This window comes from Daucus carota, chromosome 9 (genome assembly GCF_001625215.2).
Source record: "Daucus carota subsp. sativus chromosome 9, DH1 v3.0, whole genome shotgun sequence".
NCBI lineage: Eukaryota > Viridiplantae > Streptophyta > Magnoliopsida > Apiales > Apiaceae > Daucus > Daucus carota.
The window spans coordinates 16,145,224-16,217,312 of record NC_030389.2 but is presented as its reverse complement, the minus strand read 5'-3'; the positions used below and the strand labels follow the sequence as shown (position 1 = coordinate 16,217,312).

The following is a 72,089-nucleotide window of genomic DNA, read 5'->3' as shown; positions in this document are numbered from 1 at the left end:
GTAAGGAATGAGTTCATGTCTACCACTTACTGAAGAATAATTGTATCACCTTATACTTCTCCTCCCGTTACCTTGATCAGGTTCCCCTTAGTGATAAGTAGTTGTCTCCTCTTAGATGAAAGATCAATCCTCCTCCTTATTTGAAAGAAGAATCTCCCCCTCAGTAGTACACAGCTAAAGAGTAGTTTAATCCCCCTTAGTTGTAGACAATAGAAGAAAGCTAACTTACTTTTTCTTCCCCCTTTCATATATTCTCCCCCTAAATATATTCTCCCCCTTAGTTGTGGAATCCTCCGAGGATATGTGGTATCAAATATGGTCAAGGAACGTGTCCAATACATCCTGTACCAAAAGATAATATCCCCGTAGAGAACTAAACAACGCTAAAGCTGGGGTCGAAGAAAGAGTTCAGAAGAAGGGTTTACTTTGATTGGGTTGGTGCCTATGCTGAAGGAATAGGTTCCAAACGGAAAAGTAAGGAATAAAAACTGACATTCCAGTAACAACATCCACTATGTCTTTAGGTATAAATTTGGTAATTAGTGGGTGTCTCACTAAAATGTTCTGCAAGTGTATCACTCAACACTCAATTTTCTCTCGGTTTTTGGGTAAGGGTGTCACTCACGAGTTCTGTAAGTGTATCCCTCCACACAAATACTGAGCTTCCAAAATGCTGAGTACCTGCAAGAAAATCACCTTAGCCACCCTTAAAGGGGGTCACCGGTGGTGCAATGGGAGTTCGTAATTCCCAGTCCCTGTAGACTCCTCAGATAAATCTGAATCATGGTCCACAAGTTGCCAACCACTAAGTGGCTTATCCAATTAAGGATCCAGAGTTGTTTGCTCTGGGAGGTTAGACAAAGGCTTAATTATGGCAAAGGCCTAAGTCCTCCTCAATGTCTGTGAAGACACTTGATTCAAGAGAATCATCAACCATAAGTTCACAACGTGAAATGGAATGAACCGTAGTTGCTTCCGTCAATTCTTTCAACAACTTGTGAGCTTTCAATACCAATTATTATTATTATATGTACCTCACAAGTGTTTCACTCTTCTCAAAATCCTATGTGTTTGCACTCACTCATGCTCACATATTTCTCATTCTGATATCTCACTGAATCTTCTCAGAATCTCACCAAGTGTTTAACTCTCAGTGTTTGGCTCAGAGTGTTTCTCTCAGCACTCAAAATATGGTCTTCTGTACCTGCATGAGAAGATCACCAAAGCCCCTTCAAGAGAGGTCACTGGCGGTGCAATGGGGTTTCGTAAATCCCCGATCCTCAACTGACTCATCAATAAATTGACTCATAGTCAGAGAGTTGCCGATCTCCTATAAATAGGAAATCCATTCCGATTGGATCCAGATCTGTTCTTATCTGGGGAGGGAGACGAGAATCCTGAAGATTTGGCAATTGAGATCCTCGTTTCCTCCTTACACCTGTAAAGGCATCAACCATCTTATTTACCGTAAAATGGTAAATGAAGAAGTTGCTTCTGGAACAAAACCTTTAACCTTATTGTGCACTCTCTTGTATTGTGTCCATAATATTTTCTGTTTAGGCTCTTCATCAGAGTGATTACTGATGATGTGCTTGACTCAATACAAGATGCTCTGGCTGACGAGCGAATTTCAATAGACTCATCCTGTTGAGAGAATGATTCTAGAGACTGTTTTATTGCCTTTTCAGCTCTATATTCTTTTGGGAGAATACAGATGAGCAACAGTTACCTCAAGTTTGAAAACACCTTTTCTCCTTGAGAGGTAGAGCTGTGGGTACACTATCCCTCACATCCTTATTTGCTGTAACGAGTACAGTTTCTCCCTCATTGACCTCTAGTCTAATAAGTTCCTTATCACTCCAGGGGGAAAGTTGGGATGTGTTCTGAATTTGGTTTTATAGTCTGGGATAAAGATTGTTGGTTTTCAACCTTATGACTATCTAGGAAAGCCAAGAGGCTGATTAAGTTCCGAAGAACAGAAAGAGATATAACTGCATTTTAGAAAATCTATGATTTTGAATGAAAGCAATTGCATTTAATCTTTTGAGAAAAAATGAATCAGTTGTGACTGTAAAATGATTTTCATAAAAAAATGAACATCACAACCGATGAAAGAATCAAAGTTTTCCATTAAAAACTGGTTTGAGTATGAGAGTCTGAATCTATGCATAAAAGGTTTAAATGAACTTGTCTTTGAAAAAGACACAGACTCCTGTTTCTCACTACAATTTAAAAAGGAAACAAGAAAATTTATGCGCTACAGTGTATAAAGCACTCACCACAATAATTAGTGAAAAGGCCTCATACTAGCACATCGTCAAAACAGACGCTGCAAGTGACAAAGATCACCAAGTACACAAATACAAGATAATCAATGTCTCGTCCTATGACACTACATATATAGATGCAAAATATTCTAAGAAATATTTATAAAATAGAGTAGTGGATACCAATTGTTGAAATCAATTGATAAGGAAATTTCTTTACAGAAACTCACCACTCCAAAACATAAATACGAGACAGAATAGATATTTTGTTGTCTCCCTTGTACTCAGAATATTAAACACCTAAAATATATTAGCACTAGTGGTTTTAAGAAATATGCAACAATATTTCACCAGTGCCAACACATCACAATTCATCCACAAATAAAACATCAATAAAGCATCAAAAATAGATACCAATTAAATATTTCAAAAATGAATTAATCATGCTTCTATTATTCTATCAAAGTTAATCATGAAACAAATAAGCATATAATTGTCATGGATCACAATTTAACTAAGATAAAATAATAATTACCTACGCTATATCATATAATTATCAGATCAGCATATAACAACTAAAATCATGACAATCATACAAAGATATTCGCAAGTCCGAGGGAAAGTTGAAGAAAAGTTCACAAGTCCTATACATGTAAGCATTGAGTACAAGTAAACTCACACAACTCCTCGCAGAAAATATTAACAATTAATATAAGTGATCTACATATAAGCATGCAAAATATCACTAACACTAAAAGTATCACAACTATATGCAGTTAGACATGAAATAAAATATCAATCAATAAATCATCAAATATCCAACATAAATAGTTATGCTTCAAGTATATACACTAATATAAATGGATTCAGCTTAGAGAGAATCTAAGTAACTCCACAAATACTAGTATATCATGACTAAATTCTAACTAGATTCTAACCACATACCAATTACTGATACAAGTTACAAGTCTAGAAACAAATAAGTCATGCTTCAGATTTTATACCTATAAAAATGAATTTAACCTAGAAAATAATCCTAAGTATGTTCACAAATACAGATATGTCACGACCAGATTATGACAAAGTTCTCTACTAGATACCAATTGTTAAAGAGGTATAGTTCAAGAAAAATAACATAATTAAGTCATGCTTCATGTCATCTCTAATAATTTAAATCATGAACAAATAAGTCACTTAATTGTCATGCACCATAATTTAAATAATTGAAATAACAAACACTCATGCTAAAACATATAATCACCATCTAAGCATGCAAAGCAATAAACATGGCAATCACATATAATAGCAAAAGGCACGAGGTATTGGATTTTAAATAAATTCACAAGTCCTATGTATAGACAATTTAATACTCATGAATTCATTCAAGAAATACGATAGACATGCTCATGAAAGAAGTAATACCTTATGTCAACGAGCACTAGATCGAGCTAGGTCCTTAGGTTCCAATAGCAAGATCCTTAGGTTCCAGGGAGTAGAGAGTGCTTCACAGAGTTGCTGGAAATGGAGTTATTTTCTTGTTCTTGGCATCTTCTTATTATAACAAGAAATCAACCTCCTTCCACGAATGATAGCTTCATGAGAGAATAAATCCCATGTCTTTCTGACAATCTGTAAAACAATATCTATATAGTTGTACAGGTTAAGCACAGCATCTTTAGGGTACCACTCCAATAGATTAGGCAATCCCCAAAAATAACTATAAACCTCTTAACAACTAATTGGATAGGTTCTCCAAAATCCACTCAGAACCATGAACATTGACATAAAGAAAATATAACATGCGATCATTTTGCAGTTAAGTAAAGTGATGAGTTGAATACCTCTAAGACTTGACATTTCAGTTGATGTACCTTTCTTGTACTGATCAAGTTCAGTGGTTGTTGGCTTAAGTCTTGGCAGGTCTAGAATCTTCCAAAATGCGCATATTCAAAAGATCCTTGACTTCCTTTTATTGCCATCATTCTTTAGGCTAACTAGTAGACCATAAAGAATTGCAACTTTCCAACAAACTCATCATATCACTAATCTGCATTCACTTAGCAATTATCTTGCACAAGTGACGTTAGTCCACATATAATATAATCATGGTATCACAGCACAGATAGTTGTATTGTGTGTGCCTTGTATCATGAGAGGTAATAATTTGGATACCAAATATGACTCTAGCAAATAGATATTAAAATAATATGCTAGTCAGAAGTCATACCATGTCCGTGACGATCATCAGGTGTTGGATAGCAACTCATAGAGAGCTGGTGAAGAAAGAGAATACAAATTCCATTGGATCTGCAACTGCAAAGTCCTTGAAATGTTGCATGAAGCTTCATCTTCTAGCTCCTTGTAATATCCTGAACCCGAGTCTCGTCAATGGCGCTTTAGTTCAATTTTGAAGGTCGTTAAGTCCCCTAAAATGTAGAGACCTGAACTTGAAGATTCTGTTTCCATCATCTTCATAACCTTCTCCTTTGAAATAACTCTAAGCAAACCAAATTTGGCTTGTTCCTCGTAACAGAGCCAAAATTATCCAGTTGGAATCTAAATACCCGACAGGTACTAAGTAATGAATTGTCATTAGGTCAGGGTATCAGAATCCGCACAATCTGCTTTCAAATTGATTGAGATCATCTTGCTGTTCAATCACTCAATCTGGATCCCTTTAAGAGCTTCTGAATCTTCCTCAAGTTTCACTTCAGATTGAAACCCAAAGAAATAACATCCTTTCACAATAGCTCTCCCAATCTTCACTTCACCATTAGGAACATATAAGAACTAGAACCCGAGAATGATATTGACTTCAAACCCTTTGTCTAAGCAGATACGTTCTTCATATGTCCTGTTCATCTCCAATGTGGTGTTGAGTTTGACTAGTAGATCCACCAAATGCTCCCCCTAAGCTGTTGCTGGGATTTCCTTAACAATCCTTATCCTTGCAAAAAGATTCTGCTTGGATTGAATCATCATAATACCAATGATATCACCATTAACAGCTTGGAGCAAAGTGTCGTTCAATGTCCTGTCCAGACTTACAATCACCTTCTGTTGATTAATCACAATCACCCTGTAGACTGTAGACTCCATAGAGTAGCCAAGGAAAATATTATTTGATCTTCAAATGCAAGACTTGCAAAGAGGCATTTTCCTCCAAACACATACCAAGAGTTAGTGTTTGCTTCTGATTGGCCACTGACAAGAATGGTGTCTTTCTGGATTTATCAATGATCAGGGTTCATCTTGATCAACCTTCATTTGTGACGTCTTGTCCTTCGAACACATACGAACAACACGAAAGAATCTAGAGTAGTCAATGATCTTCGCAAAAAGATATTTGGCTTTGTTGTAGACATGACATTAACTGATCCGTAGAAATCCATACGTATCATCTGAAGCGGCTCAGTAATATAGATCATATCTTTGCTTCTGTGCGATGCTCCTTTGACTTCCCTATTGACATACCTCATAATCTTCATCCATAATGAATTTCAGATGAGGCAGTCCTCTCATTAATTCTCTTCTTACTAATAAAAAGAGCTCCTTGTTTTGACATACAAGTGCGAGAGCTTCAAATGCCATAGCTAACACTTATCTCATGAAGCTTTACTATCGAAATAGCTCACTTCATCTTCAGTTGAAGTTCCATATTAGCTACGAGCAGATTCACATCTTTCCTGATTTGAGATAAAGCACTATTCCATGAACTGACATAATGTCCATTGTCAGAGAACAGTCTGATACTCAGAATTTGTGTGCTTTGACTCTTTCAAGAAAGATATGCTTCCATGATGACATTCCAGGAAAACAGGCATGTCCCGCAAGAGAATCTTTGTTGTCATCTTTCAAAGATTATTGACGGAACTGCTCACATGATCACATTTGCTAATAGGTTACTTTTGGTGAATATATGATTTCAGCTACTCAGCAAACAGAGTGCACCAAAAATCATATGGAACATATGTAACCTGCAATCACAAATGGAAAGAGTTCTATGGTCCCCAATCATAACTGGGTCCGGATGGATTAGAGATTTTTCTTTAACAATGGTAACAACAAAAGCAACCTTAACATGCTAATTCTTATCTAGACATTGCCCTAATGTGATTCTCAAACATGCTTTTCTAAAATCAATGCAAGTACAAAGACATGCATTCATGACATGAAAATAAGCAGACATGATGTTGAATACACATGGCAAACAATCAAAGATAAGACAAGAGCAAGACAGGCAGTTATGCAATTCAGAAGATTCAGTACTCTCTACTTAAACCAATTAACACAAGTGCAACAGGTAGCAAGTAGAATTACAGATATTCAATAATCTTCTAAGAGCATAAGGATCATGGACAGATGATCACATCATCAATTCATATTAATCCCAATCTGTTGTTATACGGCATTATACTATCTTTATTACCTAAGTTAGTTTTAGATCTAACATGAAGTTCTAAAAGTTCTACTGACACAAGGTAGACATTCCATCATAGAACAAATAAATTCCTTAACAAACAATTCAGATTAGATAAGCAAATCTAATTGTACTAGGGAATCTGAAAGTAAGTGTTTTAACAAAGTTATACATGCTAGGATCATAACCCCTAAAACTAAGAGTCGTGTTCCAAAGGAAAGCTTCTAATCTCACCATTGCAAATAATCAAATCCTAAATATTCATACACATGTTAAGAATCTGCTAAAGACACATGCACAAGATTATCATCAATCCTAGTTACCAGAACAGTCATCTAGCATACTAGTTTAACATTATCAATTGTGATGCTATCATGCTTGTGCTTGTGTGTTAAACAGTTCTACTCAGAGATTTATAACATGCTTTGAATATAAAGAAATAATTATTGCATAGTTAGAAAGAATTCGTACCTGAGATGTGCGAGTTGAGTCATCTTCAGAGAATGCTAGGATAGCCAGATAACCATAATCATCCTTCTCATCAGCAACTGATCCAGCTCACACCTTTCCTAAAATAGCATAAGAACTTTTTGTGATGTTTCTTTCAAAACATCCACTTGAATTTCGGACAAGCCCTATCATCCTTGTTTGTCGAGGCTTCAATATATATAGCAACCCTCCTTTGCTAAAGATACCAAACAATATTGTGTGTACTGACCAACTCAGTTTTCAAACAACTTGTCGAACTGAACCCCGAAGAGTCTCCACTTGAAACCAATGGATTCCATCTGAATCTGACATGACTAAACCTCTCAGACAGTGTTATGCTAATCCTTGAAGTTCTGTCCTCACATTCTTCAAAAGTGTTAACTTTCGTCGACTTGAGCTTCCTCAAATTCAGCAGTTACAAACTCTTCTGTTCAATCCTAAGGTTCTGACATAAATGCACGAAACTGATTTGGTGCGGTAGTAACTCGATAATTATATCCTTAAACCTCCACAGTTCTCTGTCTTTGGTTCAGTTGATTCTGGATAGATTTAGCATCAGTACAATTCACTGAGTAATTGTATATTCCTGAATCACTGAGTTAGATTGAAATCCCTTGAAGATTCTTCTGCAAAAACTTCTCTTTTCCTACTACTAGTGGTGCCATTCAAAGTTGACATTCTGAGCCCTGAAAAGATGCTTCATTGTAGATTTAGCAAATTTCCATCCTGATCTGGTGATCTGATAATCAAGTCGGAGTAATTACTCAGATCAAGGCCTGAAGTACCTTCTTCAAAATCCACTTTTAGTAGTACCAAATTAGTCTTCAATAGATACTTCTTCGAATCACAATCAGCTTTGTCGAACATAGAAAACTGCTTCTAATAATCCTTTGAGAAATCAATTGGATTGGGTCATCAATGTACATCCATTACCGGTTCTGAGAATCTGGTATTAGAAATCCCGGTGTTTGTCTTGTAATCTGTCAGCCTGATCTGTCTCAACTAATGTCAATCTGATTTGTCTTGGAGTAGAATAATTAAAAAGGTTACGGGACACTTGATTATTTAAACTAAGTTTAAATTATAAAGAAAATAAATTTAAAAAAGTTTTAAAAGATGAAAGGAAATAAAGTATAAAATAAACTTAGTTAAATCTATAAAGTAAATTTAATTATATTTAAAAAATAAATTCAAATAAATTCATAATAAACTGAACAAGTTTAGAACAAATTTATTTCAAATTCATTTAGTAAATATATTAAAATTTATTAGATAAATTTAATTTTTGAAAATATTCAAGTGTCTCGTCTCCAGTTAAATCATAGCTTCCAGAACAAACTAAATTGAACCCTTGAACTTGAACTTATATCCATAATCAGTTAAATCCTCTTAAATTTATATTTTATATTTTAACTTAAATTTAAATCACAAACTATAAAAATTTAAATAATAAATTTATAAAATTTATGATAAACTTAATAAAGTCTAAGAGTAAACTTTACAAGTCTAAAATAAATTTATTCAAATTTATTAAATGAATTTAGTAAAGTTTATAAAGTAAATTTAATTAAGTTTATAAGATAAATTTAATTAATTCATAATAAACTCAATTAATAAGTTTAAAATAAATTAAATCAAATTTATAAAATAAACTTATTAAAATTTAAAATATAAATTTATAAGTCCCAGTCCAAAGTTCAGTATCCGACAGATAATCCTTGCTTAGGCCTACGGACAAATTCAGCAACACAAACCGGAAGAACATTTCCCCTAATCAAATATCAAAAGCTAGGTTCTTGATTATCCGTACGATAAGGATCTTGATTTGTATATCAATCAACCTGGCTCTGATACCAATTGTTAGGTCCAAAGTATCGTAGAAGGGGGGGGTTGAATACGATACTCACTACAATTTAAAATTCTTTCGAATCTTGCGGATAAACAAATTGCAGTTCTGTAATGGGTTTCGTGTTCCGGATATTTATTGGGTCGGTTTCTGAGGATATGAAAATATTAAACCAACACACAATATTTTCCAAGGTATATCTGTATATTGATAAATACCTCGAAGGTGCTATAAATCCAAACCCGAAGGTTGGCTACAATGACCACTCCTCTAAATATTACAAGCCCTATCCACTACAAATATTTATGGTACAAAACTAGGCTAGGGTGTGTGTATATTTGAGAGAGTTTGTGCAAAGCACTTGGTCATCCATCCCGAAGGATGATGTAAATTGTGAGAACCACAATCACATATTTATAGGCTTTCATAAACTAACCATGGTTAACGAGTTCGTCCTGGACGACTTGAGTTCGTCCTGGACGGATTCGATTTAACAAAATAAATCTAACTCCAATTGTGTGCATGAAGGGGCGCAGGTTTTATATACACACATATATATATATATAACAAAGTTGCGCTTTGAACATATATATATGTATATATAGAAAGTCAAAACTTGCGCCAGTCAATTCTTGCGCTTCAACATATCTTCACTGTTGCCACTGTAGTTTCAGTACTTGGAGAAATTCCAAGTAACCAGAGTTGCGCTTGGATGAGTCAAACTTGGCGCCAGGTGAGTCAATCATTGCGCCTCACATTGCACTCCACTTGCTGGGACTTAGGCAAATGCTTCACACACTACATTGCTCTTTAATCATAGTCAGAGGCGCAACATTTGACTTGGTCAAATGTTGCGCTTTGACCAAGGTCAAATGATGCGCCTGAGCATCACTGTGTTGCCTGTGACTTAGCCAAATAAAGAGAATGTTGCGCCAAGTGCAATGACAGGAGGCGCAACATTTGACTTTAGTCAAATGTTGCGCTCCTTCCTTCAGTATACTGATAGCTTCACTTAGCCAAAATCCTGATGAATAAACCAAGCGCAAGTTTTGACTTCTGGTCAAACTTGGCGCCTGATTTATTCACAGTGTATACAATGATTGTATACTTAGAAGATTTTGCCTTAGACTACCCATTTGTATCACTTATTAAAATATATATATACATATATATAGAATTAATTGTGTTTAAATAATTACTTGAATTATTTATGTTCAAGTAATTCACAATTAATATATATATATATATACATATATATATAATAATAAGTTCCTTTGGCAATATTCTGGAGCAGCTCGATTGACTTGATCAATTAATCCGTTGATCGAATCCACTGAATACTTTCGTACGTCCTGACGTCCTGTGCACTGGTCTGGTTCACGAACGACTCGAACTGAAATAATCCCTTGAATTCTTTTGCTTAACAATATACTTGATCAGTCATTCCGGGTTAGTTTATGCTTCAGTTTGTTGATTATAAATAACCAACCAAGACATATAGAAATATCTTGCTTCAGGGGTTGCACTGAAATCTTTAGAGTACTTGGACAACATCTTCATTGCTTCCACAATCTTGAATACTTCAATCTTTATTCTTCACTGAGGCATGAACATATTAATGAACTTCTTCCAGTGAGCTTATTCCTTCAAGACTGTAGATGGCTTCTTCACCCTTTGTCTTCGTATCTTCCAATTCCGGTGCAGGCGTAGTGTTATTTACTTGTCCCGTTCTATTGTTGAGTTATCATCCCTATGTAACAGATAGGGTTGTCTTTACATTTAGACTTACAGATACACATGGTTTAATGGTGGTCTAACTTAACGATAGACATCTTTTGCAAGTTAAAATTTATATGTTAGGTCGTTACTTTTTGATCATCGAGAATTCATGTTTGTGTGAACGGTTCTGTCCATTTAGCATGAAAGCTAACAAATATAATTTCGCCAATACAACAATAGCTCCCCATGATTTTAAATAAAAAAAATCTTTAACAAGATTTAAAATAAAAAAAATGCTTTACCATGATTTTAAATTTTTTAAAAAAAAGCTTTACCACAGCGCCCGTGCCTTGCACGGGCTTCTACGCTAGTTACGTGTTAATAATTAAAAATATGTTGTAAAATGCTAACTTAAATATATTAATATTATATTGAGGCTGAGCATTCGGTCGGTTCGGTCCGGAACCGAACCGAATCGAAAGAACCGAAAATCGAATTAGGAAATTTTTCTAGACCGAACCGAACCGAAATTATTTTATGGACCGAACCGGAACCGAACCGAAATAATTCGGTTTGGTTCGGTTTTTACTCTAAGAACCGAATTCTTTTAAAAAACATGAAAAGTCAAGTTGAAATATAAGTTCAAGTGTACCATTAGAGACTCAGAGTTGTACAATAGTCTTGCAATCGAAGCCAACGGAGCTTCCATCCGCAGCCACATGGGAGTTTGTGATTCCATTACTTGGTTAGGAAACACAGTAACTTGGATAGCAAACACAGCAGAAGTGGAGGTATCAGCACAAGTAGTAGAGAATTAGGGATCTCAGATTCTTGAATTGAAGTAGAGATTAGCTATGCTTGATTTGTGAATCTGGAATATGTGCGATGCGATACTAGGGACTAGGGTTGTGATTTATGTGCTGTTGGTATCTCTGTACTGAAGTCTGAAGGAAATAATATATATTATATTTAATATATTAATACAAAAAATTCGGTCTATTCGGTCCGGAACCGAATTTTGTTTGAAGGAACCGGACCGAAGCGAACTTTAATTCGTTCCGGAACGAAGAACCGAAAAAACTAAAATTTTAAAAAAATGGGAACCGAACCGGACCGAATTTATATGGTTCGGTTCCGGTTCAGTTTTGCTCACCCCTATATTATATGGGCTACTACAATCTTTACTAAATCTAACACATATATAATAATGAAAACTAGGAGGAAGGTAGGAAACATGTATTTAGAATTGTTTGGTACAAGTTCTACAATGAAAATTAGGAGGAAGGTAGGAAACATGAATTTGGAATTGTTTGCTACAAGTCTTACGTGCAATAAGCTATTCTAGTTGTAGATGCTATTTTAGTTGTAGACAATGTGGAGACACTGCAACAGAAAAGTAAATTAATTGTATGTCAAATATTTCCACTCCTATATCTAGCCATGTTATTTAACATCTGACCACATGACAATATGACAATCAACTTATAACACTCTTCTTTGATTGTCATTATGGTATGAATCATAGACTATCTCGTTAAAATTTTGTTAAAGATAACCCTGTAGGATAAGAATTTTGACGAGGGAAAAAGAGTACAATCTTCCCTTGTAAGAGAACATCAATCACTGAAGTTTTATTGTAGCATATCTTTGAGTCGACGCATTCCAATAGTATGTCATAGTTTTGTAAATGTTGAATTTGGTAACGAGTTTGTGAATAAGTCTGCAAGGTTGTCAATTGATCGAATTTATTGTATATCAATTTCACCATTCTTTTCAAGATCATAAGTATAGAATAATTTTGGTGAAATGTGCATGCCTTGTCTCTTTTGATATATCCCTTCTTGAGATGATTAATAAATGCAGTGTTATTTTCAAACATAACAGTGGGACTTCTCGTGATGTCCGGTAATCCACGTGATTCTTGAATATTTTTTATGATAGATCACAATCAAATACATTCTCTACTGGTTCCGTGTATTGCAATTTGTTTTGAGTGATTTGTTGAGGTTGTCATTGTAGTTTGCTTCGTGGATTTCAAGGAAATGGTTGTACCACAATATGTAAATCTATATCTATTTTTTGATTTCCAAAATGAGGGTCTAACAAATATCCAGCGTCTACACATCCAATAATCTGAGATGTTGAGTTATTTGGAAAGAATAACCCAAAATTAATTGTTCTTCGAAGATAACAAAATATATGATTGATTTCATATCAATGTTTGTCCATCAGAGCAGAACTAAATCTAGCCAATAAATTCACAACAAATGTAATATTTGGCCTTGTATTATTCACAAGATACATAAGTGCACCAACTACTCCAAGATATGGGATTTCAGGACCAAGAACTTCTTCATTATCTTCTTGTGGTCGAATTATATCTTTATCTGCTTCTAAAGATCAACCATCATTGGAGCAGTCTACAGATGAGATTTTTCCATGTAAAATTGGTGGCGGAAAATTCATGATGAAAGTGCTCGACTTGTATACCAAGACAATATTTTGTCTTACTAAGATCTTTCATTTCAAATTTTGTCTTTAGATATATGACAGCTTCATCAACTTGTATATCTGTTCTTACAAGGTTTAAATCATCCACATAAACAACAATAATCACAAAATCAAATTGTGAATATTTGATAAAAATACATGGACAAATTTGATTACTAATATATCCATTCTTTTAGAAATAACGAATAAGTGTGTTATACCACATACGACCAGATTGTTTCAATCCCTACAATAATCGTTGAAGTTCAATGGAGTATGTATGCCGAGGTTTCTTAAACTCATTCATTTTTAACCTTTCCGAGATATTCATAAAAATCTCACCCTCAAGTGATACATGTGTTTGGTTCGAGGAGTGGTATCGGGTTGGAATGAGGAATCGGGTTAAGGTGGTATGGGTTTGAGGTATCATATCTGATATCATGTGTTTGGTTGAGTGCTGGAATCAATATATACAATTTTTATAAAACATAAGTTAATAATATATATTAATTAAAAATATTTTTTAAAATTATTATTGTCATATATTTTTGCATCATTGATTTAATTTTGTATCAAACATTAATATTTCATTACTTAAAAAGAGACAAAAAAATAAAAAAAATAAATGTATCTCATACCTCCATTTCATACCCACCTCCCCACTTGGGTATCAAAAACTCATACCTTGGGGGTTTAAGGTATGGGTTTCAGATTTTGTTTTTCTCAACCAAACAACAGGTATGGGTTTGGAATGGACAAACCCCATACCTGATTCCAGAAACCCACGAACCAAACGACCCCTATGCAGTAAAAGTCCATAAGACGTGTTTCCTACTTTTCTTTAGATGTCATACCTAATATAAAATGAAAAGTAATTTTATCAATTACTTGCGAGTATGTTTCGTGATAATCAATGTCAGGCCTTTGAAAAAACCCTTGTGCTACAAGTCAGGCTTTATATCTCATAATTTGATTCTTTTTATTTCATTTTTCATGAATACCCATTTATTCCCAACAGGATTCACACTGATTGGTGTTTGGACGATAGGTCCAAACACTTCTCTTTTACACAATGAATTTGATTCTGATTGGATTGTGTCTTTCCATTTTAGCCGGTCTTTTTTTTCGACAGCATTCATCCACACTTTGTGGTTCAGGATCAAAACTTATGTCGACATCCAATGTCATAGAATACACAAATACATCATCTATTATGGTTTTACTTTGATCCCATAATTTCATATCATGCACATAATTAATTGAAATTTTCTGATTATTTAATCCCAAATCTCCAGGGACAGGAATCTCTCCACCTAAGGAAGGAAAGAAAGACTCGTCAAAATGACAATCAATGTATCAAGCAATAAATAAGTCTTTAGTTAGTGATTCAAGATATCTAATTATAGATGTCGAATCAAAACTGACAAAACTTTACAAAACTTAAATCTGAATAGGGTTCCCCAGTCTCCCCCTTCCCAGTGTAATTTTAAGAATTCTCTCTTCTAATGAGGATTTTTTTTTCCCGAAATGAAGGAATCATTGAAAATATGAGACCGGTTAGGCCGATGACTAATAAAAACCAAACCCGCAGAATCTATTGGAGAGTTCTTGAATTGAAATATTTTACAAAACAAGGAAACACACAAGGAGACCTTTAGATAGGCATTGAACCATGAAACAATGAATAGTGCGCCAAGCATTGGGTGTCAATTGACAAGGATTGACCCCTACATTGGCTAGAAGTCCGGGAATAAAGTGATGAAGGGGAAACCAAAGTCCAGCTAATAGAGCATCTTTATATATGAAGAAATTCTGAGAATTCCAATGACAAGTCCAATCCTGCGTTCGGCAAAGAACTAGGAATGAGACTCGGAAAGTTAAACAATCTATTATGAAGTTTAACTTGAAGGAGATACATTGGCAGCATAACCATAAGAACCTAGATCAGCTAATGAGGGGTATTCATCCCCATAATATCGATCAAATCAAAGATAGACCAACAAGTAGATTCTTTGACAATAGGAGTAACTCTTTTGGACGAGGAGGAGGCGCTCATGGCCTTGGAAATCTTAGCAAAGTGTGCTACCTCACCGTCAACCATTTGAACTCGAAAAGAAATCTTGAAGGTGAAAGCTTGAAGAATGAGAGAAATCTAGAGAGAATTGATAAAATTGTGAAATGTTAAGTGTGAAACGATGAGGATGCTCACTTATTTATAGGGTGGTCTGGTCATCCATCATGTCGACATGCCAAGTAACCTGCTACAACAAGTCACCAAGCCCAACAAAAAAGCCCACAATCAAGAAGTTATGGGAAGGTTCAAGATCTTCCGAGAACAAAAAAACATAATAATGAATCATGAATGCATAATTACATTTATAAATGTGTATAAGGCCTAATAAAGCCTGAAATTAGTCTAAAAAGGGCCTCTAAAACCTTAAACTTATCTAAAAGCTTAGCTTCTTATATACACAAGTGATTGTCGTTCATGATTGAACTTAATGGTAATATAATCAGTTGATTAGTCATGATTAAACAAGTTAAATACATGATAGAACTAAAAAATCGAGCTAAAGGAGCCAAAGCGGCCGAACGCACCATGAGTTGCTAAATCACACTTAAGGACTTGGATGAGCTCTAGGGTCGACCTGAGCACCCTAGAGCGCCCTAAATCGACCCGGGTCAGCCTTAGGGTCGACCTAGGTGCCCCAGAGCGTCCTAAATCGACTTGGGATCAACTCGAGCGCCTGGAGCGCCCTAAATCAACCCAGGTCAGCCCCAGGATTAGAGATGCACAAAAGATCTGTTCGGGCCAGATCCAGACCGGGCCAAAAAAATCCGGATTTTTTTGAAACCAGATCGGGCCGGGCTTTTTCAAAAATCGGGCCGGGCCGGGCCGGGCTTTCCCAAAAATACTAGGCCTGGTTTAGTTATAAAAAATCCGGATTTTTCAAAAATCCGGATTTTATCCGGATTTTTTGGAAAATACTAGGCCTGTTTTAGGCCTTCGGATCGGGCCAGGCCAGACCGGGTTTTTTTCAGATCGGGTTTTTCAGATTTTTTTCCAGATCGGATCGGATCGGATTTCAGATTTCAGATTTTTTGAACATCTCTACCCAGGATCAACCGGGCGCATTAGAGCACTCGAATTTTCTTAAAATCCGTGAAAATTATAGAAATTCAAGATAAATTTCAGAAAAGAAATTGTAGTTTTAACTTATTTTAAAAATTATTTAAAAGCTCAGAAAATTATAGAAAATTGGAATTAGATCATGAAAATTCTAATAAAAATCACGTTAAGTCTCGCAAAACTATAAAAATGCTTGAGAGCATCATAAATACTAGTCGTACTACTTTAAAAATTAATTTTTTTCATTTAAAAGGCTCGAAAAGTTAAGAAAAAAACTCGAAAAATCATACAAAAGGCTCGAAAAGTCATATGAAATGCTCTAAAAGTTTCTGTGAAACTTATCCAAAGTCAGGGGCAAATGATAGGAGTTTGAAATAAATCCTAATTATGATTGGATTTTCAAAGGCCGAGACTAAATAAAAGCTTAGTTTAAAAGGTCTAGGCTTATAATTTATAAGTTAATCTCGTAGGTACTAAATCGGGTTAAATGACGTTTTGGTCAGTTGACTGACCGGAAACTTGCAATTGGGTCATCCAACTCAAAAAAAATTCAGTCACATCATTATATTCTTAAAAATTTTCATTCAGATCACTGACTGTTACACTCCGTTAAAAATTTGACAGAAAGCTGACTAAGCTTAAATAAATCCACCGTGGCATGTACAGTCAGCTAAAGCGGCATTTTGATCACTTAACTGACTACAAACTTGTCATCAGGTCATCAAACTCAAAAAACTTTTATTTAGGTCACTAATCATAATATCCGTTAACAATTGAAAAAAAGAGAATTAAAAGCTATCATGCATGACCTTTTTTCCTCTCTTAAATATTTCGAAACTTATTAATAAATTAAACAAATAAACACATAATAAAATCAACAGTTTCACGCACAAAAACTTAATTTATATTGAGGCCTTAAGATATATAAAATGATAAGAGACAAACATAGATTAAGTTTTTGTGGGTGAAACTATTGATTTTATGTGTGTGTATGTGTTTCATTTATTAATAAGTTTCAAAAATTTTAAGAGAGGAAAAAAGGTGTTGCATGATAGCTTTTAATTCTATTCTTTTTCTCAATTTTTAACGTATACTCCCCTCGTCCCATTGAGTAGTATACACATGGGGAGTGGCACGGAGGTTAAGAAAAAGTGTAATTTAGTGAATAAAAAGTAAGAAAAGTGGGTGAAGTGGTGGGACTCATTAATATATAATGTGTAAAATAAGTGTAGTGTGAGTAAAATGGTGGGACCTACTAGTATTTAATGTATAAAGTGGTTGTAGTGGAAGAAGATAGTGGGTGTAATTAAGTTTTTATATTATAAAAATTTACTATTTTTGATATGTATACAATTGATGGGACGTCCCAAAAAGTAAACTGTATACAATCCAATGGGACAGAGGGAGTATTATGATAAGTGACCTGAGTTTGATGACCCGATTGCAAGTTTGTAGTCAATTAAGTGACCAAAATGCCGCTTCAACTGATTGTACATGCCATGGTGGATTTATTTAAGCCAAGTAAAGAAGCTTAGTCAGCTTTCCGTCAATTTTTTAACAGAGTGTAACGGCCAGTGACCTGAATTACAATTTTTAAGAGTATAATGATGTGAATGAAAGTTTTTTGAGTTGGATGACCCAATTGTAAGTTTCCTATCAGTTGAATGACCAAAACGCCATTTAACCTGTAATAAATCAAGACTAAAAAAGAGCCCGCTAAAAAGCCATGTTTGGGAAACATGAGCTGTCAAATCTCAAGACATGAGCTTAGGGCTGATCCAAGCCCGTGGCCGGATTCCTAGTCTAATTAGAAGTCACCTAGGAGAGTCCAGCACCTTAGTGTCCTAAACGGATTCTAACTATTAAAGATGACTATCTAGAGTCCTAGATAACAATTAACAGGTCAGAATAATGACTAAAGATCAGTTATATCCTATCTCAAACACAAATATCTACTTCTAATCTATCTCTAACGCATGAGATCTCAATATAAAAGGCTCTACTTCTCAAAATTAGAATTACGTTTTTCACTTGACTACTTATTGCGGTAAAGATACGTACGGAGTAGTCATAAAGCACGAACTCACACCTCATTTTTATTCCATAACATTATTGATGGTCTATTTCTTTCTCTTTTATCTAACTATCAACTTTCTTTTTTACATAAATATTACATAATACCATTATATTTTTTGTATGAGAAGAACTAAGCAAGTAATACTTTATATGTATAATTTATACAGTAAAAGTTTTCTATTAACGAGTGTAGGTGAAAAACTAAGAGTCGTTCAACTTACTATACCAATATATTATAATTAATATTACTCCCTCTGTCCCATTTTAACTGATGTTTGACTTTTTAACACGTATATTGAGGCGTAAAAAAAACAATAGCTACACTCAATAAAAAAGTTCAATTCTTATATCAAATAAAAGTTTAGATTCCAAACTTTAATTTGATATAAATTTTATAAAGAATAACTATGTTTAGATATGATTTTTTTAACATCTTAAAATACGTGTAAAAAAGTCAAAAGCAGTTAAAATGGGACGGAGGGAGTACAAAATTTATGCTATACTATAATAAGCAACATGGCTATAATTTGTAGTCGTACAAATTTTTGGTTTGGTCAAGTTCTTTTTGGTATAGTACTCTCTTTATACAACTAGAAGTCTACAAGAAGGTCTATTACTCTTTCATTATTAAACAATTTCAAATATTAAAAACACTTATCATGTAAAACAAGACAAAAACTTTATCATTATCCTCTTAATTATAATTTATAATTAGTTGAAAAAATAAATAAAACTACTATTTTCTAACTCTAATATGTTACGAGACTAATATCTTTTTCCATATCATACATACAAAAATCTGCGAAATATTCAGAATTTGATTTAAAATCAATTAAATAATAAATTATCACATATTAATATTAGAAAAATATTTGTAAAATAGATAATAAATGGTAAAAGCTAAATTTTTGTGAGAAAATATAATTAGTTGATTAATATAATTTAATTAAAATCAATTCATTAATATTAGCATAGTAAAATAATTTTAAAATTTAAATTATAAACACTAAATTATGAATTATATACTCGCCAGTGCCTCGCACGGGTTAAAGACTAGTACTGATCAAACGAGAACCGACTCATATGAAAAAGAAGTTGCAGACAAGACGCTGGATGAGCTGGCTTTTGAATTTTGTAAAAAGAAATACAGAAACCGATATGTATTGAAACATACACTCAAAAAGGGAAACTGACTTTTGAGATGGTATTTTACGGTTATGTATAATAATATATTACCTTTTAAATTAACTGCTTATAACCCGTGCAACGCACGGCCGGTTATAATATTTGCTATTTTATCGTATATATTTTAACTTAAATTAATATTATTGTGAGAATAAAATTATGATACAATATTATGATTAAATAAATTTTTTATTTAACAGATGATAAATTCTTAATTGTTAATTTCTTCAAATGGCTAATTCAAAATTAGGTCGAACATATATATTTTATTGAGAATGTTAAAATACGTTTTTTTTTCATGTTATAATTTAAGGAGATTTATAAAATCAGATATAAATCAACCTCAATCTTTTAATATTTCGTTATTGATAATTAATAATATAGTATGGAACATATTAAATTAAAAAAGACGCGTAAAACCAAATACCGACCCATCATACTACCTAAATGTTTTGGTTTAATAGATAATAAAAATATATTACAACATGTTATAAATAAAAAGATTCATGGGTCGAATACCAACCGGCTCACCAAACTCGACTTTTCATATTTCGAATTTAACAGTATAATAGTATATTATCGATTTATAATATTACTTTTAAAATGAGTCCATTAGTGTATTTAAAAATAATGTTAATATATTTTGGTTGAAAAATATCACAAGTTATTTATTAATAATTATATATAATAGTATTATATTTTTATATATGTAGCTCATGTTAATCGTAGAAGATTTGTTTTTTAGTTAGAAAATATAAAAATGATAATGTATTTTAGTTAAAAAGGTAATTACTATGTTTCTCGATATTATTTTAAATGATGGAGTTTTTTTAGTTTGAAAATATAAAAAAGGTAACATATTTTAATTAAAAAGAATAATTGGTATATAAATAGGCCCGTACTTTATCCCAATTACCGACTGATCAAACTTTCAATATTTCGGTTTTAATATTATAATATAGATGTGTATATATTTTTTTAGGTTTGACTTTAATTTTTGGTATAGTCAAATAGGTCTTATATTTGTTTAAGTTTTGATCTTATATTTGTTTTATGTTTTGATTTGTTTATATTTTGTTTAAAACCCACTAATTTTGTTTGAAGACGCTAATTATAAAAATCCGTATAAAAGTCTGTGTACCGACCAATCAAATTTTTAATGTTTCGACTTTAATAATATAGTATTTTTTAAGGTTTGACTTTGATTTTGGTATAGTCAAATAGGTTTTATATTTGTTTTATGTTTTGATCGTATATTTGTTTTATGTTTTGATTTGTTTATAATTTGTTTGAAGCCCACTAATTTTGTTTGAAGCCCGCTAATTATAAAAGTCCGTATAAAAATCCGCGTACCGACCGACCAAACTTTTAATGTTTCGGATTTAATAGTATAGTATAGATAGGCATTTTAAATGAAATATCTAAATATTTAAATAATTTAAAAAACATATTGCATAAATGTGTTATTAATATATAAATCCTATTCTATTTATTATTTAAAATTCCCCTATTAGTTTAAATTTTAAAGGGAAAATAGATTTTTTTGTCACTCAACTTACTGTGTATTTAGAATCTTGCCATCCAACTATAAATTTTTTTATTTTAACCACTGAAATTAGGTTCGGTTTTTTCTTGCCATTAAAGTTAGGTTCGGATTTGATTATTAGGACTATATTAATTCTTTGTAGCATTATTAAATATAGTGGTAATTTGTAATTTTTTGATGATTTGATATATGTCTATATGTTTATATATAGTATCTTTTATGTACCCAGGATCAGTTTGACATGTATTTTACGGCTTCAAAAAGATGTAGTTTTATAAATTATTTTATTTTTTTCTTCGGAAAAAAATTTAGTGTTTAAATTTTAATACACAAAAAGAAAATCTCAAAAATAAGCTATGTTTTATAAGAGTCTTAATGTGTATGTTAAGTAGTAGAAGAAACTGTAAACAAATGAGAGAGACAGAGGGAGTAATAAGAACATAAAATGATGCATTATAGAGGACAATAATCGAAGAATATTAAGTTTTCCTTTCTATTAATTTATCTTTATCTTGAAAATTATAATAAAATAAAATTATTAAAATTTATGAAGATAAATTTAAGAGAGATCTTAGGCTGAGCTAGTCGATTGAAACTTTAATAATGAAAGATGATACATCGTATCACTCAATTAGACTTTATCTTATCAGGGAGGATGAATTGCTTGAAGTCATTGATTTTATATTGATGATTTAATGAAATTCTAGAATCCTAATCATGACTTTTCCTGAATTTAATATTTTATCGGCTCATTTTATATTATTATTGTTATATATAAAGATATAAACATACGTCACATCATCAAAATATTACATACAATCACTATGCATTAATGATGCTACAAAAAAAATATAGTATCAAATTGCTAATAATTATATTTGAACCTAAGTTACTGACTAAAAACAAATCCAAACCTAACATTAGTGAGTAAAACGAGAAAAAATTTAGTTGAGTGGTAAGTTTCTAAAAATATAATAAGTTGAGTGGCAAAAAAATTTATTTTCTCAATCTTAAACTATAGGTTATATACTTTATATTTAGGCAAACAGCCTCTGGATATTTAGTCGTTAAAAACAAGTTGAATGTCTATTTTGGAATTTCGACATGGCTGAAAAGAAAATAAGCACTTGGTTTGAGTTCACATGCAACAACTTGATTGTTGGCCCTTGGCAGTACTGTCAAGTGTCAAGTTGGGAGAGAACTGTTATATCCGGAGAGATAATTGATCAGGGATCAATTCTTGTACACCTTTTAGACTTTCAATTCATGTTTTCGTAGACTTGGTTCTATCCGCTTAAAATTTTTAATTATAACTCGTCGTGGTGTTCTAAAAGTTGGATGAAAATGTCTGGAATCTCTGGATTAATTGTTAGTCAGGATAAAAATCATTTTTTAAAAAAATAGATGAAAATCGATCAATTTATTGATATAATCCATCAAAAACTAGGAAAAAATCAGTATATTATAAAAGAAATAAGTTTTGTTTTTAAATAAAATTTATCACTTCAAATTTTATAAGAAAAACTGAAATAAAAAAATATCAAAATTATTTCATTATAATTTTATAAAAAAATACACTTAAAAATATAATTGTGTATTATATACAATTTTTTATTAGATCATGTCATTTAATTATGCAAAATACTTAACCATATATATTTTAGTATGTGCTAATATATACACGTGTTTTTTTGTGTGGTATATAAATATTTGATATTTTGATTATATAAAATTACAAATCTACAATTTATATACATATAATTAAAAATAATATTAAATTAGTTCCAAGTAATGATTCAATTAATCATTCCGATGAATCCTGACAGTGCTTTCATCGACTAACTCTAATTCCAGCTTTTATAACACTAACCAGGAGCGTGTTTGCCTGCGCTAAAATCCAAATTTTAAGTCATTTCCGACTTTAAACTGAAAATTATTTGTTTATATAACAAGTCCAAAGTCACTATAAAGTTAGAAATAAACAAGAAACTTACTAAAAATCAGAAATTAGTTTGAGTATTCTTTTTCAGTGACTTAATTTTTTTAAACTTTTGTTTTGATCAAAATTACTCATAAATCATAATTATTTTTGTGCTTCAATAAATATAACCTACTCAATATAAAATAACTTATATAAGACATTAAACTATTAAAGTACATGTTTGGTAGACTTATTTACGGAGAATATAACTTTTTTTAAGAATTTTTTTATATTCACATGATATATTTTCAAATAAATTATTTAAGAATTGTTTGATATTTCTTATTTTACAGAATAGTTATTTATTTTTATTAAAAAATATACACTTATATATATTTTAAATATAAATAATTTATTTTTGATGATATAACTCAAACCAGCCTATGGATAACACCTTATTTCTGGTTCTACTTTTGCAATTTAATGAAAGCACCTGGTCACAGATCCAATAACTTTTGTTAGGTGCGTGTATCTTCCGTGTTTTTTTTTTGAACTTGCCAGTAGAAGAGTTCAACCATGTACTCTGTATCATACACCTTTCTGTAAGTTCATATTTTCCAACTAGTACGGTCCCGTATGGTGGATCCACCACAAATAAGTCAGAACAATTAGATGTGAAACACAAAGTCTAAGCCACAAAAATTCAGAGACTAAAAATGCCACTCACAAAAGAAATCACAGACTGGGAAGTATCTTTTGGATGCCAAGTTGTAGTATGTTGACCATTTCCATTTTTTTGGTCATATCCCACTCGGGGATGATTTTCTTACAATAATGCCCTTCTTTTCCTCCCGGTCCAGTCTTGATACTACTCCCACCGTCCCTCTCATTTCTTATCAAATGGGTTGGGCACGGAGGTTAAGAAATATGTATAAAATAGTGGAAAAGAGAAAGAAAAATGGGTGAAGTGGTGGGACCCATTGATTTTTAATGTATAAAAAGAAGATAATGTGGTAAAAATAGTGTGAAAAGGAAGAAAAAATGGAGAAATGGTGGGACCCATTGACTATTTTTGGTAAGTTTTGAAATGTAAAGAATTGGATGGGACATCCAAAAAAAGAAAGTGTAAAGAAATGGTTGGGACGGAGGGAGTATAAGTTTGCAAGGCTAGGGTTTGAGGACTCAAATGACATGAGTAAAGACAAATTTCTACTTTTTGTATTCAACACGTTAGGGTAACGACAAAATCCAACTTTTTGATAGGAAAGTATGAAAAAGTAGAGTTTTGACTTAAATGAATCCTTATCTGCAGCTATAAATACACTATACCAGCAGCAGAGCAAAGACACCAAAGACATTCTAGCTATAGCTAAACCAGCTACCAACATATCTCCAAGTTAGCAAACTCTAAATATCTTCTCCAGCCTTTCGGCCTCTTTCCTAATTGGTAATACCCCTGATTTTCGTCTTCCAGCCATTTTTCTGTTCTAAACCTCTGCATATAATCCTGTATCATCAGAGTTTCTTCTTTTCTAAAGAAGTCTCAAGTACACCGAAAAGATTTCAAGGAAAATGGATATGTCTTTTGTACACAATGAAGGTATTCATATTCGGACTTCACTATCAAATATCATATTGAGGAGTACCAACACACTCGATTCAATTTTCTCTCACTGCTCATCATCAGTCCCCTGTTATAACCCTGTTGCAGAGCCATTAGGCTCTTCAATGTATTCCCAACAAAAGTTCTCTGAAGAAAATCTATCAAGAAATGTGCATTTACAAACACAAATTCCCAACCATTTTCAGAAACCTGAATACAGAAACAGCAATACGAGGCTATCAAAAAAGAATATGTACCGAGGAGTACGACAGAGGCATTGGGGAAAATGGGTAGCTGAAATCAGACTCCCACATAATAGAACAAGAGTATGGCTGGGGACCTATGAGACAGCCGAATCTGCAGCCTATGCATATGACCGTGCTGCTTATAAGCTTCGTGGCGAACATACACGCTTGAACTTCCCAAATCTAAGCAAGTTGGGAACCGGAGATGATTCAAGATTGAATGCTTTGAGAAATACCGTGGATGCAAAAATTCAAGCTATTCTACAAAAACTTAAGCAAGAGAAGTCCAATAAGATTAGTAGGAAATGTGCTGGGATTGAGAGTCAAAAAGTGATGATAGTAGAGTCAAGTTCTTCGACTTCATTGACTAATGATGACAATAGTCTGAGTAATGAAATGGTCTCATCTAGTGTTTCTGAAGATGGGTCGAGTAAAGGCTTGAACTCTCCCTACTCTGTTACAGGCGATTGTTTGGGGTTGGCTGGGGATGTGGAATTCAAAGGCTTCACCCTCGCGCATATGCCATCATATGATCCAGAGCTCATCTGGGAAGTTCTTGCTAATTAATAGGAAACATTTTGGTTTCAATCTAAACATTTGCAGCAGCAACTGCAGATTAGGTATTTAATAATGAGCTATCGAGAAAACAGTAGATGAGTATAGTTTTCTAGTTGTTATACCCTTATATTTGAACATGTGTATCTCCTCGGTGGGAATTTAAGAGCAAAAAATTGTGCAGCGATGTAAACTCAAACATCCCTCAAATTCTTTGTGCGGTGGAACGTTTATAAACTTAAGACCAGTTGCACTACAATCAACACCATGTTTTTTTCTATTATAAAAAGTGGTAACGCAGAGTCCCTATTGGACTTGGATTTGGTAATTGAAGTCACATGTCCTGAAGTTCGATTCCGGCTCATGCTTATCCGATGGGAAATCTCAAAACTGGACCCTTAATTTTTGTTTTGATATAAATTTAAATACTTTCTTAAATTAAAATAAACTACTAAAACACATCATAAACAAGAAATATATTTTATATGCTTTTATTGCGATATATGTTAACAACTAAAATTAACTCATTAGCTTATATAGTTAAGAATCCGTCATACCAAATGTCGGATAAAACTTGATAATAATTTTATAACAAGTAATTAATAATATATATACATAGAGTTATAAATCTATGCTAAAACCCCTGTATAGTAAGAGTCCCTGTAATAGCCTCGGACCAGAGATTTTTCTTAATTACTCCCAGTATTTTTTAACATTTGCCATTTGACTTTTTACACTGAAGTGCATTAACTATGTAGATAGAATTATTATTTTATAAATTTTGTATTTGTGAATTATAATATTAGTGAGCTCATATGGTGACAACTTTTGTCACACTTGCCAATTTTGAACATGTCCCAACCTGATCCTAAAGTGTGTATTAGTTCTGATTAATCCTGCTACTTAGTTATCCTATCAAACATTGTGAACATAAGAAACTACAAGATGACCTTATGCTACTTAGTTATCTCATTAAACATGGTGAACATAAGAAACTAATTTGGACATGATCATTTACCATCTATATTAAGTGTACATAACATCAAAGATGTATCTGGTTACAAATATGATGTATATGAATAAAGACAATAAAGTTGAGACCTGAGGAAACACTGAAAAAGACTACCAGCTTAGAGAGTTCCTCGACTGCGCTTTCTTTGCAATATATGAGCTTTCTATTTCCTCCTACAACAAACATGAAGTAAAGGTTATTAACTATAAATTCTCAGAGAGCAAATTTTACATACAAGGAAATTGGTTTTATAAGCAACCTCGTTAAGCTATACTTCAAAAATCAAAAAGAACTGCTTAAGATTGAAGCACTAGAGTATAGAAAAATTTGAGATTAATTAAACAATAAAGGCATGGCAAAACAGAGAAATGGAATTCAAATTACTGTAATTACCTTACAAGACTTTAGCAAAGGCTGCAAGAAAGATGATCTGAAGTATCTGACTGACTGTCCAAGTGAGGTTGCATCCCATTCTATGGAAAAATATCCAGCACAAGATAAGGAAAAGGAAGAATGAGCTGATACTGGAAAATATGATATTTCTACAAAGCTATACAACTCTATAGCCAACCATCAAACTGACACAGATACAAAGTCTGTTGTCCAGTTTTAAGTTATCACTTAACAAGTGACACTAACACATAATCAAATGCATCAGTGCTTTGTCAATATGAATTTGAACTGTGAGATTGTGCATAAAGTGTGAAGGACTCGAAAATAAACTGTCTGGCATACCATTATCACCCTCTGTTCTCAAACCCATGTTAATTTCTCCCAGAAGCTGAAAATACGAATAACAGGGATTTATTATCATATAGTTTATGTATAACAAAATAAGAATCACAAACCATATAGCACTTATGTCCCTAATTCCTCACTCAACAGAATATGTCAAATCAAGTTCAAGTTTTAAATGCTAAAAATGTCTAGAATTTCAGTTATTGAAAATAAAAATTTAGATAGCAGATAAAATACAAGACATTTGCATCTTCAAATGTATACTACAAGACTATCCAGTTCAAAACTGCCAAATTTTTACTTCAACATAAGCCATCTGCAAAAAGAATAAACTCACACACCTAACTCCACTGCAGCTTGAAATCTCCACTTCTTATTACCATTTACCAAAGAGAAGTTGGTTTTCCTCTTGGCATTAAACCAAGGAATTAGGGCAATTTACTTTTCTAGAAAGTTCTTACCTTAGAAAGTGTAGGGACAGTCGTCGGATCAAACTCCTCACAACGATCTGGATCAATAGGAACACAAACGCGACCTAAAAATTGATAAATAAAATTTAAGCCTTGTAAAACATTTGAGTGACGGTAAGCAGGTAACAGTAGTTTCCTTAAACACAATTTAAACTTAAAATTGGAGCTTAAAATATCCGATCTGATTTTACAACACAAAAAGAAAATATAACTTAGAATGATGCCAGATTGTCTGCCACTATTACGAATATTCAGATCTCATGCATTTCCAACTTAACAAGATTTAAGATACTTGCCTGTTTTGGGATGTACACAGAATGGTGCCTTCAGCAAATGGTTCATATGCTTTGAGACCTGATATGCAAGGAGAAACAGTCCATGTGATCGGTCAATATCAGTCTCTTAACATAAAAAAACTGTATATTTTCTCTACCAGAAGCAAGGATGAGGGAGAGAGTCGGATAGTAACCTCCATATCAATCCTAGGATAGGCATATGAGAACACAATTTCTTCAACGCATCTACGAAGCCCTGGTGCCTAAAACATGGAATGCAGACATAAGTTAATCGATTATTTCCTACAAGCACCCAATGCGTTAGTCCAAAGACTTCAGTCCCCCCGAAAAGTGCAAAAGTTTCTAAGCATCTAGGTTGAACAACTAGAAACAGGGATCTTACAAGGCACAAAAAGTATCAGCTCCAACTAAGGCCTTACCATGTTCAAATTGTCTCATAAAGGAAATATGTACCTTCTGCTTTCCAGATTGAAGCAGATGTTTTAGTTGGTCCCATCTAAAAATATTTATGTCTTCTTTGCCCATGGATGAACGCCTGTTATCCTGCCACTTGCCACGAAGATCAGAAGTAATACCTGAAATGAAAAAGATTTATATCACGTAAGAAATCAGATGATATTGCAAATTTTACTATAGGATAAAGTGGTAAACGGAACTGTTAATCAAAAAGTTGATGCGCGCCTTCATCAGGAATCATATCAAGTATTTTTTCATATCTCTCCTCTGAGAGTAGTTGCTGACTGCTAAGCAATTTTCGTTCAAAAAAGTCCTTTAAAACATTCGTGTAGGATCTTCTGCAGAGATAGAATGAAATGTGAATGGTAGATCAAGCTTTAAACACAATCACAGGAATACTAATAAAGCACTTACGCTAGAAAGGGATGAAGGGCCTGACCCATCAGAGAAACCTTTCTATGACTATTTTCATTTCCCTACAGTATAGAAGCGAACCACAAAACAATCAAATTTAATGTTACTAATATCTAAAATACTGACAGATAAAGGAAAGTTATAAGTAACCTTGTAAACCCGAAAATAATCAGCAACAGCTGCTCTCTGTTCATTATTCAGCCTAAGTTACAGTAGAAAAAAAAAATAAGTCGTAATTAAATAAAACCAAAAATTCTAAGTTCAGATAAAATCAATCTGAAGGTTTACCTTCTTGCTTTCGCATCACAAACCCAACAATGGACACCACGTCGGCCACTAAAAACCCAAAGAATATGATTAAATCCAAAATCATCTGCACAAAAAAAGAGAAAAATGTAGGGGTAGGGGTGGTAAGTAATGAGTGCCTTGTATCTAAAGTATAAAAAATGCATACATTAGCACAATCTTGCAAACACTCTGAACCTCTTTAACTTCTAGCCTTCAGGAAGGAGTACAGTGGAATACAATAACCAAATATACTAACCCAATGCATACCATTTATAGAGTAAAGCAAAAAAAAACTTTCGTTCATGGCGAAGGTACTGAACCAGATCAATAAATAAGATAACCATTTGAAAAACAAAGATGAAGACGAAGACTACAACAGTGCATTAACAAGGTCAATCAGTAACTTGGAAATTATAATACACATAGTCTACTTGTTTCCTCCCTCCCAAACAATCACAAATGATAGACCGAACCTATTACAAAAATGTTATAACATGGGTTTAGGGAGAGTCTGAAAGCACAGAACTTCAGAAATACTATAATTATGCATTTATAGTATAAAGTAAACTTATCCAAACAAAATAGACTATTCCATGGCCTTTTGTCAGCTAAGAAGCAAATTTTGGACAGACATTGGTTTCCTTCTGTACACACCTCTGAGGGAAGTATCGAGAACTTTAATTGCAATGGTCATCAATGGCCAACAGTCCAAGCAAACATCAGCTCCGGAGCAGCAGTATCTGACATCATCATAATCTGTCATATCCTGTAATCATATTTATGCAGATACATTGTAAATTTGTAAAATTTTATGAAAGTTTCTACGTGATTTGTATTGTGAATGCTTATGATAAATCGAACTCACTATATCAAAAACTAGCTCCCTTTCCACTGGAGTAAACACATTATCACCAGCTTGAGCATAGGCATGCCTCTTTGCAGGCTGCATTAAAGATTAATCATGAACTTTACCACATGGGAAAAAAAATAGATACAAAGGAAATGCAAATTAAATTAAAATTACATCAACGCTGTATACGGCACCAATATCTATTTTGAATGGACATTTTTCTTTGATTGCATTTTCCATATCAGATGCACTATTGAAGGACTGAAAGCGCAGATATATGTCATTGTCTAATGTGAAAGAAAATTCTCTACGCCCGAAAAAAGACTGATCACACCCAGTATGCTTGCCATCTAAACATTGTTAATCAGCACAATTGGTTAAAAGAAAGTGACTCGAAAAAAAAAGGGTCAATAAACCACAAAAATGCATAGTAACATCAATTACCAGTTCCATATGACATCCATCTAAAGAGATCGGCATGTGGAAAAAGCTTTCCTGTTCAAATTGAGATTTCAACCATGTTTAAATTCAGTGTTTGCCAAGTAAAAGTTATTAATTTGACATAAGACCAAATTTGGTAGAAACTATGAGCAGAAGCTGCGTAGTATCTAGTAGGATATAATTACTTACAAATGAAGACGAACACGTATATTTTAGAATTAGTAACAAGTTGAACACCGCTATAAGGCAAAGAATGTGATAGAGTTGAATTCTTTACTTTCCGCATAGTACTAGAAACTATCTATACTAAAGTGACACCGATACGTTCTCTACTTACATATTCAATTAAAAATTTAAAAACCAAACATAACAATATATTAAAGTTAATTAGTTTCGTTATCGAATTAACTCAATTCTATTCAAAGCCAAAGCTAGGCTGAAGAGCGGGAGGCGATTGAAAGTGAGCCGGTTAGCTCGGGACAGAAACTTACATAACACGAAGAATTGCACAATGACTAAAAAAAAAAGTGAGAATTAAAAAACAACAAGAAGAAGATGAATTACCGTAATAAAGTTTAAGGTAATTAGGGTTAAATTCATCGGGAAGCGCATTGATTGGCGTGAAATCAGATTGAAGTTGGTCGATTATCATGTCATCTCTTCCGATTTCTTCTTCTCCGGGCATGATCTAACAATAATAATAATAATGTCTACAAGGCAACGCACAAACAGCGTGATTATCAACGTTTGCAATTGCAGGAAAGTGATAAACTAATAGTATATAATAACAAAAACAGGGCACAGACACTTACGGAGTGATGTATCTCGCGTTCGATTTGTTGCTGCTCAGTCTCATTTCTTCTGCTTCGGGATGATCATTATAATGTAAATGGCGGGAATGCCTTCACAGATTTGGCGGGAATATTTGGGTCCGGATGTGCCGTTTCTTAATCAAGCCCGAATACCTTGTTATGCGTTGCAAATAAATAAATGGGTCAAACTATTACACCATATTAAAATGAGGTCGGAAAATAAATTAAACCAGTATTTACATTAGATTTTTAATCTTTATTAAGCATAGTATGTATATTTACAAATATTGCATCATTGAAAAATTAATTATTTGGGATATATGGTATTCAACGTTAAAATTTGAGATTTATGATAACAAAATAGAACAAAGTTCTGTGTAGTCCACATATTTATTGTAGTACCATAGACCACGTATGTTCTACAACAATAGAATAGCATAAAAACATGGCAAAATGTGTTATTTTGCAAATCATGTTCTATAAATATCATTATTTTGTTAAAAATTTTGACAATCCTAAACATTCTACAAGTTAAATAGTGAAAAACACATTATTCTGCAAAACATGTTAAGTTTGCAGAACATATTTACATATTACAGAACATATGTGTTCTACTTGTCGAACATAAATGATTTTCAATATTTTTCATGAAATAGTGATATTTATAGAATGTATTTCACAAAAGAACAAGTTTCATACATTTTGCAATGTTTTTTATGTCATTCTATAGTTGCAGAACATACGTGGTCTACGGTACTACAGTAAATATGTGGACTACATGGAACTTAACAAAGTTCCATGTAGTCTACATATTTACTGTAGTACCGTAGACCACGTATGTTCTGCAACTATAGAATGACATAAAAACATTGCAAAATGTGTTATTTTGCAAACCATGTTCTATAAACATCATTACTTTGTTAAAAATTTTGACAATCCTAAACATTCTACAAGTTAAATAGTGAAAAATACATTATTCTACAAAACATGTTAAGTTTGCAGAACATATTTACATATTACAGAACATATGTGTTCTACTTGTCGAACATTTTCAATATTTTTCATGAAATAGTGATATTTATAGAATGTATTTCACAAAATAACAAGTTTCATACATTTTGCAATGTTTTTATGTCATTCTATAGTTGCAGAACATACGTGGTCTACAGTACTATAGTAAATATGTGGACTACATGTAACTTAACTCGAACAAAATATAGTGAAAGCAATATTTACATTTGAATTATACTTATGTTTTGGGCATGTGATTTGTTTGGTGAGTGAAGCCAAATGCTTGAGCTCTCGTGGAACTTGTCTAATCTCAGCAGAAGCATTTCTCACAACTGAAGATCAAAAGATGACCTTTTCTCCAAGCACCTAGCTAATAAAGGCGGATAGAAAGAAAGAGAGCCTGCACACACATAGCCACCAATGAAAATGATAAAATACAAAGTTTCCTTTTCTTAATTATTTTACAGCAGGTCAATTACTATATGCTACAGACCACACGGAAAAAATAGAAGCTTATGCGTAGCACAGGGGTAATTCAACAAAGTTAATGCTGGTTAATAGCACCTTAACAGAAGACATAAGATCTACAATAAAAGGTATCTTCAAAAAAATAAAGGGTCTACAATGCCAGCAAAAAAAGGTGGACGAAGGGGTGGAAAAAGGCATAAGTAAAAGGTATCTTCAAAAAAATAAAGGGTCTACAATGCCAGCGAAAAAAGGTGGATGAAGGGGTGGAAAAAGGCATAAGTAAAAGGTATCTTCAAGAGGAGCTGGACAGGTTGATCAAGATAAAAGTGGGGGTTCTCTGCCAGAAATCGAGGGTGAACTGGCAGCTAAAGGGGGAAAACATGAAGTTCTTTCATCGTACAATAGCCAGGAGAAAACACTCCAACACAATCATGCGCATAATCAGTAAAGGCATAACTGTTCTCAATCCAGGTGAAATTAAAATGGTTATGTTCGATCATTTTAAGGATCCCCTCTCAAAAAATGATCCAGAATGTGTTTTCAAGCTGGGGAGTATTTCTCTCACTAATATTTCAGAGGAACAAAAAGGGGACCTAATAAAAGTTTTTACAATGTTTGAGATAGAACAGGCTTTAGCATCTACTGATGGCACAAAGACACCTGGTCCGGACGGGGTAAACGCTGGAGTATTAAGATCAATATGGCCTGAGATTCGAGCAGAAGTCATGCTTTTAGCCTTGATCCCGAAGGTAAATAACCCTTCCCTTCCTTCGCAATTCCGCCCCATCAGCCTAATGAACTCTATCATGAAATTACTCACAAAGGTGCTGGCTAGGCGACTAAAATGTGTCATGAACACTTTAGTAAGCGCTCACCAATCTGCTTTCATCAAAGGAAGACACATTTCATATAGTATTTTAATTGCCAATGAAATAATTCACTCCTTACAATACAATAAGGCAGCTGGGGTAGTGCTAAAAATCAATTTTGAAAAAGCTTTTGACAAGATCAAGTGGGAGTTTGTTTTTGAGGTTCTCAGAGCTATGAATTTTGATCACAAGTGGGTGGATTGGATTTCGTCTATATTCAAGAGCTCAAGGATCTCTGTGATAGTAAATGGTTCTCCTTCTTCGGAATTCTCTCCAACACAAGGACTGAGACAGGGGGATCCGCTATCGCCCCCTTCTCTTTAATCTTGTGGGTGATGTTCTAACTAAATTGCTTGATAGGGCTGCAGAGCTCAAGATCATTAAGGGTGTTTTAATGCCAAACTGTTCCAAGCCTCTCACACATCTACAATTCGCGGATGACGTGGTTCTGTTCTTACACCCGGATAGTAATTCAATGGTTGGAGTCAAACGTGTACTGCAATGTTTTCAGATTATCTCTGGCCTTAAAATAAATTTCTCAAAGAGTGCTCTATATGGTTATCGACAACCACAGGACAAAGTGGAAGCTTGGGCTACGTTTCTGGGTTGTGAAATAGGATCTGGTCCTCTAAAGTACCTTGGTGCAGTGTTGGGATCATCGCCTTCATCGATTCAATACTGGACCCCTCTTTTACAGAAGGTTCACTCAAAAATTCGCTCATATGATTATGCCAACCTGTTGATAGCAGGGAGAATTTTTCTGCTCAAATTAGCAGTTGACAGCATTCCTACGTACTGGTTTAGTCTCTTCAAAATTCCTTCCGGCATTTTGAAACAAATTGAAAAGGCTCAGCGTCAATTTCTCTGAAATGGAAGTACAAGCCCTGGGTCGAAAAGGGAACTTAGGCCCCTCTTGAAAGAACGGACTAACAGGATTAGCTACCCATCCAACTTTCATAATTAAATACCGTTACTGTCTAAGTAGATTTAATCGTGAAAGACATATTACTGGATAATTCATGGGTAGAGCGAGTTTGTCTGCCGAAGGACAAGGGTGGTCTGGGTTTAATGTCAATTAAACAAAGAAACCAAGTGCTACTTGCAAAGTGGGTATGGCGGGCGTATAAAGAGCGAGGAAGTTTTTGGAATAAAATCATTGTGGAAAGGTATGGAAAAGCCTGGAACTATGATTTAAGCATGATCAACTCTTCTATGTGCTCGCCTATTATTAAAAGTATTGTAAGTGCCAAATCAGTCCCTCAAGTGGATTCCTTCATGAACAGAAGCAATTTCAGATGGATACTAAAGAGTGGAACACAAATTTTATTCTGCGAAGATTGGTGGCACGGGAAGGAACCGCTCTATCAGAGTTATCAAAGCCTTTTTACCTTGGTTTCACAGCAGCATCTAACAGTAAAAGATTTTCTCTCATTATGGGAGGAAAACAAGGAGGGTGAAACTCTATGGTTGGAAAAGCCTTCGTCTGCATGTGTCGATGAATTCTCCATGTTCTCTAGGGAGATGGAAAACATCTCTCTCACAAACGACATTGATATGCTGATATGGACTCATGCAGATGGCATATTTAACACTAAACATTGCTATATGGAGCTAAATAAGCAAATGAGCAACATCAAGGGCGATAAACATACTTGGGATCTAATTTGGTCCATCAAAGTTCCCCCAAAGATTCAGCTTTTCTTATGGAAAATTCAATGGAGAACAATTCCCACTAGAAAGTTTCTAAAGACACGCTTGAAAGGTTTGAACGACATTTGTCCGTGGTGTGATTCCCACTCGGAATCGGTCACTCACTTATTCTGGGAATGTGAAGTCTCAAAATGGGCGTGGTTATTTGTTAGCAATTAGTGGAGCATTAAATCACTAAGAGACAGCTTTACTGACTTCTCCCTGTCAAGCATTCTACGTACCAAAGTGAATCCTTCAGCTAAGCGCATTTGGCATTTGGTTGTTGCGGCTGTATTATGGTCAGTATGGCTGGCACGAAATGAGCTGATTTTCTCCACAGAAAAAGTAAAAAAGGAAGGCCTTAATTCAATTAATATTTATTCGGGTATCAAAATGGGGGGAAGCCTCGGGACTGCTCGAGTATGGAGACACTCCTCTCTGGAAGGTACATCCGCAGGGGGCAATAGCGTTACATACTTTCAACCTAAGGATAAATTTCTGGAGATTTAAAAGAAAGTGTTTTGATATAGTATGCGCAGTGGATGGTGCATGGAGCATCATAAATGAGTCAAAATTTGGAGGAGGCATAGGAGGAACAATACATAATAATCAGAGAAGTATATTACTATCATTCTCAGGTCCGGTTCATGCAAACTCTGCTTTGTATACAGAATTTGAAGGCATTTCTTTTGTCTTTAAATGCATTGCCCTGCGGAACTTTCGTGACAAAAGGGTGGTCATTTGCTCAGACTCAGTCAGTGCAGTGAATGCTTTCAATAAGAGTTTGCACATTGATTTTCCTATCTTGGTAGAGAAATTCCAGTATCATCATCTGATCAATTCTTCGGTCTTCATTCATTTTGTCCCCCGTGTTCTAAATCAAAATGCAGACTCGCTCGCGAAAAAGGCTTTCTCAGGCCTTTCATGTCAGCCCACTGGACTAGTTTGGCCCTTGATTTATAATTTCTAGGCCTTATCTATTTCCTTCCAGTCCGTCAACAATGCCTGTCTATTTTCTTCATGCGTGTATTTGAAGCTGTTACAGTTTAAATCTTCAGAAGATCTCCAGTAGCTCTGCAGCAAATCATACTAGGGGTCTGTTTTTATCTGAGCAGTGAGGGTAAAATCCAGTGGTTACTTACACTTTTCCATTTTCCAACACAAAGTGCTCTGTTATGGCCGTTTTATCTCCTAGGTTAGTGAGTCTCTGGCAAACTTTTTCATTTTTGCCGTCAAAATGAGAGAACAAATCCCATACCAAGCACATTATGTGTATATAAAAAGACCCCTTCAGCTTTCCTCTGTCTCATCTTTCAGCTGCATCTTTCTCTCTTTTCTTCTCTCTATTCCCCTCGGCTTTCTAGTTTCCTTCTCCTCCCCACTCCAATGGAATTCTTCTGGGAAGTTCCAAAACCTGAGTTTGTTAAGATCAATGTACACTGCGTGGTGGCTGAAAATCAGTTGCCTAATGGAAACATCAACGGAGTTGGTGTAATCATTCGTGGTGCCAAAGGAGAGGAACTGTGGAAAGCTTTGGGCACTCTCTCGGCACTAACTGAAGAGCAGGCAATAATGACAGCCTTGCAGGCTGCATGCAATCATGCACTGACTAAGGAGTGGGATCTTACCCACATTGAAACTGTGATCCCGCGTGTCTATGACTCCATTAGTCTCCAGGATCATATCGTCTTAAACGATGACTAGCTGGAGGTGTATCGCAATTTCAACACAATCTTTGCAAATAACTTCAAGGAAGGGATCACTAAGCGCAAGGTTTCGTGCATTCCCAGGTTCATGAACAGCACGGCTGAGTATTTAGCAAACTATGGGCTCACCAACATGTCTGATTTCGGTGAGGTGCAACATAAGGTGGGAAATTTAGATTTTTACTTGGCTAGAGACATGGGTAGAACCCTGCCACTCCCATATGTGAGTAACAATCTGATTCTCGGGGACGGGGAGGTCATAGATGGTCCCCCTTCGCCAAAAAAGCGCAAACTCATTCCTGCATGCACAACTCCAATTGACAAGGGCAAGGAAAAGATGTATTCTGGCTACTCTTTCAACAACAATGGTGTGCTTCGTTCTGAGGCGATAAAACTGCTCGAAAATGGCAAGCTTGGTTGTTATGCTGATGAGTTTACGAAGCAAGTTGTAAACCTGGAAGCTGTGGTTGGCGAGGGTATCTTCGCAAAAGATGTGCTCCATCATGCTATCATGGGAATCATGCACAAAATTGTTCCGAAGCTCTATATCAGCCCCTCTCGCTCTTCTTGGAGGGATGACGTTTCAGGCCTTATGTCAGTGGAGCAAGTTCTGGTTCTAATGGGGTTCACTCCTGGTGCAGCTGAGGTTTCGAAGGAGAAGGAAGGTTTCGAAGGTGGTAGTAACAATGTTTAAGCTAGTTTCAATGGCTGGTAGTACTAGTAGTATGTGTGTTTTAGGTGTAATAGCTATGTATGTTTTGTCCCAAGATTTCTTCTCTATTTTGGCAACTCTGTTTTGCTTGTAGCCAGTGTACTCTAAGCTACCTTTTGCTTCTGTAAGAAATCCAGGGACATTCCGCCCTTTTAAATGAATTTGCAGCATTTCAAAAAAAAAAGATCTAATCAATTAGTATGCGAGCTTGTATAAGAATAGTGAAGCAAATTAATTAAAATATAAAATTGACTCGGGTAAAATGGCATTGTCCAGAGCAAATAGATTGCCTCAATACAAATATAGAAGAAGCAAAACAAACATACTACAATCAATCATTACATGTTACTATATACTGTAACTATATAATCAGGAGATGCATAACCATTTCTACCAATATAAGAACACTCATGCAAATTAATTAAAATATAAAATTGACTCAAGTAAAATGGCATTGTATAAGGTGTCATGTTACATCTTTAATGAAAGTGGTCAGTCATAATTACCAAAGATGAATATAATTAAATATCAAATCAGGTGAGAATATTACTTTTTACATCTTTGATAAATAATATCAATTAATCACAATCAATTCATCAAAGATAAATATAACTAAATTTAGAAAGTAACTATGGGTCATGTTTCTCTTAGAAATCTTAGTCGAAGAATCTTTAGAACGTATTTTGAATCTTTAGAACCTTCTGGAGCTTGACATATATAAGTTAACTAATGAGTTGGTATTGCTGATGTGTCTTATTTAAAATATGTGGCTTTAATGACGTGACATTTAGAAATTATATGGACTTCTTGACGTGACACTGTTCAGAAATTATGATATAAATAGATAAAAACATGCTATTAGTGGAGGCACGTGGATCAATGACTCATTATTGAAAACGAATGTTATAAGCATATGTTATTATTGATTATATTTATATCAAATAACAGTTCTATATTACAAATAAAGGAACGTAATCGAATAAGATTTTATTAAATTATTAATAACTTACAAATTTAATGCGATGTAGTAGACATTTAAGAGTGAAAAATATTGAATTTAAGTTCCAAAAAAGTGTTTTCAAATTATTTTCTCATATCTAGCTGATCATGTATGATTAATTCAAACTCACAATAATAATAATTATCCTTGTATTTATTTGAACCACCCAATTAAAAATATCATCTGTATAACTTATTATTTGGAAAAAAAATTGGTAACAAAATCCGGGGCTCATCCTTATATTATATCAACCAACCAACTAAAAATTAATACGTAGATATCTCATTATTTGAAAAAAATTGATCACAAAATTAAAGGTACTTAGAGCATCTCCAAAGGTGTTCCCAAATCATTTCTTAAACAATAATATAAAATATGGCTCCTAGTAAGTTAATACATCGGAATACGTGTGAACTCTAATGCTACTCTTTATACTGACTCTTTATTCACACTAGCTTTTTTGGCCCGTGCTACGCACACGGGTATTGATTCTTTAATTTTTATCAACTTAATCTATACTTTATGTCGTGATTAACCCCAAATCTGGCGGGTAATCGGCGCAGTCAAATTATTTATTATGAGTTTTAAATTATAGAATTTTAAATGTTTATTAGCATTTTGTCTCGTGCTACGCACACGTGTATGATTTTTGTTTTTTTATGGAGTTAACCTATACATTTTTATTAACAAACAGTATGATATGAGATATAAGTTACGAAAGCAACGCACGTAAGAGTCAAAATACTCGAGTTTTGTTATTGGCGATCAGTACGTTGTAGATGTTAAAAATAATATATACAAATGTCGATTGAAAAAATAAAATCACGCAACAGAAATTATAACGACGCGGACCATATAAATCTTTGTATTTAGAAATATATATAATTATTAACTTAACCTGATTATGCAGATTATAGAGCTTCCATCCATCCCTCAATTATAAAATTAAGGTGAATATGCTGATGATAGAGTTTCCTCCCGTCCTTAATAAAAATTGATAAATATGTTAAGAAATAATTAACTTTAAAGCAATACATCAATTAGGGAATACATATGTATTTATAATTCAGTTACATTACTAAAATTATATAATGCTATAATTATTGCCTATATTGAAAATTGATACTAAGAGAATATACGTGATAAATATCTATAATGGAATAGATTCTATATTGATTTTATAACGGAATAGATTTTTCATTAATATCATTACAATAACCAAATATTTAATATAATAATAATATTTCATTTTGGAATAAAAATTTATATGTTCATGAATCTATGATCAAATCATTATTTGTATAGTTAAAATAATAAAAAAATATTCGATAATTGTTTCTAAAACATCTATAAAAGATATGAAAAATAGTAATCACTATATAATTAAAATTTCTCGGCGTCGCCGCTCGAATCTTAAATAAAACAACAAAAACTATAATAAACTATATGTAAAAATTTTATTGTTTAGTTATTTAAATGAAAATTTGCTCATTTATGAAAAATTTATTTAAATAAAAATATACTCGTAGCATTTTGGCCCGTGCTACGCGCACGAGTATGATTTTTTATTTTTTTCTATCTTGTTAAACTATACATTTTTTAATTAACAAACAGTATAATATGAGATATAAGTTATGAAAGGCAGCGTATGTAAGAGTCAAAATACTTCAATTATGTTATTGACGATCCGTACGTTGTAGATGTTAAAGATAATATATACAAATATCGATTGAAAAAAAATAAAATCATGCAACAAAAATTATGAGGACGCGGACTATATAAATATTTGTATTTAGAAATATAAATAATTATAAACACTTAACCTGATTATGCGTATTATAATTCTTCCATCCATACCTTCATTATAAAATTAAGGTGAATATGCAAATGATAGAGTTTCCTCCCTTCCTTAATAAAAATTGATAAATAGGTTAGAAAATAATCAACCTTAAGGTAATACATCAATAAAGAAATACATATGTAGTCATAATTCAGTTACATTACTAAAATTATATGCTACAATTATTGCCTGTAATGAAAATTGATAATATGAAGATATACATGATAATATCTGTAATGAAATAGATTCTGTATTGATTTTATATCGGAATAGATTTTTAATTACTGTCATAAATATAATCAAATATTTAATATAATAATAATAATTCATGTTTGGAATAAAAATTTATAACTTTATGGATCTAGTATCGAATCATTATTTGTATAGTTAAATAATCAAAAATATTAGGTAATATGTTCTAAAATATTTATAAAAAATATGAAAATAGTAATGATTGTATAATTAGAATTTCTCGGCGTCGTCTAAAGGCGACGCCTCGAATGTTAAATAAAATAAGAAAAAATATAATAAACTATATGTAGAATTTTTATTGTGAAGTTATTTAAATGAAAATATGCTCATTTATGAAATTTTTATTTAAATAAAAATATACTCCGTAGCAATTTGACCCGTGCTACGCACACGGATATGATTTTTTGTTTTTTTATTTAGTTAAACTATACATTTTTTATTAACAAACAGTATGATATGAGATATAAGTTATGAAAGGCAACGTATGTAAGAGTCAAAATACTCGAGTTATGTTATTGACGATGAGTACGTTGTAGATGTTAAGCATAATATACACGAATGTCGATTAAAAAAAAATAAAATCACGCAACAGAAATTATAATGAAGCGGATGATATAAATTTTTGTGTTTAGAAACATAAATAATTATAAACTTAACCTGATTATCCGTATTATAAAGCTTCCATCCATACTTTAATTATAAAATTAAGGTGAATATGCAAATGATAGATTTTCCTCCCTTAATAAAAATTAATAAATAGGTTAGGAAATAATCAACCTTAAAGTAATACATCAATAAAGAAATACATATGCACTCATAATTCAGTTACATAACTATAATTATATGCTACGATTATTATTTATATTGAAAATTAATAATAAAAAGATATACGTGATAAATATCTATAATGGAATAGATTCTGTATTGATTTTATAACGGAATAGATTTTTAATTAGTATCATCAATATAATCAAATATTTAATATGATAATAATATTTCATGTTTGGAATAAAAATTTATAACTTTATGGATCTATTATCAAATCATTATTTGTATTGTTAAATAATCAAAAATACCATGTATTATTTTCTAAAATATTTATAAAAGACACTAAAATAGTAACGACTATATAATTAAAATTTCTCGTCGTCGCCTAACGGCGACCCCTGGAATCTTAAATAAAATAACAAAAATTATAGTAAACTGTATGTAAAATTTTTTATTGTTAAGTTATTTAAATAAAAATATGCTCATTTATCAAATTTTTATTTTAATAAAAATATGCTCATAGCATTTTGGTATGTGCTATGCATATGGGTATGATTTTTTTATCGAGTTAATCTATACATTTTTTTATTAACAAACGATATGATATGAGATATAAGTTCTGAAAGGCAGCGTAGGTAACAGTCAAAATACCCGAGTTATGTTATTGGCGATCAATACGATGTAGATGTTAAAGGTAATATATACGAATGTCGAATGAAAAAAATAAAGTCACGCAACAGAAATTATAACGACGCGTACTATATAAATATTCATATTTTGAAACATAAATAACTATAAACTTAACCCATTTATGCAGGTTATAAAGCTTCGTTTCAAATGCTTAATTATAAAATTATAGTGAATATGATGCTGATAGAGCATCCTCTTGTCCTTAATAAAAATTGATAAATATTTATAACGGAATAGATTGTTCATTAATATCATTAATATAACCAAATATTTAATATAATAATAGTATTTCATGTTTGGAATAAAAATCTATAAGTTTATGGATATATTATTAAATCATTATTTGTATAGTTAAAATAATAAAAAATATTAAGTAATTTTTATCTTAATTATTTATAAAAAAACATGAAAATAGTAATGATTATATAATTAAAGTTTCTCGGCGTCGCCTAACGGCGATGCCTCATACCTTAAATAAAATAGTAAAAAATAATAATAAACTCTATGCAAAGAATTTTATTGTTAAGTTATTTGAATAAAATGATGCTCATCTATCAAATTTTAATCCAAAAAAAAATGCTCATAACATTCTGGCCCGTGCTACGTACATAGATAGGATTTTTTTGTTTTTTTCCAGTTAAGCTATACATTGTTTTTATTAACAAACAGTATGATATGAGATATAAGTTATGAAAGACAACGTAATAGATTTTTCATTAGTATCATTAATTAAGGTACGGTGAATATGCTGATGATAGAGTTTCCTCCCGTCCTTAATAAAAATTGATAAACATGTTAAGAAATAATTAACCTTAAAGGAATACATCAATAAAGAAATACATATGTGATTTAAAAAGAAAAAAGAAATACATATGTAGTCATAATTCAGTTACAATACCAAAATTATATGCTACAATTATTGTCTATATTAGAAATTGACAATAAGAAGATATACGTCATAAATATCAATAATGGAATAGATTCTGTATCGATTTTATAACGGAATAGATTTTTCATTAGTATCATTAATATAACCAAATTTTAATATAATAATAATAATTTATGTTTGGAATAAAAATTTATAAGTTTATGGATCTATTATTAAATCATTAACTGTATAGTTAAAATAATTAAAAAATAATTTTTTTCAAAAATATTTATAAAAGACATGAAAATAGTAATGACTATATAATTAAAATTTCTCGTTGTCGCCTAACGGCAATACCTCGTATCTTGAATAGAATAACAAAAAATTGTAATAAACCGCATGTAAAAAATTTAATTGTTAATTTATTTAAATAAAAATATGCTCATTTATTACCACATGAAAATTATTTAAGCATTTTGACCCGTGCTACACACACAGGTATGATGTGGGTTGGAAAAAAATGCTCTATTAATAATGAATTTATAATAAAAATTCTTGATCTCAAAATTGAATGTAATGAACATGAAAACTGTATAAATTAAACAAAAAAGTATTGTAGTGATAAATGTCAAAATCTGTGGAAAGCAAATAAAGCTTGACTTCCTATTCACATATAAGCTATTACAGTCCAGATCCATGTATCGAAAATTTGTAAAACCTAGTGTATGAGTACTTCCTTATATATCAAGAGCTGAAATTATGGAATGAGAAAAGACTCTATTAATTTGAATTTATAACAAAAAATTTTGATTTGAAAATTAAATATAGTGTATATGTAAATCACCACATTTTATACAAAAATGGATTATGATAATAAATGCCAAAATTATTGAAAATCAAATAAACTTTGACTATGTTTCCTTATTTACATATAAGTTATAGCAGGCTAGATTCATGTATATGAAAATTTTAAAAGTCTAATATATAGAAACTTCTTTTATCAAGAGTTAAAATTTTGAAGTGAAAAAAAAACTCCATTAATCGGAAATTATAACTAAAAGTCAATCTGAAAATTGAATACAGTGAATATGAAAACTACACAAATTATACGAAAAATTTTTGTAGTATTAAATGCTAAAATAAGTGGAAATCAAATTATGTTTGACTACGTTTTCTTTTGTGCTATGAATTATAGCAGTCTATATCCATGTATCGGAAAATATAAAAAAATAATAATTAATATATCAAAATATCAAAAGTCTTGATTTGGAAATTAAATGTATTGAATATGGAAACCAATATATATTATACAAAAAAGGATTGTAATAATAACGGCCAAAATCAGTTAAATAAAATAAAGTTTGACTATTTTTCCTTATTTACATATGGGTTATAGCATGCTAGACGCATGTATCCAAAAATTTAAAAGATCAAATATATAAAAACTTTCTTATCAAGAGCTAAAATTATGGAGGGAAAAAAAACTCTATTAATTTGAAATTATAACAAAAAGTCTTGATTTGAAAATTAAATATAATGAACGTGGAAACCGCAAACATTAAATGTAAATGGTATTTTAGTAATTAATGTCAACATCAATGAAAATCAAATAAAGTTTGACTTCCCTATTTGCATATGAGCTATAACAGTCTAGATCCATGTATCCGAATATTTAAAAATCTAATATATAAAAACTTCCTTATCGAGAGCTAAAATTGTGGAGTGAAAAAGTACTCAATTAATTTGAAATTATAACAAAAGGTCTAGATTTGAAAATTGAATATAGTGAATATGAAAACCACTACATATTATACAAAATAGGATTAATGCCAAAATCATCGAAAATCAAATATATTTTGACTACATTTCCTTATACACATATGAGTTATAATAGGCTAGATTCATGTATCTAGATGGAAATTGGGTAATATTCATTTTCGGTGTCTCTTGTCAAAATACAATGACACGCAATAAGAGGTATACAAAAAGCCTTGATCAGATGTTGAGAAAAAGTGAATATAAATCTTCACACGGTGAGCATCCGATAGTGGCCTGGACGAATCATCTCTATTCAGCAGCTACAAGGAAAACTCAATCATAAAACAAAGGCCCAATAAATGCATTAGAGGACATATATGCATCATAATAACTATCAATACGAAAGGAAATTATGCAAAAATAATGTCAAAAAAATTAATTACAAAAAATCATGTCATCTATACAATATAAAAAACTTAAAAACTGGAACAAAAATACAAAAAATAAAACATACACCAATGCTAAGCCACAATCCCATATGTGGAGGTCGTATACTTTCATAAAAGCCTCTCCAGCTTTCCAAACTTTCACCCAGTGACTACCTTAATCCAATAGCAGGTGAATCAAATGAGCTCCCCACATGAGAATACCTATTAAATAACAGACACAAACTTATTACAAATTGTTGTATATCACACTAATGATTCTACATGAAGACGTTAACAACAATATGATCGCGTCCAAGACTTTTGAGGAACCAAGACCAAGAGTACTGTATCTTGGAAATGAATGTGTATGGAAACTTTACTCTAGTGCGGAAATCTATTACGAAATTCTTTTGTAATACTTGAACTGATTTCACTCTAAGATCTTCATGCATTTCTTTTAACATTAATCTGAAACACAAATAGAGTTTGAAGAGATTAACATGTTAGGAATAAAAAATATATTAAATTGTTGTATATCACACTAATGATTCTACATGAAGACGTTAACAACAATATGATCGCGTCCAAGACTTTTGAGGAACCAAGACCAAGAGTACTGTATCTTGGAAATGAATGTGTATGGAAACTTTACTCTAGTGCGGAAATCTATTACGAAATTCTTTTGTAATACTTGAACTGATTTCACTCTAAGATCTTCATGCATTTCTTTTAACATTAATCTGAAACACAAATAGAGTTTGAAGAGATTAACATGTTAGGAATAAAAAATATATTAAATGAATCAAAAAACACAAAGAACAAACAGTTTAGTTTAGACATTCTAACAAACATTTTATGACCTATGAGTTATACTAACCACAAATCAGAAATCATACATGACAAATTATAACAAAATCAAAATAAATTGAATCTAGAAGAATTAAAAGAGAAAACACCAAGATTACTTTTTGCACAACATAAATACCAACACGAAGAGTTAAAAATGATGTTCAAAAAATAATCTCAAGTTCTATATCACAACACAAATCTTTCATTTGCACAAAAGTGTTTGAACCTTTTCTCAAATTCCTGGAACATGAAATCAATAGAAATCGTGAGAACGGATCTTTCAGTTTTTCTCTGTAGCAAATTATCAAACACGTTAAATACAAAATCATGTACTGATTATTATACCTGCAGCGTTCAAACAACAAACTCAGAACCCGTTCAAAAATAATAGAATGGACAAATATACACAATGGAGCAAATATTGTAAATTAAGCTGGATATAGTGCAGATCTATTTCACGGCTAATGGTGTTATTCTCTTTTTGACTTCGAGACATCATCCTTTGTCGAAGCATCATCTTGCCCGATGCATACACTAATCAACGCAACATAACCTACCATAGAAAGGATTGCAAAACCTGTTGACGACGTTGAATCCATCTTCATGCTAAAAAAACACGATCACCGTTATCAGTACAATATAAAAAAATTATTACTACCAAACACTCTGCAAATCGAGAGAGAGAGAAAATGATCAAATGATTACAGATGCAAGCAAATTATAAGAATTTTGAATTTCAAATAAAAAAAATAGCAGAGAGCATAATGGAGGAGGAAGAGATTGATTAAGAAAATTAAGCATGGATATGTTATGATTAACTATCATGTTTGAATTTTAAATCAATCAGACGTAGTAATGAGTGCCATGATTGGAGGAACCGAATTCAATGTTGTTTTCAAACTCTCATATGGTTGGAAGATGCTATGAGATCCAACATTATCTGGGTCGGGTTACATGAAGATCCGAAATTTAAAATTATAGTGTTAATTTGAATAGAGAAGAGACCGGGTTGATCCAGATGGTTAATGGGTTGATCCAAGAGCATGTGAAATTACCGGAATAACCTTAAAAAATCACTCATGCTTTAAGAAGTATATAGATTTTATATTTACTTTATATATATGAGAGGAAAAAGTTAACTAAGAGAGAGAAGATATGAAAGAAATTAATATTATATTGAGTTAAGAGCTACTAGATTTTTTTTAAAAGAAAGGAGAAAGAGTACACTCTTAAAATTTTAAAAAGTTTCTAAGAGTCCATTGGAGCTTTCATTTTTGCTTTGGCACTTTAAATTTCAAGTTAAGAGTTTGTTTAGAGTGCCCAATCTATATCTATATCTATATAATTCTTAAAGCATAAGTCATTTTTAAGGCTGATATGGTAATTTCACATGCTCTTGGATCAACCCATTAAGCTCCGGATCAACCCAACATCTTCCTCATTCAAATTAACATTATGAAAAGATATTTCGGATCTTTTTGTGACCCGAACCGGATTAGATTGGATCCACAACATCTTCCAACCATATCAAAATTTGAAAATAGCATTAAATGCAGTTCCTTCGATCATGCCACTCCATTATGCTTAATTATCTCAACCAATCATGACAGTTAATCAGAACAAATCCATGCTTAATTATCTCAATCAATCTCTTCCACCTCCATTACGCTCTATGCTATTTTTTATTTGAAATTCTTATAATCAGTTTGCATCTGTAATCATTTGATCAATTTCTCTCTCTCTCGATTTGCATGGTGTTTGGTAGTAACATCTGTTTTATATTGCAGTGATAACGGTGGTCGTGTTTTTTTAGCATGGAGACAGATTCAACGTTGTCAACAGGTTTTGCAATCCTTTTTATGGTAGGTTATGTTGCAGCATCGAAATCCTCGATTATAATCGTAAAATTTTATTTCTGCAGGTGCCAAAAGGAAGGGACGTGGTCCAAGTGTTGAGACAATTTCCAAGAATCAAAAGAAAGCACATGCACTAGGTATTTGATGGTTTGTTCGACGACATCCACGATGTGGTATTAAACTTGGGACTATTTTTTGAACATCATTTTTAACTCTTCGTGTTGGGATTTGTGTTGTGCAAAAAATAATGTTAGTGTTTTGTCTTTTAATTCTTCTGGATTCAATTTATTTTGATTTTGTTATAGTTTGTCACGTATGATTTCTGATTTATGGTTAGTATAATTCATAGGTCATAAAGTGTTTGTTAGAATGTCTAAACAAAACTGTTTGTTCTTTGTGTTGTTTGATTCATGTAATATATTTTTTATTCCTAACATGTTAATCTCTTCAAACTCTATTTGTGTTTCAGATTAATGTTAAAAGAAATGAATGAAGATCTTAGAGTAAAATCGGTTCAAGTATCACAAAATGAGTTCATAATTGATTTCCACACCAGAGTAAAGTTTCCATAAGTATTTATTTTGAAGATACAGTACTCTTGGTCTTGATTTCTAAAAATCCTTGGACGTGATTGTATTGTTGTTAACGTCTTTATGCAGAATCATTCGTGTGATATACAACAATTTGTAATAAGTTTGTGTATGTTATTTAATAGGTGTTCTCATGTGGGGCGTTCATTTGTTTCACCTGACATTGGATTAAGGCAGCCACTGGCTGAAAGTTTTGAAAGCTGGAGAGGCTTTTCTGAAAGTATACGACCTACACATATGTGATTGTCGCTTAGCATTGGTGTATGTTCTCCTTTTTGTATTTCTGTTCCGGTTTTGAGTTTTTTTTTATATTGTATAGATGACATGATAATTTGTAATTAATTTTTCTACATATTTTTTGCATAATTTCCTTTCGTATTGATAATGATTATGATGATGCATATATGTCCTCCACTGTATTTATTGTGCCTTTTTTTTGTTATTGAGTTTTCCTTACAACTGCTAAATAGAGATGATTCGTCCAGGCCACCATCGGATGCCATCGTGTGAAGATTTGTATTCACTTTTCCTCAAAATCTGCTTTATTGATCTAGACTTTTTGTTTACTTCTTATCGTGTGCCATTATTTTTTGACAAGAGACACCGAGAATGAATATGACGCAATTTCCGTCCAGGTTCATGGATCTAGCCTGCTACAACTCATATGTAAATAGGAAAAGGTAGTCAAAATATATTTGATTTTCAATGATTTTGGCATTTATTATTACACTCCTTTTTTGTATAATATGCAGTGGTTTTCATATTCACTATATTCAATTTTCAAATCTAGACTTTTTGTTATAATTTCAAATTAATAGAGTCTTTTTTCACTCCACAATTTTAGCTCTTAATAACGAAGTTTTTATATATCAGATTTTTAATTATTCGGATACATGGATCTAGACTTTATAGCTCATATGCAAATAAGGAAGTCAAGCTTTATTTGATTTCCAGTGATTTTGACATTAATTACTAAAAAGCTTTTTCATTTAATTTTTACGGTTTCCGTGTTCATTATATTCAATTTTCAAATCAAGACTTTTTGTCATAATTTCAAATTGATAAAGTATTTTTTTTCCATTCCATAATATTAGCTCTTGATAAGTAAGTTTTTATATATTCGACTTTTTAATGTTTGGATGCATGGTTCTAGCCTGCTATAACCCATATTTAAATAAGGAAAAATAGTCAAATTTTATTTGATTTAACTGATTTTAGCCGTTATTATTACACTCTTTTTTTGTATAATATATACTGGTTTTCATATTCAATACATTTAATTTCCAAATCAAGACTTTTTGTTATAATTCCTAATCAATGGAACACTTTTTAACACCACAATTTTAGCTCTTGATAATAAAGTTTTTATATTTTAATTTTTTTTATATTTTCCGATACATGCGTATAGACTGCTATAACTCGCAAGTAAGGAAACGTAGTCAAATATAATTTAATTTCCACTTATTTTAGCATTTATTACTACGATATTTTTTTGTATAATTTGTGCGGTTTCTATTTTCATTATATTCAATTTTCAAATCGACTTTTTGTTATAATTTCCGATTAACGGAGTATTTTTTCACTCCACAATTTTAACTCTTAATAAGGAAGTTTCTATATATTAGACTTTTTAAATTTTTAGATACATGAATCTATCCTGCTATAACTTACATGTAAATAAGGAAACATAGTCAAAGTTTATTTGATTTTCAATGATTTTGGCATTTATTATTACATTCCATTTTTGTATAAAATATAGTGGCTTCCATATACACTATATTCGATAAGCAAATCAAGACTTTTTGTTATAATTTCAAATTAATGGAATCTTTTCTCACTCCATAATCATAGCTCTTGATAAGGAAGTTTTCGTATACAAGATTTTTCAAACTTTCGATACATGGATCTGGACTGCTATAGCTTATATGCGAATAGGGAAGTCAAACTTCATCTGATTTCCACTGATTATGACATCTATTATTACAATACTTTTTCGTTTAATTTATGCGATTTCCATGTTCATTATATACTATGCCATAAATGGCCTTCAGCAACATTATCAATATGTTGTCAAAAGCCCAAAAACTGTTGCAGCAGACTGAAAATTTTCTATGGCAACAGTTTATGGCTGTTAGTATTTTTGGCGTTGCCGTAGCTTGCAAAGCCAACAGTTTATATCCAAAGGCAACATCCAAAATTCTGTTGCCAAAAAGGCACAATTTTGAAAAAAAATGTGGGACCCACCAAGCAGTGGGTCCATATATTAGGTCCACTGTTTGGTGGGTCCCACTACTGTGTGGGGTAGACTATCAAGTCGGCTCACAACCAGTGCTAATAATAAATATAAAACATGATTCATATAGTTGCTAAACAAGAAAATCCTCGTAACCAAATTTAACAATTTCAAAATCCAAACACCCCACAATGGTGTATCCACAACCAGCAAAACAAGTGTTAAAGTATCACAATTAACTGAAATTTAAAAAATAAATAGTAAAAGTTCAAGCTCCATCCTCTCCATCATGTCATCGTCTCACCCTAAGCCTCCAGTGGTCTGGATTCAGTCTCTCTACAAAATCGAGTAAGAAATCATTAAAATAAGAAAAGAAAGATGTTATGTTACATTGAATATATGGAGACAATATACAAGGGAAGATTAACTAATAATTTACTAACTAGGCAGAGCATGAAAGATAGAACAATTCATATATACATATATACGTGTTTAAAGTAGCAGAGATGAGCATCCATTATACCATTAAGGCACATATTTCATAACCTGCAAGAGAGATAAAAATGGTGCCGTAAGTGAAAAATATAACATATTTCTCCTACCAGATTACTAGTCTGCTAGACACCATCAGATGCACCATCAGAGTGCTATGCTTTGATTGTCCCTCTTCATTTAAAGTTTCATCATCATTCTCACTCGACTTGGACCAAAATTGTTCTTCTGACCTATGACATGTTTTAACATAAACTAGGAGACATTATCATCTTAGCTCAGTGAAGAAAATATAGAAAGATAAATATAAACTTATGGATACCACTGACTTTCCTACTAGATAAAGATGAATATAAGCTTATACCTCCTTAAGCAACTTTATCAAACAATATTACGTAAATCAATATAAAATAACATGATATGTGTCGCCTCGAAATGTATAGGATGTGCTCCCCTGTATTAACTTAAGAATCACAATATTCTTGATGCTTCTTAGCAAAACAAGGCATTTATTCTGTAATAAATAGGTAAACTTAGAATGAAGCATATAACATCTTAACTTTTTAAACCATATATTACTCAACCAGAAAGCCAAGAGACTGTAAGAAGTTTATAAAGAATATAGCATAGTAAATCAACACACATCTAGAAACATATCAAGGTACAAGTGTTCTGATATAGAGCGTCTCCTTAAATCCTAGTAAGTTAAGATATACAATAGCTTATAAATCAGGTTATGCTATAGCACAATTAACTAATACAATTTTGAGCATAAACAGCCAAGGAATGAACTCAAAGACTTATGGTAAATATACAGGAATTCCTCATTCAGTTTCAAAGGTGATTGGAAAATCAATACATTCACATTATTACATGTTTTTATTAACGCATCTATATTATCCTAATATAATCAGAATGATATATTTCCACGCAAACCATCCAAGAGCCCTGTGTAAAATTCTTCCTTTGGAATCGCAGTAGGTGCGCCAAAGTAAAAAAACTAAGCAGAGTCGCAGCCTACCATAACTCATCATAGCACTATACATATGAATTAGTGACGGAAAAAACCCCAATTTATCTTAATGATAGCTCTACAATAGAAGCCCCAAATAAGAAGCCCTAATCACCACTGAAAAATCAAAATAAAAGATATTTTAAGAGGACAAAGCCCTAATTAATCGCAGAAGTGTAAATGTGTATAGATTTACCAATTAATCGAAGAAGAAGAGTTGAAGCAACAATCTGAAGCTCTAATCACCTGCAAAATCATAAAGTAAACAATAACAGCCTTTTAATTGAAGCCACAAAAATGGGTATTCAAATACCAATTATTCGATTTGTTCTTCGTGATAGAGTTTTGTTCGAGAAAGAGTGTGGAGAGAGCGAGACCTCGAGAGAGAGAGGGGGTCCAGAGAGATAGAGAGAGAGACGGAGAGCTCGAGAGAGAGACGACAGAGAGAGCGAGTCTGAGAAGGAAACTAAAAGTAACCAAAATTTTGTTTTGGGAAAAAAGACCGCTCAACATTTCATCTTGTATAATGTAGTTGTAAGTTTTTTATTTTAATTATCATATTTATTATTTATTATAAATTTAATATTAAATAAAAGATACATTAAATAAATTTTAAATTCTTATTTATTTTTTAACATTACTAAAATAAAGATAGTATACCAAATAAATTTTAAAATTTTTTGTTTATCCGGATTTTATTCTAGACTTTCGTATAAGTAGATTTATTTCTAGATTTTCAGAATTTTACTTTTCATAACATTTAAAATTCTTATTTGAAAATTTTAATTTTATTACTTTATAAATCCTATTATAAAATAAAATAATAAATATAAATTTTTGGCAACAATTCTTAATATCTATGGTAACACTTTAAAATATTGTTGTAATTGAGAAGAATAAACATACCTACGGCAACAATTAGCATCGGCAACAGCATGCTAAAACGTTGGGAAAAGTCATCTATGTCGTAGTGATATTCAATTTTAAAATCAAGACTTTTTGTTATAATTGCATTATTAATAGAGTATCTTTTCACTCTACAATTTTAGGTCTTGATAAGTAAGTTTTTATATATTTAACTTTTTAAATTTTCGGATAAATAGGTCTAACCTGCTATAACTCATATGTAAATACAAAAAGGTATTCGATATTTATTTGATGTTCGCTGATTTTGACAACTATTATTACAATTCTTTTTTCTAATATATATACTGGTTTCCATATTCACCACATTCAATTTTCAAATCTAGACTTTATTTATATGATTTCATATCAATGGAACACTTTTTAACTCCACAATTTTAGTTCTTGATGATGAAGTTTTTATATATTAGATTTTTTAAATTTCCAAATACATGGATCTCGCAAGCTATAATTCACATGCAAATAAGGAAACGTAATCAAACTTAATTTAATTTTCACTAATTTTGGCATATATTACTACAATGTTTTTTCGTATAATTTGTGCAGTTTCCATTTCACCACATTCAATTTTCAAATTAAGATTTCAGTTATGATTTTCGATTAATAGAGTATTTTTTCATTCCACAATTTTAACTTCTAATTAGGAAGTTTTTATATATTAGATAAAAAAACAAAAAATCATGCTCGTGTGCATAGCACGGGCCAAAATGCTATGAGTATATATTTATTTAAATAAAAATTTGATAAATGAGCATATCAGAAGTTTAAATAACTTAACAATAAAAATTTTACATACAGTTAATTATAATTTTTTGTTATTTTATTTAAGATACGAGCAAATTTTAATTATATAGTCATTACTGTTTTTATGTCTTTTATAAATATTTTAGTAAAAATTACCTAACATTTTTAATTATTTAATTATGCAAATAATGATTTAATAATAGATCTATAAACTTATAAATTTTTATTCCAAACATAAAAAAATTATTATTACATTAAATATTTGGTTATAATAATGATACTAATGAAAAATTATTCCATTATAAAAATAATACATAATTTATTCCATTATAAATATTTATCACGTATATCTTCTTATTATCAATTTTTAATATAGACAATGATTGTAGGATATAATTTTAGTAATGTAACTGAATTATGACCAAATATGTATTCCTTTATTGATGTAAACCTTCAAGGTTAGTTATTCCTTAACTTATTTATCAATTTTTATTAAGGACGGCCAGAGGAAATTTTCAGATTTTTTTTACATAATTCTTAATAAAATCTCTTATTTTTTGATCTTCTTGTAGACCTTCGGAATAATTTTTTGGTTGTGTAAATAAAGGGAATCATCATCATATTCACCTTAATTTTATAATTTAAGAAATGGATGGAAGCTTTATAATCTGCATAATCAGGTTAAATTTTAAATTATTTCTGTTTCTAAATACAAAGATTTATATAGTCTACGTCGTTATAATTTCTATTGCGTGATTTTATTTTTTTTCAATTGAATTCGTATATTTTATCTTTAACATTTACAACGTATTTATCGCCAATAACGTAACACGATTATTTTGACTCTTACATACGTTGCCTTTCATAACTTATATCTCATATCATACTATTTGTTAATAAAAAATGTATAGCTTAACTAGATAAAATAAAACAAAAAATCATACCCGTGTGTGTAGCAGGGGCCAAAATGCTATGGGCATATTTTTATTTAAATAGCTTAACAATAAAAACTTTACATACAATTAATTGTAATTTTTTGTTATTTTATTTAAGATACGAGAGGTCGCCGTTAGGCAACCCCGAGAAATTTTAATTATATAGTCATTACTATTTTCATGTCTTTTATAAATATTTTAGAAAACATTACCTAATATTTTATTATTTTAATTATACAAATAATGATTTAATAATAGATCTATAAACTTATAAATTTTCATTCAAAACATTAAAAATTATCATTATATTAAATATTTGGTTACATTAATGATACTAATGAAAATCTATTCCATTATAAAAACAATACAGAATCTGTTCTATTAAAAATATTTGTCACGTATATATGCTTATTATCAATTTTCAATATAGGCAATAATTGTAGCATATAATTTTAGTAATGTAACTGAATTATGACTACATATGTATTCCTTTATTGATGTATTCGTTTAAGTTTAAATATTTCTTAACTTATTTATCAATTTTTATTAATGACGAAGGAGTCTCTATCGTCAGCATATTCACCTTAATTTTATAATTAAGGAATGAATGGAAGCTTTATAATCTGTATAATCAGGTTAAATTAAGAATTATTTATATTTCAAAATACAAAGATTTATATAGTCCGCGTCGTTATAATTTCTGTTGCGTGATTTTATTTTTTTCAATCGATATTCGTATATATTATCTTTAACATCTACAACGTACTGATCGTCAATAATATAACTCGAGTATTTTGACTATTACATACGTTACCATTCATAGCTTATATCTCATATCATACTATTTGTTAATAAAAAATGTATAAGTTAACTAGATAAAAAAAACAAAAAAAAATCATACTTGTGTGCGTAGCACGGGCCGAAATGGTATGAGCATATTTTTATATAAATAAAAATTTGATAAATGAGCATTTTTTACATTTAAATAACTTAACAATAAAATTTCGTGCATACAATTTGTTACTACCTCCGTCCCATATTAAGTGACTTTATTTGACTTTCACGGAGATTACTTATTCAGCAATAATAAGCCACAAACAAATGAGCCCTAAGAAAAAGGTAGTGAAAAAGAGTAAGTTTAGTTGAAAAGTGGGTAAAGTGGTGGGACCTATCAATATTTTAATAGATAGTAGAGAAAAGTAGTGGGTGTTATAGTGTTTGTTTAACAAAAAAGAGTATAAAATAGAGAGGTAGTGAGTGTAATAGTGAAAAGTAGTGTTCAAAAATAGTAAATATGATAGGTTCATTCTTTTTGGGACGTCCCAAAAAGGAAATGAGGTCAAATGGGACGAAGGGAGTATAATTTTTTGTTATTTTATTTAGGATACAAAGGGTTGCCGTTAGGCAACCCAACCCTTGGAAATTTTAATTATATAGTCATTACTATTTTCATGTTTTTATAAAAAAATATTGAAACAATTACATAATATATTTTTATTATTTTTACTATACAAATATGATTTGATAATAGAACCATAAACTTATAAATATTTATTCCAAACTTGAAATATTATTATTATATTAAATATTTGGTTATATTAATGATACTAATGAAAAATCTATTACGTTATAAAATCAATACAAAATCTATTCCATTGGAGATATTTATCACATATATCTTCTTATTACCAATTTTCAATATATGCAATAATTGTAGCATATATATAATTTTAATAATGTAGCTGAATTATAACTACATATGTATTCCCTTAAGGTTAATTATTTCTTAACCTATATATAAATTTTTATTAAGGACGGGAGGAAACTCTATCATCAGCATATTCACCTTAATTTTATAATTAAGAAATGGATGGAAGTTTCATAATCTGCATAATCAGGTTTAGTTTATAATTATTTATGTTTCTAAATATAAAGATTTACATAGTCCGCGTTTATAATTTTTGTTGCGTGATTTTATTTTTTTCAATCGAATTCGTATATATTATTTTTAACATTTACAACGTACTGATCGTTAATAACATAACACGATTATTTTGACTCTTACATACGTTACCTTTCATAACTTATATCTCATATCATATTGTTTGTTAATAAAAAATATATAGCTTAACTAGATAAAAAAAACAAAAAATCATACCCGTGTGCGTAGCACGGGCCAAAATGCTATGAGCATATTTTCATTTAAATAACTTAATAATAAAATTTGAACATACAATTAATTATAATTTTTTGTTATTTTATTTAAGATACGAGGGGGTCACCTCGACCCCGAGAAATTTTAATTATATAGTCATTACTATTTTTATGTCTTTTATAAATATTTTAGAAAAAATTACCAAATATTTTTTTAATATTGTAACTATACATATAATGATTCGATAATAGATCTTTAAAATTATAATTTTTTATTCAAAACATTAAAAATATTATTATATTCTGTCGAAAAAAATATTATTATATTAAATATTTGGTTATATTAATGATACTAATGAAAATCTATTTTGTTATAAAAATAATACGGAATCTATTTCATTATAAATATTTATCACGTATATCTGTTTATTATCAATTTTCAATATAAGCAATAATTGTAGCATATAATTTTAGTAATGTAACTAAATTATGACTACATATGCATTTCTTTATTGATATATTCGTTTAAGGTTAATTATTTCTTAACCTATTTATCAATTATTATTAAGGTTGGAGGAGACTCTATCGTTAGCATATTCAATTCACCTTAATTTTATAATTAAGGAATGAATGGAAGCTTTATAATCTGTATAATTAGGTTAAATTAAGAATTATTTATGTTTCTAAATACAAAGATTTATATAGTCCGCGTCGTTATAATTTCTGTTGCGTGATTTTAACTTTTTCAATCGACATTCATATATATTATCTTTAACATGTACAACGTACTAATCGTCAATAACAGAACTCGAGTATTTTGAGTAATATATACGTTGCCTTTCATAACTTATATCTCATATCATACTGTTTGTTAATAAAAAATGTATAGGCTAACTAGATAAAAAAAAAAATCATAACCGTTTGCGTAGCACGGGGCGAAATGCTATGAGCATATTTTTATATTAATAAAAATTTAATAAATGAGCATATTTTCATTTAAATAACTTAACAATAAAATTTCTTGCATACAGTTTATTATAATTTTTTGTTATTTTATTTAAGATACGAGCGGTCGCCGTTAGGCGACCCCGAGAAATTTTAATTATATAGTCATTACTATTTTCATGTTTTTATAAATATTTTAGAAACAATTACCTAATATTTTTGTATTATTTTAACTATACAAATAATGATTTGATAATAGATCATAAACTTATAAATATTTATTCCAAATTTGAATTATTATTATTATATTAAATATTTGGTTATGTTAATGATACTAATGAAAAATCTACTCCGTTATAAAATAAATATAGAATCTATTCCATTATAGATATTTATCACGTATATCTTCTTATTATCAATTTTTAATATAGACAATAATTGTAGCATATAATTTTAGTAATGTAACTGAATTATGACTACATATGTATTCCTTTATTAATGTATTCCTTTAAGGTTAATTATTTCTTAACTTATTTATCAGTTTTTATTAAGGACAGGAGAAACTCTATCATCACAGCATATTCACCTTAGTTTTATAATTAAGGAATGGATGGAAGTTTTATAATCTGCGTAATCAGGTTAAGTTTAAAATTATTTATGTTTCTAGATACAAATATTTATATAGTCCGCGTCGTTATAAATTCTGTTGGGTGATTATTTTTTTCAATCGAATTCGTGTATATTATCTTTAACGTTTTTAACGTACTGATCGCCAATAACATAACTCGAGTATTTTGATTCTTACGTTTGTTGCCTTTCGTAACTTATATCTCATATCATACTGTTTCTTAATAAAAAAAAGTATAGGTTAACTTGATAAAAAAATAAAAAATCATACCTGTGTGCGTAGCACGGGCCAAAATGATATGAGCATATTTTTATTTTACAACATTTTTGACAAATGAGCATATTGTCATTTAAATAACTTAAGAATAAAATTTTTTGCATACAGTTTATTATAATTTTTTTGTTATTTTATTTAAGATACGAGGGGTCGCCGTTAGGCGACGCCGAAAAATTTAATTATATAGTCATTACTATTTTCATATCTTGTTATTTTACACTAACTATAAGAAAGATTGTAGAAGGGGGGTTGAATACAATCTTTTACAAATTTAAAAGATTCAAGATCAATACACTAAGAACACAGCAAACAGAAAAACACCAAGTATTAAAAATACGGGTGGATTGAATGATCCACCCGTGAGATTTTATATAGAAGAATCTGTGGATTGTTTACAATTCGCACAGCTGCTGGTTCATCACTCAAGAACAAGTTCTAACTCTCAGATTTTCTCTTAAGTAATTTGAACAAGTTCAACTGATGCTTCTAACTTGGTTATATACTCCAAGTTTTACAAAGCTTTTAGCTAGATTACAAAATGCACTCTAATCTAAAAACAATGCTGCACATCTTTGTCTTATGCATGCTTTCTGAGATGTCTTCATCTTTGACCATCATCTTGATTTGATCCAGATTGCATTGCATGAGATAAGTATGTTTATGCTTCTTCTTTATTTTCCTAATTAGGCTTCCATGTCTATTTTAGTGTAATTCGATCCATGTGATTTTCAATCCATGTGATTTGTCAGACTTGAGCTCTAGTCGCTTTCAACTACTCTTTGCTTCATCAGTTGAAAGTTCTGATTACTTTCAACCGCTCTTAGCTTCAGTTGAAAGATGCACTATTCTCATCAGTTGAATGAATTATGAGTTTCATCAGTTGAATGAATTACGAGCTTCATCAGTTGAATGCTGTTCCAATCTCATCAGTTGAACTCCTTTGCATCATCAGTTGAATACTTTGTCTTCAGTTGAATGCTTGGTTTTCATCAGTTGAAACATGGTTCAGTCTTCATCAGCTGAATAGTTACACCTCATCAGTTGAATGTCCTTCACTTAGATAAAATTACATGGCATTTGATATTTACAATTAGCCATCCTATTCTACCCATCTGTTGACAATTCCCAAAGACAAGAAATATAACAATTACAACTGAAATTTGATAAAGATACTAAGTAAGACATGTTACAAAATGTTTATGTTATCATCAAAAATTATTGATTCCTAACAATCTCCCCCAATTTATGACTGGAGAAGATGCAGACATAAATTCTACACTTGATGATAATAAAACATTAATAAAATAAAATACAGAAATTAAATACAAGAGTTAGAAAAGTTTACAGATGATTATGCTCCTCTAGATTGAGCAGTTACTTGTTTCTAGAAGATCTTCTTCTTCTGGACTTAAGTTTTTCTTCAAGAATATCAATCTGTTTCTGAAAGATCCTGTAGAACCATTCTTCATCACTGTCTTGCCTGTTGAGCTTGGATTGGAGAGTCTTCAGAGTATTGAAGCTAGCAACCTTGAGTTGATCTTTAGGTCTGAAAAATCTCCTAACACCTTGATTGTCCCTAAATTCCATGATTGGAGTAGGTTCATGGTGAATTTTCTTTCCATTGTAGGGGATTTTCAGCCTTCTCTGCAGACTAACATCTAAGGACCATTCCTTCCTGATTTCAAGGATTCTCTTTAGTACCATTTGCTTTGCAGGTGGTGTAAATCCTCCTGTCCTCTTCATGGAAGCATATATCTTTGTTAAAGAGCTGAATCCCTCCGAATTCAGAACTCTGTGAAGAGGCCAGATGACATCACCCTTGTTTTTGTAGGAGAATACCAATCTTTCAGGTAATTTGGAAGTTGCTTCTATTCCTCTTACTTCTTGAAGGTCATCCAGCTCCAGCTCCAACTCAGAGATTTCTTCAATATTGGCAATGACAAGATAGTCATCTGGATTTTCAGGTTCTTTTGGAGGTTTAGGAGGGTTAGCCATCCTCTTAGCCACAGACTTGCCTTTCTTCTTTGGCTTGGAAGTTTCTTGAACAAGAAAAGCTGGAATTGGGATATCTTCCAAGACAATTGGCTCCTCCTTTGGCATTATTGGCTCATCATGGAAGTTGACATCTGGATGTACCACTGTGGTGTCCTTGATTGGAGAAGAAGGCTTTGTGATAGGCTTTTCAGGCACTTCTTCTCTTCTCTTGGCTGCCTCAGGCATCTTAGATCTAGATTTGACTCTCTTTTTCTTTGGAGAAGATTCAAGAGTCAATCTTTTCTCATTTTGATGCTCAGCTGCCAACTCCTCTTCTAGCTCAATAGCATACCTTTCATCAACCTTTATTTCTTGATTCAAGGAGAGTTGAGATTCATACTCCTTTCTTTCACATTCTCTGGCCACCTCTTCAGCTTTTGCAAATGAGTAGTGAGGATGGCCAGTTCCAAGAAACAGCTTTTGGCCTTCTCTGTAGATGATGGCAAAGTGAGATTTCAGGGCCACATCTGTAGAGTCTTTGTAGGTCTTAATTTCTTGGCCCAAAAGCTTGTATTCATTCTTGTCAGGCCTGGCTAGTGGAAAGTAGATTGAGCTTGAGTCTTTTCCAGGCCTGGAGTAACCACAACTGTTTGGGAATAGGATGGCCTTGAACTCATTCAAAAATGATGGCTCACCCTTTTCTTTCTTGGAAGGAATAACAATTTCAGGTGTGATCACCCTGAGAATTGTAGTTGTTGTGGGAAAAGTGGTGGCTGCAGATGAAGATTGAGAGGTTGCAGAAGTGTTCTTTCCCAATAGAGCTACTCTCCTCTCAATAGAATCCAGAACTGCAAGTCTTTCAAATTTTTTCTTTTCTTTCTCAGTATGGAAAGGAGGAGGAATTCTGCTTACTAACTCTGCAGGAGTAGGCAAGGGTTCTTTCTCCCCCTTTTTGTTAGCAGCAAGTGTAGTGGAAGAACTGGAGAGAGAAATACCAGAAGCCAGAAGAAGATGTTGGAGAAGTCCAGTTCGCACTCTTTGATGCTGGAGCATCTCTTCCATCCTAGAATTTAAAATGTGGACATTTTCTTCCAGAGCCTCCACTTGCTTTTCCAACTGAACTTGCTTTTTCTCAGTTGCAAATATTGCAGACTTGACTTGAGCATGAGTCTTTTCATCAATCTGTTTGGTGAGATCAGTCTTGACAGAAGTGATGAGAGAGTTGAGATGCTCTACCTCCTTCTGAAAGTGGAGAGATTGATACTTGTGGAGTTTGAGATTATCCAGAGCCTGACTGGCAATAGTGGCTGAGATAGATGGAGAAGAGGACCCAGCTTGAGGTTGGAGAATGGAGGAGACTTGCCTTTGTAGCTCCATGCTGACTGCAGCTGCATTGGCAGACTGAATGGAGAGCTAGGAGGGAAGCGAAGTTGTAGGTTGTTCACCAAGAGATTCCTCAAGTGCATCATTGAGGTCTTCATCACTGTCATCATAGTGAAAATCATCTCCAGCATTGGCAGGCAGGGTTGTAAGTGCCTCCTTTGCTCTAAGCATAGATGATGAAGTGTAAATCAGATTTAGACTCCTCTCAGCTGCTTGATTATCCATCCTTGCAAAAGCTTGGATAGAAGACATCCCATGAGTAAAAAACTCGGTGTCTAGTGAAACACTATCCAATATGGATCTGTATTCTGCTTGAAATTCTTGTTCACTAAACCCTTCATTGACACCTGCATTTCTCTCATTTTCTCTCTGTTCTTGCATCAAGGGCTCCCCTTGGCTCACCACACTCCTTACCTCTCCCTTACTTACCCTTAGTAAAGGGTCACTCTTTTCCTCTCCTTTTTCCTGGCTTGAAGAAATAGCCAGACTCTCCACTCCCTCTCCTTTTGCCAGCTCACTAGGCTGCCTCTCCACTTCAGAACTCACTTCACTCAGTCCTAAAAGTGTTTATGCCACCATGTGATCAACTGCTGTAGAGAATGGTAGAGTTGTTGAAATAGCAGCAGTTGTCAATTGATGAGGGACATCAGTTGAAACATGAGCAGTGGAGACATTCAACTGATGAGAGCTGTTAAGCAGATCAGTTGAAGGATAAACACTATTCAACTGATGAAGGAGATCAGTTGAAGAAAATGAAGAAATAGGTTTAGAAGCTGTGACAGTTGAGTCTGTGGTGATTGATTTTGCATGTAAGTCCACAGAACACATTGTCACAGAAGAATAAATTTGATGAGATTGATCCAACAAATCATCAAAATGATGATGATCAATCTCAGAATGGGGCTTCTCCAAGAAATCTAAAGATGGAGAATTTACAAGTGTGGTGTGAACTAATCCCACATCCACAGAGGAGGTTGGGGATAGTGTTTGAATAGTAGATATAGTAAGATCATGTATATGTGTAATTTGTTGAGAGGAAGAAGGGGGTTGTGACTCCACATTTATTGGAGTCACATCAATCTGACTTTGAGAAGAAGTGTGTGCAATGTGCTTTACCTTGTAACTTATCAGCTTCTTTCTCCCATAGGCCTTAATTGGTGAAGAAGTGGTGTCCCTCCCCCTTTTTAGTTGTGTCCCTGGATGGGGACTGTTTTCAATAGCAACATCCTTTTGGGAGGATGCTGCTAGGGATGAGCTTGAATCCTTTTTAGGCTCTGCAATCTTTTGGGAGACTGCAGAGTGGCTAGGCAGGGCATCACTCTTCTCACCATCCTTATCCTTAGGGCTTCTTTGATTTTCACCCTTTCCCTCCCCCTCACCTTCTCCAATCACACCGCCCTCTGGTTTTTGTTTCTTGGATTTTACAACAGATGCCTTTTGGGAGGCACCTGAGGTTGGTGTAGTAGACTTGGATTTAGAGGGTTGTGCCACTTGTGTGGACTGTTGATGGGCCTCTTCAACAGCCCTGATGGCAGAAAGTAAAGAAGATGATGGTTGAGAGAGAGTAGTAGGATAGCCATGTACCTCCTTTTCTTTTCCAGGCTCCATGATTGGCAGATAAACCACATCCAAGGAGGGATAGAGATTCATCCTTAAGAGATCTTTAAAGACTCTATTCTCCTGCACAAAACTGGGAAGCTTGGCTTCCTGGTTAGTGATAACTAGCTTCTCATCAAGATGATTAGCTAGCATCATGAGAAATCTAACATAATATATATTCCTAGGTCTATCAGTTTTATCACCTAGTTTCTCCCCAATCTCTTGGATCATCAAACCACCAAAATTAAAATATTCATTAGTCAAGAACATGTAAAGCATTTGTAAAATCTGAGAGGTAATAGCATTAAAATTACTGATTTTACCAGAGAATGACTTAATAAAAGCATCACAAAGATAACTCCATTCTCTCCTAAGACCTCTCCTTTCTATTTTACCTAAGGCATCAGTTGGCAGAACATAATTCATGGCATAAAGTAAGTTAATCAACTGAATGTCACTAGGCAAAGAAGAAACAGTGTCATCAGGAATGCTAAAACATGCTTTCATAACATCAGAATTAACAGTATGAATATTATTTTTAATAGAGAAGGTTAAAGTTTCATCCTCACTATTGAACTCTGCAGAAGTCCACATTTCCTCCACTACTTCATGATAGATAGTAGGAGTTGCAAGCATAGCATGAGAGAGTTGGCTGACTTTGATGAACTCCATCATCCTTTGAAACTCTGTCTCTTTCACAGCCTTTGTGTCCACAAAAGAAGCGAAGTTGTTCTTCTCATAGATGAACCCACTTGGTGCAGTATATTTCTTCATTGGCGCCATTGCAGTTTACAGAAAAAGCTTGAAGAGAGAAAACTTGTGTTTGCACAGAGAGAGAGTAGAGGGTTTGTGAATTCGAAAGAGTGAGATGAAAAGAAATGAAAATAAATTAAAACACTTAAATACTTTCTCAGAAAATTGTTGTGATTGGCTGAGAAATTACCGTTGAGAAGAAATTACTCTTATTGAACTCTACAAAAATTACACACACGATCGTGTGTATAAAGCAGGAGAGAGACAAAAGAAATTTCAACGGCTCAGATCCAATAATATTTTCAACGGATGAAATAAGCACCCCTTTTAAACTTCCTGTTCAACTGATGATGATCAGTTGAAAGTGTTTTCAACTGATGTCATCAGTTGAAAGAAAAAAAAGGCAGAAGAATATTGTTTCAAACATCAGTTGAAACAATTTCACTAGTTCATCAGTTGAAATATTACAGACTTTATCCAGAATTATAACTTACTTAATTTTGACAAATCAAAATTAATTAAATTCTGGCTGCCAAATTACAGAAAACTTCACTATAAATTAGGAGTAATTCAACATACCTAACTTACTTACTAACCTTGTGAATGTGGATTCATCAAGAGGCTTTGTGAAGATATCTGCAATTTGTTCTTCACTAGGAACAAAATGCATTTCAACAGTACCAGCCATCACATGTTCTCTTATGAAGTGGTATTTGATGTCAATATGCTTGGTTCTTGAGTGTTGTACTGGATTTTCAGTTATAGCAATAGCACTGGTGTTGTCACAAAATATTGGGATTTTTGAGAGATTTAAACCATAATCAAGTAATTGATTTCTCATCCACAATATTTGTGCACAACAGCTTCCAGCTGCAATGTATTCAGCCTCAGCTGTAGAGGTTGATACAGAGTGTTGCTTTTTGCTAAACCAAGAAATCAGCCTATCACCAAGAAATTGACATGTACCTGTTGTACTTTTTCTATCAATTTTGCATCCTGCAAAATCAGCATCTAAATATCCAATTAGATCAAATCCGGAGTCTTTAGGGTACCAAATACCAAGATTTGGTGTTCCCTTAAGATATCTGAATATTCTTTTTATAGCAATAAGATGTGATTCTTTAGGATCAGATTGAAATCTAGCACAAAGGCATGTAGAAAACATAATATCTGGTCTACTAGCTGTCAAATATAAAAGAGAACCAACCATGCCTCTATAATTAGAGATGTCCACAAATTTCTCATTAGGACTTAACTCTAATTTGGTGGCTGTTGGCATGGGAGTCTTAGCTTCTTTGCAATCCATTAAATCAAACTTTTTAAGTAAATCATAGATGTACTTTGTTTGATTTATGAATGTACCTTCCTTTACTTGTTTAACTTGTAAACCAAGAAAGTAGGTGAGCTCTCCCATCATGCTCATTTCATACTGACTTTTCATTAGATTAGCAAACTTCTTGCAAAGTTTCTCATCTGTAGAACCAAAAATTATATCATCTACATAAATTTGAACCAGAATAAAGGCACCATTTACATTTCTGTAAAATAGTGTTTTATCCACAGTTCCTCTGGAAAAATGATTATCTAACAAGAATTGAGATAGAGTGTCATACCATGCCCTTGGTGCTTGCTTTAGTCCATAAAGTGCTTTTAATAAAAAGTAAACATACTCTGGAAATTCTGGATCTTCAAAACCAGGAGGCTGACTGACATATACCTCCTCTTCCAGTTCACCATTTAGAAAAGCACTCTTGACATCCATTTGATAAACTTTAAAGTTTGCATGAGCAGCATAGGCCAAGAAGATTCTTATTGCTTCCAATCTTGCAACTGGTGCAAAAGTCTCATCAAAATCAATTCCTTCAGATTGAGAGTATCCTTTAGCAACAAGCCTTGCTTTGTTTCTGGTGACAACTCCATTCTCATCCACCTTGTTTCTGAATACCCACCTTGTGCCTACAATTGTTCTGTTTTTAGGTTTGGGTACCAGCTTCCATACATTGTTTCTCTCAAATTGATTTAATTCTTCTTGCATAGCAAGGACCCAATCAGAATCTTTGAGAGCATCTTCTATGACTTTAGGTTCATCCTGTGAAAGGAATGCACTATACAAACACTCATCTTGAGTTGCTCTTCTTGTTTGTACAGATGCATTTGCATCTCCAATAATTAGCTCAAAAGGATGATCCCTTGTCCATTTCCTTTGTGGTGGAAGTGATTGCCTTGATGATGTGGCTTCATTGTTGAAGTTCAGGTTTCCATGTTGGAAAGCTCTACCTAAATTTGACATCTCATTATTTCTAGACTGATTGAAATTTTGAGACATTCTTTCAACTGATGATCCTTGAGGTGTTTCAACTGATCCCTCCAATGTAGTTTCAATTGATGCTTCAGTTGACTTTTCAATAACAGTTGTTTCTTGCACCAGAGAATCATCAGTTGGAACATTAATTCCAGGATTAATTCCAACATTCTGAATAGTGTCATCACAATCATCATCACTATCATATAGATCACCTTCACCTTCATTCTCAAATCTGAGATTATCATGAAATCCTTCATCTGAAAGTCCTTGAATCTTCTTATCATCAAAAACTACATGAATTGATTCCATAACAATGTTGGTTCTCAGATTGTATACTCTAAATGATTTTCCATTAGAATATCCAACAAAAATAGCTTCATCTGCCTTGGCCTCAAATTTTCCAAGATTTTCACCTTGATTTCTTAGAACATAACACTTGCATCCAAATACATGAAGAAAGCTAATTGTTGGCTTCTTTCCTTTGAAGAGTTGGAAAGGAGTTAGATTATGAGGTTTAGTAATTAGTGAAATGTTTTGAGTAAAACAAGCAGTATTCACAGCTTCAGCCCAAAAATAGGTTGGAAGTTGAGCTTTATTAATCATGGTTCTTGCAGCCTCAATAAGAGTTCTATTCTTCCTTTCAACAACACCATTTTGTTGTGGAGTTCTTGGTGCAGAGAACTCATGAATAATTCCCTTTTCTTCACAAAATTCTTTCATCACAGAATTCTTGAATTCTGTTCCATTGTCACTTCTTATCCTTCCAACTTTGACATCTGGATTGTTGTTTAATGCCTTGATATGATTGATGATGATTTTCCCAGCTTCATCCTTAGAATGCAGGAAGAAAGTCCAAGTAAATTTTGAAAAATCATCAACAATCACTAAGCAATATTTCTTGTTTGAGATGGACATTATGTTGACTGGTCCAAATAAATCCATATGCAGGAGCTGAAGGGGCTTCACAATTGATGAAAGAGATTTGCTTTTGAAAGAGCTTCTCTTTTGCTTTCATAGCTGACAAGCTCCACACAAACCATCCTTGGAGAATTCCAACTTTGGTATTCCTCTCACCAAATCCTTCTTAACTAACTCATTCAAGGTTTTGAAATTTAGATGAGATAACCTCTTGTGCCATAGCCAACTGTCATCTGAGCTTGCTTTGCTGAGAAGGCAAGTGATAGATTCAGACTTTACAGAATTGAAGTCAGCTACATACACATTTCCTTTCCTTTGTCCAATTAGAACCACATTGTTGTCATCTCCTTTGGTGACAACACAGGCTGCAGGAGTGAAATTAACCTTGTAACCTTTGTCACAGAGCTGACTGATGCTAAGCAAGTTGTGCTTAAGACCAGACACCAATGCAACTTCATCAATGATGACATTCTCTTTTGCAATCAAGCCATATCCCAGAGTATATCCTTTGCTGTCATCTCCAAAGGTAATGCTAGGGCCAGCTTTCTCTACAAACTTTGTGAGCAGGGAAGAATCACCAGTCATGTGCCTGGAGCATCCACTATCCAAGTACCACAAATTCTTCTTGTGGTTTCCCTGCACACATTTCACAAACAGATCAAGTTGATTTTGGTACCCAAATTGCTTTGGGTCCAGATTTGTTAGTTTTGACAGCTTTTCCCTCATTCTCAACTTTTCCCTTGGATTGAACTGGTTCAATCTTTGGTTTTGGTTGAGAGATTGGAACATCAACATTGTTCTTAAACACAGGCATTTGAGGTATGCATACATTGTTCATGCCATGCAAATTTGAATGGAATTGAGGCATGTTAAAAGCATTGAAATATGGATTGAACATATATGGCATGCTAGGCTGAGAATATGAATTGTGAGGCAATAAACCAGGCATCATATTCATAGCAGATAAATTCATGTGAGAAACAGGTGTCATAGGAATAGGCAATGATAGATTAGGAGCAATCACAGTTTTACAGTTAGAAGATAAATGATTTACACTACCACATTTACTGCAAGTTTTCCTAGGAGCACTAGCATTGGGTGTGTAATTAGTGTGCTTGTTAACTCCTATTTTACCATTTCTATTTCCCTTCTTCTTCTTAGTCTCTTCTGATTTATGCTCACTAGAATCCAACTTTTTCTTGTTCTTATTACTGGAGTTAAGAGTGTTGTTAACACTAACACTTGTCTCAGAAGAACTATGTTCTCCTTTAACAAAGTTCTTTTTAATAGGACCATATTTCTTGTTGAGCTTCTTGAGAACTTTCTTGTCAACTGGTGAGTTTTTGTTCAACTGATGACTCTCATCAGTTGAGATTTTGCTATTCAACTGATGATCATCATCAGTATTCTCATCACTTGAACTGTTCTCAGATATCTCAAGAACTTTCTTATTCCTTTTCCATTCATTTTCCACAAAGGTTTCTCTACCTTGCATGTTGATGATATTAGTGGAAACATCTCTCCCAGATTTCCATTTAGCAATAATTTATTGTTCCTTATCAAGCTGTTTTCTTATGATCTCTTCTCTTTTCAGAACAACCAAGAGATCATCTTTGGCTGTCTGACACTCAATTTTCAGTTTCTCAAACTCAATAAATTGAGCTTCTAAAGCACTGTTTCTGTCACTAAGAAAGGTGTTAGCCTCCTTAATCCAACTATTTTCCTTAGTGAGAGATTTTAAAGAAACATGCAAATGATACAGTTCTGTAGACATTTCATTTATGGTAGCATTGCATTCATCTTTAGTTAACTCAACTAAGTTTGTAGTGAATACCTGACTACTGCTTCCAGTGTTTTCTTCTTGATCTGTGGAGTTGGCCATTAGAGCTAGATTGACAAACTCCTCCTCTTCATGAGAATCATCCCCAGCTGCCCAATCATCCTTTGTGATGAATGCTCTTTCCTTTTGTTTGAGAAGTTCATAATATTTCTTTTTATAGTCAATGTTTTCACTTGACCTCTTCTCAACTTTAGGCTTTCTGCACTCATTTGCAAAGTGACCTGCATTCCCACAGTTGAAGCACTTGAATTTTGATCTATCAACCATGCTTCTATCAGACTTGGGATTGCCTTTAAATGATTTTGCATAATTGAAATTCTTTTTGAATTTCAGTTTGGAGAATCTTCTTGACAGAAAGGCTTGATGCTCAGCAATTCCATCACTTTCTTCACCAGAATCAGCTACATCTTTCTCTTTTCCTTTTCCTTTGCTTGACTCTGAGCTCTCCTCTTTGACCAACTTCTCAGTTTCTTCAACTTGAGACTTTCCCTTGTCCTTGACAGCATCATCAAGAGATGCAACTAGAGCTACAGATGAATGCCCTTTCTTTTGGCTTTTCTCAATCTCTTCATCTTGCTCCATTTCAAGCTCATAAGTCTTTAAGGTTCCATACAGTCTCTCTAGAGTATAGTCTTTGAATTCTTGTGTGTTTCTGAGAGAGACTGTCATAGGTTTCCATTCTTTGGGAAGAGCTCTTAAGAATTTCAAATTTGAATCCTTAACTTGATATACTCTTCCAAAAAGTTTTGGACCATTTAACAGTTTTTGAAATCTGTTAAATGTGTCACTCAAACCTTCACCAGACTTGAAATGGAATGACTCATATTGTTGAATCAAAAGCTGCATTTTGTTTTCTCTTACTTGCTCATTCCCTTCACAGATGGTCCTGATGGTGTCCCAAACCTCTTTGGCACTTGTGCAGCTGATAACACTATCAATCATTTCTTGATCCAAACCATTGAACAGAAGGTTCATGGTTTTCTTGTCCTTGTGCACTTCTTCAGTATCTTCTTGAGAATACTCATGGATAGGTTTTGGAATCATTTTACCTACCATATCTTCACCATCAGCTCCCATACTGGTGCAGACCTTCATTGGGACATGAGGTCCTTTCTCAATACAGTTCACATAGCTTTCATCAATGGACAACAAATGCAAATGCATTCTCACTTTCCAGTGAAAGTAGTTGTCTTTGTCAAGAACAAGAATCTTCACTCCAGCATCCTTCTTTCCCATCTTTCTTTAGCAGTGTTGATCTTTTTCCCTGTTTGTTGGGAACCTCGCTCTGATACCAATTGTTATTTTACACTAACTATAAGAAAGATTGTAGAAGGGGGGGGGTTGAATACAATCTTTTACAAATTTAAAAGATTCAAGAACAATACACTAAGAACACAACAAACAGAAAAACACCAAGTATTAAAAATACGGGTGGATTGAATGATCCACCCGTGAGATTTTATATAGAAGAATCTGTGGATTGTTTACAATTCGCACAGCTGCTGGTTCATCACTCAAGAACAAGTTCTAACTCTCAGATTTTCTCTTAAGTATTTTGAACAAGTTCAACTGATGCTTCTAACTTGGTTATATACTCCAAGTTTTACAAAGCTTTTAGCTAGATTACAAAATGCACTCTAATCTAAAAACAATGCTGCACATCTTTGTCTTATGCATGCTTTCTGAGATGTCTTCATCTTTGACCATCATCTTGATTTGATCCAGATTGCATTGCATGAGATAAGTATGTTTATGCTTCTTCTTTATTTTCCTAATTAGGCTTCCATGTCTATTTTAGTGTAATTTGATCCATGTAATTTTCAATCCATGTGATTTGTCAGACTTGAGCTCTAGTCGCTTTCAACTGCTCTTTGCTTCATCAGTTGAAAGTTCTGATTACTTTCAACCGCTCTTAGCTTCAGCTGAAAGATGCGCTATTCTCATCAGTTGAATGAATTATGAGTTTCATCAGTTGAATGAATTACGAGCTTCATCAGTTGAATGTTGTTCCAATCTCATCAGTTGAACTCCTTTGCATCATCAGTTGAATACTTTGTCTTCAGTTGAATGCTTGGTTTTCATCAGTTGAAACATGGTTCAGTCTTCATCAGTTGAATAGTTACATCTCATCAGTTGAATGTCCTTCACTTAGATAAAATTACATGGCATTTGATATTTACAATTAGCCATCCTATTCTACCCATCCGTTGACAATTCCCAAAGACAAGAAATATAACAATTACAACTGAAATTTGATAAAGATACTAAGTAAGACATGTTACAAAATGTTTATGTTATCATAAAAAATTATTGATTCCTAACATATCTTTTATAAATATTTTAGAAACAAT

The 72,089-nt window shown here is 32.5% G+C and overlaps 2 protein-coding genes and 1 long non-coding RNA gene across 3 annotated transcripts; 1 reads left to right on the top strand and 2 right to left on the bottom strand.

The window, feature by feature from the left end:
• The first annotated feature begins 24,515 nt into the window (after positions 1-24,515).
• Positions 24,516-25,637, top strand: LOC108201992 (ethylene-responsive transcription factor ERF061). Its single transcript, XM_017370347.2, has one exon. The coding sequence runs from the start codon at positions 24,662-24,664 to the stop codon at positions 25,502-25,504; it is 843 nt and encodes a 280-aa protein (XP_017225836.1). The 5' UTR covers positions 24,516-24,661; the 3' UTR covers positions 25,505-25,637.
• Positions 25,638-26,443: 806 nt separating this feature from the next.
• LOC108201947 (uncharacterized) lies at positions 26,444-31,404 on the bottom strand. The gene is made up of 17 exons (XM_064085594.1): positions 31,270-31,404; positions 31,022-31,167; positions 30,461-30,511; positions 30,191-30,366; positions 30,032-30,109; positions 29,821-29,932; positions 29,167-29,251; positions 29,029-29,080; positions 28,879-28,940; positions 28,690-28,802; positions 28,462-28,583; positions 28,182-28,250; positions 28,009-28,066; positions 27,704-27,777; positions 27,240-27,285; positions 26,898-26,977; positions 26,444-26,677 (listed from the first exon to the last, which is right to left on the bottom strand). Exons 2-17 carry the CDS (start codon positions 31,140-31,142, stop codon positions 26,615-26,617), a joined length of 1,362 nt encoding a protein of 453 aa, XP_063941664.1. The 5' UTR covers positions 31,143-31,167; positions 31,270-31,404; the 3' UTR covers positions 26,444-26,614.
• Positions 31,405-50,939: 19,535 nt separating this feature from the next.
• Positions 50,940-52,873, bottom strand: LOC135149206 (uncharacterized). Its single transcript, XR_010287454.1, has 4 exons — positions 52,738-52,873; positions 52,557-52,606; positions 51,459-51,581; positions 50,940-51,192 (listed from the first exon to the last, which is right to left on the bottom strand). It is a non-coding gene; the product is annotated as an uncharacterized LOC135149206 (long non-coding RNA).
• Between the last annotated feature and the right edge of the window lie 19,216 nt (positions 52,874-72,089).

Bases quoted from the DNA above. Each gene is read 5' to 3' on its own strand.
- LOC108201992 (XM_017370347.2), top strand. From the start codon at position 24,662: ATGGATATGTCTTTTGTACACAATGAAGGTATTCATATTCGGACTTCA.
- LOC108201947 (XM_064085594.1), bottom strand. From the start codon at position 31,142: ATGCCCGGAGAAGAAGAAATCGGAAGAGATGACATGATAATCGACCAA. The intron at 29,933-30,031 runs GTGAGTTCGATT...ATATGATTACAG, and splicing joins GGGAGCTAGTTTTTGATATA to GATATGACAGATTATGATGA. The intron at 28,803-28,878 runs GTAAGTGCTTTA...CTATCTCTGCAG, and splicing joins GCCCTTCATCCCTTTCTAGC to AAGATCCTACACGAATGTTT.